The sequence below is a fragment of the Halichoerus grypus genome, chromosome 8, assembly GCF_964656455.1.
Source record: "Halichoerus grypus chromosome 8, mHalGry1.hap1.1, whole genome shotgun sequence".
Classification (NCBI taxonomy): domain Eukaryota; kingdom Metazoa; phylum Chordata; class Mammalia; order Carnivora; family Phocidae; genus Halichoerus; species Halichoerus grypus.
In genome coordinates, this window is record NC_135719.1 from 117809447 (window position 1) to 117880982 (window position 71536).

At 45.3% G+C, this 71536-nt stretch overlaps 1 long non-coding RNA gene across 2 annotated transcripts; it reads left to right on the top strand.

Moving 5' to 3' along the window:
• The first annotated feature begins 1090 nt into the window (after window positions 1-1090).
• Window positions 1091-22696, top strand: LOC118553215 (uncharacterized). Of its 2 annotated transcripts, XR_013450193.1 has the most exons (5): window positions 1091-1485; window positions 8524-8629; window positions 11607-11768; window positions 15413-15599; window positions 22536-22696. It is a non-coding gene; the product is annotated as an uncharacterized LOC118553215 (long non-coding RNA). The 2 variants fall into 2 exon arrangements; XR_004925890.2 differs by lacking the exon at window positions 11607-11768.
• Window positions 22697-71536: the final 48840 nt, after the last annotated feature.

Below are 71536 nucleotides of genomic sequence, written 5' to 3' on the forward strand. Positions count from 1 at the left end.
GTCAGAGATTAACATCTTGTCCAGAGATAGCTGTGAAGACAGTTTTCTCCCAACAACCCGGTGGTGAGCTAGGGATTTTACCATGATTGGGGTTGACACACACAGTTGAATTTCACATTACTGCTGGAAAGACATGGAGGAAATTCAGGGAACAAGACAAGGAGTTGGAAGCAGCACTTTTGTTAAATTATACTTTTCTCAGAGATCAATAGATGCTTCAAAGCAGTCCACTGAGGGGAGTGTTTGTGTGGCTTTGACAAAACAGTTGTGCTTCTCGCCTCTGGGAGAGCCAATCTGAACCACCCAAGAGATGCTTTCCCAACTTTTTGATCATGCGTGATGTGATTTGTGGGAAAAATAGTTTACTTTGCCTTTCATCATGAACTTCTGGGTTATGCAATGAGCTGGGGGACCACGTTTATCAGATCCAGCCTTGCCTACAGAGCCCCAGATTTATTCATTTATTCATGCATGCATTCAACAAATGTTTATTGAGTCCCATGTATGCTGTGGACATTCCGCTGGCTATCAAATTAGTAAGACTTGACCATGGATGGTCACGTGGCATTCACAGGTTCGTGTTGCTGGGGATTCATGTTGTAGGGGGCCCAGGAAAGGCTTTCCAGGGGAGATGCTTAGTCAGGTTTTGAAGGACCAGGGCCAGTTAGCCAGACAGATGGGGACGAAGGAAGGGAACCCAGGCTGGCTGACACCAAAGCCCACACTCCAAGCTGCAGGCTACAGGGCCTCCTGGGAACTATTCTGACAGAGAACATCTCAAGAAGGGACTTCACCAAGAGAAGCTCTGTTCTGAGAGCCGCCACCCCTCGAACAGTACTAAGACTGTCGCTCATACAAATGGCCAAGGGAGGAGAATGTGGAGGCAAAACAGAAACGGACTTGGGTAACCCAAGGGAACCCAAGAGAGTCTGGCATGTCCTGCTGATCCTGGCCAGCAGGGGGCAGTGCATAGCTCTTTGAGGAGGTAGACTACACCCTTTGGCTGGGAAGGGCTTAAAGGTGAAGTGAGCCAAACTCCCTCCCCAGGAAGGAAGGTTACACCCCTTGTTATTGTCTTCACAGTGCTTATTACTTTCCGAAATGTTACTGCTCATTGTTTACATATTCATTATTAGATTTCTCCCCCTTTCCAGGACATCAGCTTCACGAGCAAAGGCCTTGCCTGTCTTGTTCTCTGTTGTATTGCAAGTGCCTATGTTAATGCCTGGTATGTGTTGATTTCTCAATAGATATTTAAAAAATAAGTTAATGAGCATGTGAATCCCTGTGGCATTGAGAAATGGGCACTGTGGGAAAGTGAAGACCTATACGTTGCCTTTTGCTCCTGAGAGAGTATCTTGATGTGTGGTCTGTTCCAGTTTTGCAAGATGTGCAGCTAGGAGCCTAGGGGACCACCGGAGAGCTTCCTTGTTGACAAAATAGACACCCTTTGTGTACTCTGGGCTGAGTGTTGCCGGGAACAAGGTAAGCTGTCAAAGCCTGGCCAGGAGGCCAAGGTTAAGGACCAGTGGGTGGGGAAGAGTGGACTAGGTAGGGAGCCTTCCTCTGCAGCAGCAGAGAGATTGGAAGGCACGGTGGTAGCACGAGATGCCTAGCCCACGAAGGCCATGCTGACCCCACCGGGGCAGTCTGAGGTCCAAGACAGAGCAGAGTGACGAATAAGAAGGTATGGAAGTCAGAGCGGGGGTGTGGGAAGTGCAGGGCCACTTCCTGGGGATGTGGTCTGGGCCTGAGAAACCTTTGAAGGTCAAGCTCTCCCTTGCAGGCTTGTCCGTGTCTGACTCCAGAGGTAGTGTTCTGATTCTGATTCTTACTGTTACTCTGGGACTTGCTTCAAGCTTTAACCTAATGGTCTCTCTCACTTAGGGGCACCCCTTTTGTTAGCTAGATTTTTTAATAAAAATCTAAGAAAAGGATGAAAAAGCTAGTTAGATATGCCATAAGAAAACTACTGGTCTAGCCAGTCAGTGATCTAGATTGGCCACTCAGTATATACTTGGAGTGTGCTAGAAATTTGAGGTGTTGAGAACAAAATGCTGATAGCTTTTTAAGGGGGCTTCAGAGAAGTAGGAAGAGGACACAGACCATAGGTGCTGCCCTTTGAGAGTTGAGCAGTTTGGGTCACATCTGTGGCTTGCTGTAGGAAATGCTTCCAGTGACCAGGGCCACAGAGGCAAAGTGGCAATTTTTATTTTTCTATTATTTTTTTAAATTTCATTTTATTTAAATTCAATTAATTAACATATAGTGTATTATTAGTTTCAGAGATAGAGTTCAGTGATTCATCAGTTGCATATAACACCCAGCGCTCATTACATCACGTGCCCTCCTTAATGTCCATCATCCACTTACCCCATCCCCCTACCCCCTCCCCTCCAGCAACCTGCAGTTTGTTTCCTGTGGTTAAGAATCTCTTACAGTTTGTCTCCCTCTCTGGTTTCTTCTTTTATTTTTCCCTCCCTTCCCCTATGATCCTCTGTTTTGTTTCTTAAAGTCCACATATGAGTGAAATCATATGATAATTGTCTTTCTCTGATTGACTTATTTCACTTAGCATAATCTCCTCTAGTTCCATCCATGTCATTGCAAATGGCAAGATTTCATTTTTTGATGGCTGCATAATATTCCATTGTAGGCATATACCACATCTTCTTTATCCATTTATCTGTCGATGGACATCTGGGCTCTTTCCATAGTTTGGCTGTTGTGGACATTGCTGCTATAAACATTGGGGCGCAGGTAAAGTGGCAATTTTTAAATTTTAAATGTACTCACCTCAAAGTGATATTAGAGTATGTGTCAGGATCTTCCCCACCTGCTCTACATGATTAAAGGCCCTATTCTGTCTACAGAGGGTGACTGACCATCCCGGTTGGCCCAGGAATGATGCTGTTCCCAGAATGTGAGATTTTTAGTTTTAAAACTGGGGAAGTCCCAGGCAAACCAGGCCAAGTTGGTCACCCTGTTACCCATGTGGCCAGGGGCGGTTTATCTTTCCTTCTTTCTCTCTCTCTCTCGGCAATATTACTGATCTTTGTTCCCCAACCCTTCGGTCTCCTTTCTCCTTCGCTCGCATTCAGGTCTTTGTCTCTACTTCCCGGGCCTGCCCGATCTTTCCAGGTGTCTCAGGCCCCACGGTTTGACACCATCCAGGATGGCTGATGGTGAATGAAATGCGCCTGCCGGGGGCTTCCTTGCGGCCGAGGACCTTGCCCCTACAGTAGTTTGGGAACTGTCAAAACCACTGCCAGCTCAGATGAGGCAAGAAAAGGCTGTTATATGAGGTGAGGCAGGAGCAGGGAATGGAGTCTCTAAGTGTGCAGCGCTTAAGTCCAAACCATCGCTCACAATGTCAGGGTTCTGGAAAAGCAGGTTGTTAACTGAGGCATGAGCGGGGCCAGGCAAATGGAATCCCCACAGAGGATGCTCAGGTCCGGCCAGATGTAACTGATGGGCCAGTGCTACCCATCTGCTGACTAAGCACATGAATGAAATGGTAGCATGCATGTCTGTCCAGATAAATCTTCTCATTAAGATAAGCAAGTATTTAGGAAAGACATTCAAGGTGCCAGTTGCCAGAGAACATTACTAACATGGACCACAGATGCCATGCCCTGGAGGGGATGAGATGTGTTTTACCTTCCCCATCCCGGATGACAGGATCTCTTCCAGTAAAGCCTTTGACCTTGCCAAAGGGTTGGAGAATCATGGCCTTCCCCTTCTTACACATCAGAAATAAGAGAGAGGGAGAGGTGTCAAGAAGATGTTGGGCAGATCCAGCTGCCACTGTGGGTTTGTTCTGGCCAGTCTGGGTTGAAAGTGGTACTTCTGTTGATGAATCTGCTATTACCCCTGAACGAGACTCTGGTAAAGCTGCAAAATGGAATCCAGCCGGGTTGGGGGATGGGGTGGGTTTTGAAATCTACTTTACGGCTTCATTTAACAAATTACTCATGTTCAGAATACCTGCATAGTTCTAAAAGTACCTGAATGCCACAGGTCAGCTTGTCCTGCCATCTAAGAGTCCCTTCCTCTAAATTTCTAACTATGTGAATGAAAAGGAGTTGGAGGTTTTCATAAATTATAGTCTTGCTATAAATCCTGGCTGAATACACACACACACACACACACACACACACACACACACACATATGCATTCCTACCTTTAAGGAACTTCTAATTTAATGCCTCCTAGATCAAAGCCATCATGTTTGGTTGATCAAGTTTCTGTAGGTGAGGGACGCCTGGGTGGCTCAGTTGGTTAAGTTTCTGTAGGTGAAAACTGCACTTTAAAATTATATAGGTTCTCTTCTCTAATAACAGAAACATTGCTTTGTTTGTGGAAAATTACATAAAAGGAGAAATAATGAAGGGGACATCTGTTCTTTGCATCTGTCCTGTCTCTCCATAACATTCTAGAAAGACTTTGCATCAGTCACACGGCCCTACCTGCTCTGCCTCAGGAGTGCTCTGAATCTTCCACCACTTCAGATAGTGATTGGTCCAGGGCTGAGCACCTGATCCAAGCAGAGTCGATCAGAGCCCAGTTTTGGGTGCTGGGAGTAGGTGGAGTTCTCCCTTTCTCTGGGATTCCTGAGGTTTCCTCCAGTTATATTGCTGCTACTTGGGAGCCTGCATGAAGAGGAAGAAAACAAGCAAATACGGCCAAGGGATTGTACTGATTGAATGGTGATACCCAAAAATGCATGTCCAACTGGAAGAACCTTATTTGGAAATAGAGTCATTGCAGATGTAGTTCATTAAGATGAGGTCACACTGGATTAGAGTGGGCCTCAGTGACTGGTGTCCTTTCTAGAAGAAAAAAAAAGATACAGAGACAAACACACAGGGAGGGTGCCATGTGCCATTAGAAGCAGGGATTGGAGTGATGCGTCTATGAGGCCAAAGACTCCTGGCAGGAACCAGCAGCTGGAAGAGACAAGGAAGCATCCTCCGCTAGAGCCTTCAGAGAGAGCATGGTTCTGCTGGCACCTTGATTTTAGACTGCTGGCCTCTAGAACTGTGAGAGAAAACATTTCCGGGGTTTTGTGTGTTTTCGTGTGTTTTTGATTGTGGTAAAATATACATAATGCAAAACTTGCCATTCTGTTCTTAAGTGACAGTATGTATATTCACAATGTTGTGCAAAATGTCTGTTGTTTTAAGCCACCACGTTGGTGGAGCTTTATTAGAGCCGCCACAGGAAACAAATACAGATATATATAGAGAAAAAGAGTCCTGATGGTATTGTTTGAATCCCTGGATCCAGCCATGCCTGAATTCCCCTGGACTCACTGATCTGAGGCTGTGAATATCATTTATCTGCTTCAGTTATTTTTTGAGTGGATTCTGTCACTTCAGTTAAAGGAATTCTGACAAATACAAATGGAGTAGGTCAGTGGCAAATGTTTTTATCATTCCATAAATGAAGGTCCTGATACTTCAAGAGAAACTGCCTCATTGAGTTATTCTAGACCTTTTACTCGTCCACTTAGCTCATGATTCCAGTTCCCTTATTACGTTAGTATCCATATCCACTTGGGTATTAGCAAATAATAAAATATTTCAGAATACGAGCCAACTCCAAAGACAAAAATTAAGGAACAGCTTGCAAAATTACAGCCAGATTAGAAGCCTCATTAAAATGCTAGGTAAGGGCAGGTAGAAGTGAGGTGAGAATCAAAGAGTAAGGGAAGAGAGTGTGGTGTGTCTCAGAGAACTACCCAGAAAACTTCTCCATGCATACAGCTGTTCCAAGGCAGCTCTAGGTCTTACTTCTCAGGGATGAAATTGATGATGCATAGCAAACAATTAATTTCTGTTAAATACCAGCTAGTTAATAAAAAATATTTTCAAGTCCAGGACAATCCCAAGAAGAATGTACTTATAAATGGCACTGATATTTAGCCAACCAACCATGTCCACTGCAACATTTGAATTTAATGGGACTGGTTGCTTTATATTAATTAACTGCAGATTGATTGCTACCTGTATTTGTTGAGATTTCACACAGGTGATTATTGAATAATCAGAGAGCAGTTAAAACTCATGCCATGATTTCTCTAAGAGCTAGATGATATGACACAGGAAATGAACAGCTATGTTAAAGAACAGTAAAATGGAGTAAAGAAAATGGGGTTTGGCTATATGGGGAGGCCTGGTAAAATCACTACCTGGAGCTAAGTCACAGCACTGGTGGATGGTGAGTGGCCAAAATGGGTTATATCTTGTCTTCATGGACACCATGGGCTCTCAGGTCTGGGTGGGACAGGTGAGATCAGAAATAGGGTACTGACCAATTATTAGGCCACCGCCCAAAAAGACTATCATTCATCCTGTGAGCCAAGAGTAGTGAATTGTCCAGCTTCCCACCTAGATTTGATGGAACATAGTGTGAATACAGCCAAGGTCATAGACTCAAGATGGGATATGGAGGAAGGAGTAGGTCCAAGACCAGGCTCCACAAATGAAAAGCTGAGTGACACTGGGGCCATCTCTCATCTTCATTACTCCCCAGATATAAAATGGGGACGAATAATGGGTTCTCATAAGGCCAAGATATTACAGTGTATGCGATATGCTTTGTGGATCCTAAAGCCCTAAGCCCCAGAAGGCTGTTCAGCTTGTTCTTAAGGGCCAGGTGGGATGGCTCCAAGCCACAGACACAGACTGCCTGTCTAGGCCTGGCCTGCCCCCTGCACGCTCAGTGCCTTCAAGATGCCTCTAGAGGGAAAGCTTCTGTAGCAGGGTCAACAGCAAATTGAGATTTGTCACAACTGCTCCATTCTGAAGTTTCCTGTGTGATTTGACCCCTTTTCATCACCAACTTGGCTTCACCCACAAGGTTTGGTTCTGTCCTCCCCTGACTCTAAGCTGGGCCCTTCTGGTTTCTGATCCACCTTGCCCCTGATTTCAGGTTTCTGGCTCTCTCCTCAGAATGGCTGACACAGCCCTAATTCAGTTCTGTTCTTTGGATGAGGACCAAGTCCAATGCTCAGTCCCCCACTGATAACCCAGAAGGGCCCTGGGTTCTGTTTCTGCCAAGTCCCATCCCAAAGGTTGGACAGATCAGAGCACATGGAAGGCTCAGCCTGAACTCCTCCCTGTTGCTAGAGAGGGAGCTCCACGTTGGTCCCCTTGCTGAGAGTGATCCCAAAAGGCTCCGGAAGAACAGGTGGTGGTGGGGAAGGGGATTGCAACATGGCGGGAGTTGGAGCGTAAGTGGGAGGCTCCCCGGGTCCTGCAGAGCCGCATGACTGCCCACACTTCCAGATCTGAGTAACCTGCAGGATTGCAAATGTGGGAGGGTAACCCACATTTCCTGACCCAGATTCTGTAACCAAGAGTATCTGTTCACATGGCCAATTAAAGGCTCAGAAAATGACATCCATCCTCACACAGTGGTGGGTGTCTGTCTGAGCCCCTCACCCAAGGTCTCAGCTTTCTGAATCAGGTCACGTTGCCTGCGTCCTCATCTCCTCCCCGATCCCTGGGACTCTGTTCCTCCACCCCTGGGGAAATGTGAATTTTCATCAGACAGGAAGCCTTGAGTCGTCAACTGTGAAATTGCTCCCTAAACACCTCCAATGCCTAGTCATATGCAGTATTTAATTTACTTTTAATATTACGGATTTTTTTTTAAGTGCCACAAAGCTAAAGCTCAGCTAAAGAAGAGTTTATGTCAATGCTCATTTGGAGTGTATTTTTGAAAAATTACCTTGAGAATCTGAGCCGTTCCTTTCCAGACAGCTGCGGGCTCCCTTGTTTGATGCTGAGTGGTTTGCTATAAATTAAAGCAACATTATACTCCGCTTTTAAGTGATTCTCTAGTTATTTGATGTTTGTATTCGCTTGTGGATTTTAAGATCCTTACAAGGAAGGGGAAGAGAACTCATTTTAGGAACACGTATGAGCTGGCTGCCGCCCTTCGTTAATCCTGATCACAACCCGCAGAGGGGCTTTTATTGTCCCCATTTCCAGATAAGTGAGGCTCATAAAGCCGAAGAAATTTCCCCTGGTTACAGGGGGGAACCCAGACTCAACCCAGTGCTGTTTGACTCTTGCCTTTATTTCTTTGGCTTGAGCCTTCGTGCCTAAAACACATTACTCTTACTAAATGTTGGTGAAAGGAGTAACTGCAAGATTTTCCCGTTCTTTGCCAGTTCTGTGCAGCACCCTATAAACAGCCCCATTCACAGAGATCTGAGCAGCAGGATTCTGTAGGTGAGGCAGGTTTGCCACGGCCTCCCCAGAACAGTGAAAACTGGGCTCTTACTGGGGGCTCTGGGGTACACAGGATCCCAAAGCGCTTGGTAATCCTCAAGGAAAGAGTCCATGATTTTCAGTTCAACTTGCCATCTTCGAAATCGCTAGTGATTATGGATCCTGTGTAGTAACTGGGGAACTCTCTTCTAACTGAATTAAAAAGAGGAAAAAGCACCCTGTGATCATGTGTTATGTTTGATAATTGAACTTGACCGTTGCCTGTTTCCTACTTGGAAGGTTCACAGGAGCTGTTACTTGGATAGAGGGGAGCCAGAGGCCTCATCTGAATCTTGAAGAAATTAACAAGCCCCACGCTGGGCAGCGAGATTGAATCGGGGCCAAGGTGAGGCTGAGGACCCGGTCCAGGCTATACTCTGGGCCGTGCTTTCCTGTCACGTATCTGTTAAGGCTAGAATTGCTAATACTGTGTAGTTTTAATTAATGTTTGTGTTTGTACAACATGTCAGCAGTGAACAAAATGTTCACTTGACACAGATCCTCCCCCCTCAAAAGTATATATTATAAGCAAACTATATGGATTAATCAGTCCATCTGAATCCACATCTTCATTGGCTTAGACACAGGGCACTGTGCTCGAGGCTGAGGGGAGAGCAGGACAGAGAAGTGTATCAGGCAGCGTTGGCCTGCGGGTGGCCCAGAGTACCAGTGGGAGATAAGAAGTGGTCTCCACGAACGAACACCAGACCTGCAAATGTCCATATCTGCACACCAACACCGACCCTCAGCATCACTGGACCCTACAGCCCACTGGGCATACTTTTGGAGAATATGGGAGCAGGAAGTGGAAGAAAAGGCAGTTGGGACACATGGAAAAAGCTTAGGGAAGCTGGGACTGGGCAACCTTCACTATTTCTCACCTGGGCTATGTCTCAGCCCTGGGGCTGCTGCCCCATCCTCTACCCATGTCCCTGGCTGCACCTGGACTGGAGTCATCTCAGCCTTTCTCTGCCCAAAGGCCCCCACCATCTATAGAATAAAGTCCGAGGCCCATAGTGTGCCTTGAAGGCTCTCTGTGATTGTCCCTTACCCACGGCAGCTTATCTCAGCTCCCCCAGTCTCTTCGGCACCTACCTTCCCCATCATTCAGACCGTGCAGGCAGCGCAGCAGACCTCACTCTCTCTCACGTGCCCGCCGCTGCTGGAACTCCTCCCCTTCTGATCTTATCCCCTGGGTGAGTGCTATATCACTCTCCCCGTGAAGCCTTCATGCCCACCACCAGAGTGAGAACTCTCCTCTGCACCCGCTACTTGCCATACCGTGCTATCATCATCAAGCTGCCTTCTTGGCAGGGTAAGCTTCTTGAAGAGAGGGCCTGGCCATTGTCTTATTTCCAGTGCTTATTCCAGAGCCCAGCCCATAGCAAGTGCTCAGTAAGTGCTTGCTGAGTTGAATATGATGGTTTAAAAATAGGATTTGTAGGCTAGCTTAGGCAACAACAGCATTAATAACTTTTTCCCTATGAACAAAGAATATTCCAGTGAACTTTCAGAACTCATTTAAAAGTTGTAAGAATGAAAAAAATACATGACTAGGATGGATGGCCGCCCTGAAACTTCAGAGAGAAGATAAATTACCATGACCGAAGATTCTCAGAAAGGGCTTTGTAAGGCAGTGGGAATTCACTTACCATGTACTGAGTGCCTACTGTGTACCAGGGTTTATGCCAGGTGTTTTGTTTAAAACATGAATTAAAAAATGGTTCCTGAAGAAGACTCCACAGTCTGGTGGACCAAAGAGATAGCGTGGAGACAGATCATTAAAATACAATGTGATAAGTACTCAACAGTCGCTATTTAAGTTTGGGGAGTTGACATAAAACGTGGAAAAGCCATTGGAATTGAGGAGTTGTACTTCTGGTTTGGGACAAATTCAACCTACTCTGGTTAAAATTTCTTTCCTTTGGTTCCTTGGGATTAGTGATCATTTCAACCCCTGGATGATATTCATTAATTGGGGCCACCATTATCGCTCATAACTAATATGTAAGATCTGTGTAATTTTGATATTCATCTGATCTGTGCGTGCTGACATGAAGGAGAATCCACCCAGCCTCCGTGCAGGAATATCTAATACAGCTCAGGTTCCTCTAGGCTCTCAGGGGCAGGTGCACAAGCTCAGAAGATGCCAAGAGCTCACCCAGAGAAGACAGAACAAGAAAGGTCTTTGAGTCCATCTGTTTCCATTTGGTATTGTTTCTTCCCCACTCACTCCCTGTCACAAACTCACGCGATGAATCCACTCTCCCACCCCAAACTTCCTTATCTTTTTGCCAAATCTGGGCTAAAGAATTCAAACTTAACCCTGTCAGTGTGGAAAGTCCCAGAAAGTTTTTGAGCAAGGATCTGACATGATAAAAGTGGTCTTCTGGGAAGACTATTGGTGTGTAGGTGGGAAACTCTCCTAAGAGTCTAGTCGGTCACAGTGGTGAGAAACTAGGCTCAAGTAATGGTAGCCGGGATAGAGATGGTATTCATTCTTGGTTTGTATTAAATCCTTGACTAGTAAACCACAGGCTGCCTTTTGGACATTATAAATTAGACTGGGCTCTCTTTAAGTTAATTACCTCTCCTCCTATTATAATTGCTCATTTATTTGTCTCTACCACTAGAATGGAAGTCCCCTCAGGCCAAGCACTGGTCTTTCTTGTTTATTACTGGCTCCCGAGATCCTAACATTCATACCATAGATGTTCAGTACATATTTGTTGGTGGATCCCTGACTATATAGGATTGTGAAGAGAGTCCTAGAATATGTCCGTTTTGGAAATCACAGCTAAACTGAAAGGGAGACCTAAATTTACAGATGCTCAAAGCCCATCATGCCCCCATTTTAATCAGCAAGCTTTAAGCTAGGCTCTCATTAAACCAAAAAGCAAAGGACAAGTCAGGCAAATTTGGCTTTTGCTGTTTTAATTTTCTCTTCAGTAATTTTAGCCTCGCGGCCGTTTGTACATCACAAAGTTTGACAACTCGTCTCCCTGCCTCTTTTGGATGTTAATTATATCTTTGTTTCTAATGACTTCACAGTTCCCATGAGGGCATTTGGCAGGGTTCTGGCAAGGGGTCCAAGGAGCAGGCTGGCGATCAGTGTGATCACCATACTTCATTTCCTGCTTGGACTCTCAAACAGTTCACCAGTTCCCAAATATACAAAGTCTCCTTGCCAGAAAAAAATGAAAGAAAAGAAAAAGAAAAAAGAAAACCCTTGACCCACGTTGGCATTATAACCAAGTCCCTTGAGTGATTTAAGAAAGCAGCCATTTTTTAAATACTAGCTTCATCAATTAATTTTTCTTAAGACTCAACTTCAAGACTTGCCACCCCGAGGCTGTGGAAGCGGACGTCGGAGGAATCACGTGCTGCCTGATAGTAACAGTCAACAGTTATTGGTTCCTTGCTCTGCGCCTGCTGATTTGCAAGCCTTCTACCCACTCAATCATGAAAACAACACTCGGAATTAGGTACTATTATTACCCTTCTTTCACAGTTGAGAAAATGGAGCCTTGAAAAGATTAAGTAATTTGTCTAGAAGTGTCCCAGCTTGTAAGAGGTGGCTCTGGGGTTTGAATTTAAGTAGTTGACTCCAAGAAACCCCTCCCTCTTGCATATTTGGGAGTCGCCCCAGGGCCACATATTTAATTGGTCAAAATGTGCAAACTTCCCTGGCTGAGGTTCATTTTTACCTAATTAACTGCTGGAAACACCCACCGTCAGAAATAGTCTCATTTATTCAAACATAGGCAGATAAGGGCTCTTTCACGCATCTCCTGGCTGGGTGGCTGGGCACCCTCTAAATGAGCCTGGTGGGGGGCAGAAGCATGATCTCCTCCACAGTAGCAATTGCCCCAGAGGGTAAGCAGCTGGGCATGGGCCTCAACCCAAGCACCGATTACCTGGCCCCTGGGTTTCAGAAGCTAAAATTTTAGCTGTGAAGGCCCAGCTTTAATCTGCTAGACACTCTCTGCTTTATCCCATGGATCCGACAGGTCACTGCCCTGCAAAAAGCCTTCAGTGGCTCCCTACTGCTCATTAAAAGGCCCATATCCTTTTTTTTTTTTTTTTTAGAATACCATATAATACATGCTAGAAATTTCATGAGACATGCATGTCCAGGTTATAAAATAATTACAAAGCAACCATCCATGCCAATCTGTGCCATCAAGCAATACAACATTGTGTCTAGGAGACAACTATTAACAGCTGCTGACATCACAGAAAGAGATCATCAGGCTTTATGACCCTCCGGATGGAAGTGCCCAACCACACCGAAAAAGGAGTCTTCCCATAAACACGGAACCCAAATCTGAGCAAGCTCTATATTGAATTGTCAATTTATACAAAATACAGGGGGCAGAGGAACAAGAAATGTTCTAGAGAGGCAGTCAGCAAAATCCCAACTTAGGGAAACTCTGGAGGACAAATGGTGTAGTTTCTTCAACACCAAAGTACAAGGAAAAAAAGAGAGGAAGAGAGTACTTACAGGACCCGTAAACCTTGTTTGTGTCCTGGTTTGAACAAGACAGCCATAAAAAACTTTGAGACAATGGAGGACTGATTGCATACTTGATGACATGAAGTAAATTGTTTTAAGTATAATTGTATTGTGCTTATATTAAACTAGAGTCTTTATTTATTGAAGTGCATTCCTATAAAATGTTATGGCTTTCCGGGGTTTGAGTGGAAATGATCCCATGGGGGTTATAGTGGGAAATGGGTAGGGTTTTCTGTGAGACCGTGTGTGGAGGTTTGAGGCTGGGTGATGTGCACAGGGTAGTCTATTATACTATTCTCTCTACTTTTGTATGTTTGAAAACATCTATAATAAAAAGGAAGTTCTTGAAGGTGCAATTCAAATGCCTCACAACCAAAGGTAATTTTTCTCCCCTCCATTCATTCCCAGGCTCTTTGTTCTGGAAGCACAGCACGGCATTTCCACATTTGTTTCTCGGTGCCCTTCCATTTCCTCCTTCCCCACTGCTTGTCAGTACCTTGGGACAAAATCTTTGTCCTTGTGTTCCCTCCTGGTGCCCAGCAAAGTGCCTGGCCGGCAGGTGTTCAATAAACATTTACTGAATTAAATGGAACAAGACTCCAGAATGCATCAAAAATATCTCTAACAAAACCACCAGCTGCCCACACCTCCAACCAGCCATAGAGGGGGAACCTCTGAGTCTGGGATGATCTCAGTAACGCGCTTGCCCCCCACCCCTCCTTAGGCAGCCACTAGCTTCGGATTCCCTTCCAGGGGGGGCTCCCCACCGCAGACAGCAGCGCCCTCAGTGAGGTTTCCTTCCACCTTTGTCCTCTCTGGCTTTTCTCTCTGCCTGCCAGAAACCAGTGAGAAAGTTCGAAGTGTTTGAGTAAGATTGGGATGTGTTAATGCCTAGCAATAAGCATTAATGCCCCAGGAGATTGGAGATAATTGTGACCAAACAAATTGTCCTAGAACACTGCTGAGTGCTGGCAATTGCCTGGGACCAACTTTAGCTTCCCATGCCTGGAGCCCCCCCCCTTCCCCTCCCCCCAGCAGAGGGGATGCTCTGCAGGCATCAGTGCGTTCCAGGAATCCCATTCCCTGTCACCATCGCTAGCTCACCATCATTTCTTTCTCCTTTCATTAGGATTATCAGTTACCACCATGGGCCACTCTTTTTCAATGTCATTATATGCCATTATATTTACAACAGCCGAGTATCATACAATTAAAATAGGCATTTCTGGGGGGAGAAAACCATCTGAGAATCACAGTGAAACAGCCATGACTTAAGTTTGAAGTTGGTGTTTTTAATTTTTTTAAAAGACTTATTTATTGGGGCGCCTGGATGGCTCAGTCATTAAGCGTCTGCCTTTGGCTTGGGTCATGATCCCAGAGTCCTGGGATCGAGCCCTGCGTCGGGCTCCCTGCTCAGCAGGAAGCCTGCTTCTCCCTCTCCCACTCTCCCAGCTTGTGTTCCCTCTCTCGCTGTGTCTCTCTCTGTCAAATAAATAAATAAAATCTTTAAAAAAAAGATTTATTTATTTATTTGAGAGAGAGGGAGAGAGCAAGCAAACAGGGGGGAGGGGCAGAAGGAGAGGGAGAGAGAGAGAATCCCAAACAGACGCCCCCCCCTCCGGAGCATGGAGCCCAATGCGGGGCTCGATCCCACGACTCCAAGATCACAACCCGAGCCGAAATCAGGAGTCAGAAGGTCAACCAACTGAGCCACCCAGGTGCCCCAGAAGTTGGTGGTTTTTAAAAGCCAACCTGCAATTTGGGGACAGGGTTACAGAAAACACTCCTCTGTCTATTGGAGGGGGTTACTACATTTCATCACTATATTTGAAAAGAGGGTACAACACTTGAAAATCGTACTGAAAAGAGGCACGGAAAATAGGGGACTGGCTTCTCACCCTAGGATTCCAAGGGTAGTTTCTGCTGGAGAAACACGAGACCCAGTTAGGAAGGCTGATTTCTAACCATGGTCTGTGCTTCACCATCAACTCAGAAGATTAAAGAAAAAGAAGAAATAGCCCTCATCAAGAGAGATTTCAATTAGAATAAAACTGTGCCCATGATCACAAGCCAGAACAGGCTTTCAAAAGAGGTAACTGAGTCCATTGGCTCGTATCTTTAGAAACAGAACGATTCAGTTTCTCCTACATGATCTAAGAACAGGTGCACTCAGGGACATTTGGTGAAACCGGGAGCCTTCTGACTCTGACTCCCACCCTCCTGAATGCTGTCTCTTGCCTAGAGGTCCACATCAGGCACTGGGGCGCTTTCGGACTCCCCCTCCCGCCCCCCCGCAGGAAGGCTCGTGGACTTATTCGCACAGGAGCGGGTGTGATTTAGCAGCACTTGCTGGGTTCACAGATACCGGCCCAAACCTGAAGCTTGTGACTGCCAGATCCGGCCGCGAGACAGAGCAATGGGCTCACGGCATCTGGAGCTCACAGCTTTAGTCTTTCACTGTCAAAGGGGTCATGGGCAATTTCACTTTTCACATTCCGGGTGCCATTGGACTCGGGGTTACCCCAGGCAGGTCCACAGCCTCTCTCCCCACCTGGTTTACGTAAAGAATTTGGGGTTGAAAATGGCCTTATAAATGACCCTTTTATTTTGCAGATAAACAAATGGGCTTGGAGAATTGACCTGCGCGAGGCCACGCCCTGGCAGACTCCCGCCACTGCCCAAGATCCTCTATCTCCTCTGTCACTGTAGACGCGGGAGGGAAGATCCACTCTTAGGAAGAGCGGCGCTCAGCTCAGTTCCAGCCATAGGCAAAAGATGGATGAGTTTTACAAGATGCAAGGTTATTCTTTTTTTCCATCCCCTGAGCTTAAAAGAGTGAAAGGGGTAGACTGGCACTACTGGAGTGAGGGACAGAGATCTGTACTTCTGGGAAAGCCCCATGGCAAGTTTCTCCTTGCCCATCAATCCTTCCATTTAACATTCGCCTATAAGGACCCACTATGTGATAAACGCTGTCCTCAGAGCTGCGATAGACAAATGTATTAACCAGATCTCTGGTTTCAGGTAGCTCACAAACAGGAGGGTCATAGGGTCATGTGATACAAACATGTAGACACCTAGGCCCTCGAGCAGACCTGACTCTGTGCCTGGGACTACTGGCAAGTCATAGCCTGAAACCAACTACCTGGGCACAGCTCCCAACCAAGTGCAACCGTTCTGGACCATGAATGATGCATATATTCCTACCTCTTTCATTAGCTCTTTTTCTCCTTCTCAGAATCTTAAGACTGGAATGAACATTGGAGATCATCAAGCCCAATAACTATCTTAGTTACACAGATGAGTAAACCAAGAGAGGGTAGCAGAGGTGCTAAATGAATGCCCCTGTCAGGGTGGGACATGGCCTCCCCACAGGGAGCAGTCCAGCCTCCCTAGGCATGGCCCATGAGCTGAGCAGCTCCTTTCCCACTTCTTCTGGTTCAACATCAGGAGCCAAGCCCCAGTGCAAAGCTGGTTTTCAGGCAGAAACCTGCTAAATGTGGACACACTGAATTATTCATATTTGGGCTCATAAATAATGTACTGGGTGTTAATATCAGATGTATAAATGCATCCATAACCCAAGGGGTGATTAGTCACTGTTCTATCTTGCCCAGAGGTAGCAGATTACCTGGCCTGGTGTCCTTGACTAGCTCCTGTCCTTGGGGATGGCTCCCCTGCAGAGCACTATGCCCTTCCCATCTCTATTAGTCTGATGAGAAATAGCAGATGTCTGGGCCAGGACACAGTACTACAGAGCCCCGGTGTACTTTCAGCCCCTAGCTCTCGACCCTGGCTGCTTTGGTTAGCATCCAGCAGAGGTGTGGGAGGCCTCCCACGCACCAAGGCAGAAAGCAACTACTTGACACTAAGACTCAGTCTTGTAATAACACTCCCTAGATCCTCAGGCCTCCTTCCCGCTTCCTCACAGTGGTAGAGAATCTACCTAGATGGCTTCATTTTAGGTGGACAATTTATAGCAAATGCATTCTCCTCAGCCATCTTTTGGTTCACATTTTACTACTGTGTAAAGACAATCAGGAAAGTATAGGTCCTTATTTGAAGGTTAGGCACTGAATTGCATTAGGGGTGATTTGGGGAGATGGTAGTCTCTAAAAGATTGTCCCAGGACTAACTTCCTTCAAAGGAAGGAACCAGAATGGAAGATACTGGTCCAAGAGATGGCAAAAGTAACCTAGGTTTCAACTTTGGTCCAAACCAGGAGAAGAGAAGGAGGGAAAAAGGGGGAAAGAAGGAGGGAAGAAGTTACTATCTCTGAGGTAAAAAGGGAGGGGGGGAAGAGGAGTCACACCCAGCCTTGAGGTCTTTAAGACTAGACCTTTGTGTCACACTAATGAACACCTCACTGGTCACCAAAGCTCTTGCAGGTCCCTGTAGCCCAGGCCAAACACAGTACAAGGGTCTTGTCTCTCACTTTTGTCTCTAGGCTCAAAGTCATATCTCAATCCTCAAAGTTTTATCCTAGAGGCAAGAAGCAACAGTGCCCTTCTCCACTGGAAATGGAGTGAGGGAGCCCTTGAGCTCCCCCTAGGGGCCAGAACGAGCCTTAAGTCTGTGGAGAAGACTGGGGTGTTCACCAGGGTTCTGCCCACCACCGGCATTTTGTCCCTGGTGCTTGATCCTGGGGACAGGAGCACCCACGCTGATCAGGAGGTCCCCCGCTGGTCCCTGGTCCCTGGAGAGGGCAACTGGGGGGCAGAAGGGCCTCTCCACCAGGCATCCTGCTAAGCGATGGCTCTGGGCCTCAGCGGGGCTCAGCTGGCAAACTGGCGCGTGCGTGGCAGCCTCAGCGGCACCCGCTCTTAACAGCGGTGTGAAAACAATAGCATTGTGGCATTATTACAGGGGGCACTGACATGTTGATGCAAAAGCTCATTTCCGACAAGACTGAGAATGAAAATGGCTCAGAAGGGAATGGGGAAGTGTCCAGGGAGTCATAACTGTTAGGCTATCAAAGAGTTTCGACAGTGGATAACTGCTGTGATTTCATCAGCCCAAGCCCAATTAACCCCTGCGGAGCTGTCTACTGCCGGGGCTCGGCGTGGGATATGCTCATGAACGGGAGAAATGCTCATGAACGTGCATGGCACGGGGCCACACAATCTGATAGGTGAGGTCCCTGTCGTCGTCTCGTACCCACCAGAGACCCCCTCCCAAGGACCAGGGTGGGGGAGGAGTCAGCCAGACTGTCTGTTGTCGCCCAGTCTGGGTAAGAGGCGATGAAGCAAGAGGGCTTTGGATGCACGGAGCCCAGGACACCTTCCTGGGAAACTGCGCCTTCCATGGCCCCTGCTGCTTAGGGGTCTGCCTTCTACCAAGTGGCTCTGTTCCCTTCCTCTCAGGAGGAAATCAGCAGGCCCAGAAGAGGCCACCGACCTAAGCGCAGCCTCCACCCAGCCTGCTCAGACTGAGGCCCGGCAGGAAAAAAGGCCCAGAGCCCATCAGATTCCCTCCTCGTGTTACCTCAAACTAAAAGATGTCAGAGCCTGGGCTGTAGGCGGATGGAGCCAAGGTCATGAGGTTGGAAAAGGCCATGATGGGCCAACGCAGGGCAGAGGGGAGAAGGAGCAGAAACCACGTGCTCACAGAGGGGGCAGCTAGAGAGAGGAAAAAAACAAAACAAAACAACGGAGCAGACAGACGCTGGGGTTGGGCAGCCGTGGGGGAAGAGGAGAGAGCCGCTGCTCCCCGCATCTCACCCGCCTTGGATCCCATCACTTCTCACAGGTACACATCCGGCGTCTCTCCAGGTGAAACTTTGCAGTGACCACGCCCACATCCTCTTTGCTCCAGGTGATATGAACGAACCTCTGTTTCTGGCAACCAAAAATGCTTCCGTGGAAGAAAGTGGCCTAGGGAGGAAAGAGCCACCTTTCAAATAAAGCCATAAAAAACCACATTCAAACAACAAGGTGTAGCCCCTGGTCATGAGCCTGGAGAAGCTCAAGTTGACCAGAGCAGGGTCCAGAAGAGGCAAGGAGGGCCCAAGACAAAACATTCCAAACAATGTGTGCTGATTGCCCACTTTTTCCCCCTTCCAATCCATTACAAACTGATTTTCCAATTCGTAAAATGCAGTGACAATGTGGTGGCAATGTCCGATTGCTGTAAAAACTACCCCTTCACTCAGGAACCTCGCGCCGCGGTCACGCATGCGCAGATCCGGGCACTCCTGGTCTGAGCGATTGTCGCAGTAGAGCCGAGGGGTCTAAGGCTTCTCGTTACCGGCTGCCAGCTACAGCTGGTCGCCGAATAGAGTTGGCGCCAAGAGGCGGCTCTCACTGGGGGTGGTGTTGCCCCCTGCCCCTGCCAGAGGTGCCCAAAAAGGGACTGTCCTGCCCTAATGCCAGAAGCAGCCCCGTTGACAAACACTGGTTTGTGCTTCCAGATCAGGGCGAATGCCATCCTCGTCGGAGGTGCCGCGGCAACCCCCCCGACAGACGGCCTGTTCTCCAGCATCTCTGCCCGAGAGCACCAGGGATCCTGGGCCCAGGACGGGGCTGACGGGAGGGTGTTGGAGGGGGCAGCGGAGCTCTGGGCTCAGAGCCAAGTGGAGACCGAAGCACCCAGGGACAGATAACGTAACCTTTGACAAACTGCAGTGGCTTAAGAATTGTCAGCTCAGACAGAACTGCCTACATCCATTTAATTAGATTTTAATTTCTCTTTACACATTTGGTTTTCAAAGATTCTAAGAAGTAATTATTTCTAGTATCAATTGACGAGGAGGAACAATCCCCAACTTAAAATAAGCAGCTTATGGAGGCCTGCCTGTCTCATCCCTGTTCAAACACCAGTGCCTTCCAAAAGTGGAGCTGCCTCGCAGAGGCCCCGGAGCCCGGGGCGGGGGTGGGGGAGGCGGACACCTGGTGGGAGAGGGCGGGAGGGGGCCGTGTGGGAGGAGGGGGAGAGCTCTTCTGCCTCCGTCGCTTCAGAGTCTGAGGATAATGAAAGAGGGGACAGAAAGTCCAGCGGCCCCAGGCACGATGGCGCTTGGGCCAGTGAGCGTAGAGATAGAAGCAGCAGGACCTTATCGTTTGGTGTTTGGTGAAAAACTGTCTATGCCTGGATAAAAAGTGAGATCCTCTCTGCTCTGAATTACCTTTCGGAAGAGACTCCATCACCTTCTAATGGAACCCTTACCAAGTGCCTCACATTAGAGGATATGTCCTTCGGATACCTTACTTGGAACCCCAAACACAGGAGAAATCACCCCAACCAATATCAGAGAGTCACCTCTGGTGGACTCAGTGGAGAAACAGGAGACAAAGAAATGTAATGGAGGGGCGCCCGGGTGGCTCAGATGGTTAAGCATCTGCCTTCGGTTCAGGTCATGATTCCAGGGTCCTGGGATTGAGCCCCGAATCGGGCTCCCTGCTCAGCGGGGAGCCTGCTTCTCCCCCTTCCTCTGCTTCTCCCCCTGCTCATATTCTCTCTCTCTGTATCTCTGTGTCTCAAATGAATAAATAAAAAAAATCTTTAAAAAAAAAATTAAAAAAAAGAAATGTAATGGAGTTTAAGCTCCATTAAATTGCTGAGTGGGTAATCTCACAATTTCAGCTCCATTATTATTTAGCTGTTATTTATTAGTCCTAGCTCCATTTATTATTGCTGAGTGGGTAACCTTACAATTCCAAGTGTGGTCATCATTGTAAATAAGCTTTTTTTGAGACTCACTTTAAGGGACAATGTGGCAAGGGGTTGGTAGGTTATAAATAGCAAGAATATGCTCACAGGCAGGAATAATATTTGCAATATCTAAAAACTGCTCAGAACAAAGTGCAGATCAATCAGAATGAAGCAAAGGGTAAGCTTCGCCTACCAGCAGACGGCCAGCCCTGCCCACAACACACAAAGACGACCAACTGCCTTGATGTTATGCAAATGTATTTTTTGTGGCATGGGATAAAATTTCCAGCAATCACATGATACCAGTATTGAAAAACCAGTGTATTTAGATCAGTGAAGAGCCATGCAGGTGATATGGGCCAGGGACCTGTGCAAATGGCCCCGAATGAGGCTTCGGGGATGTGAAGACAAGAATGTGCTGGATGCGTGTGAGAAGTCAAACTGAGAAGTCTTGTGGAAGATGAGAATGGAAAAAGCAATGTTTCTAAATTAATTTTCTACTCTGCGTAATGCAGATTTTAAATGTATATATGTAACTAAAGAATTAAATATGAGTAGATGTTTTGATTATATTATTTATATTTCTAAAAGCTCATATATCCAAGTTGGTCAAAACTCAGTGGGATTCCTTTCAGCTGTGTATTTGGGCCTTTTCTTATATGTTGGCATATACGGTGTTTGACGACTGGATGGCCAAGACAAAATGAATGCACTTTACGTGGATGCCCAAACCACCCTAAATCTAAAGCATTAGAATCCACGGGGGGAGCTATTTTATCTATAGACACTTACAGGTTCCACTCTGGAACAAGGAAATCGGAAGTTCTGGAGGTGGTGCTCAGCTTCTGGTACTTTGGAAAGCTTGAACACTGATTCTAACGTGTTCTAAAAGGTTATTTCACATATCCGTGACAGCATTCTTTTGGAGGGGGGCATTCAGTGAAGGTTAGTGGCTAAAAGCAAGGGATATGGATGAATTCAAATCCTGGCTTTTTCACTAACTAGCTGTATGACCTGATAAAATTACCATACTTTTCTGTGCCTCAGGTTTCTCATATGTAAAATGAAAATTAAAAAAAAAGGGGACCATCGGCGAGCAGTTGTTATGAAGATTAATGAGTTAATATATAAAAAGTGCATAGAACCATGCCTGGCACAAAATGTGAGCTCAACCCAGGCTAGCCTGTATGACCCCCAGGGCCGAGTAGAGCAGATGGGCTTCCTACTGCCCACCTGCCCTCCCAGCCATGGCATCTGTACACTCTGCCCTACCATGGTTCATCATTTAGCCTGGCACTTTTTAAGTAGAAGAGACAATGAATGGGAAACTGGAGTGGATGTGGAAAACTGGGGGTATGGCTTCAACACAATATCACATAGCTCTCCTCATGCCCCTAGGCAGTGACTGCAATGGGGAGGGCCAGATGGCATCTGGGGGAAAGAGAGCAGCCAAGACAGCCACTTTAACCTCAACACACAGTGAGGCTAGTTTCTTCAGAGCATCTAAGCCCCGCACCCTTCACTACTTCCTGAGTGGCCATTCCTGCTGTCATCCATTCTCTGGTCAGGGATTATGGCACCATTTCTATGTTTAGAGAGGCTTATGCAGCAGCCCCATGCTTGAGGGGTGACCCTTCAAGGCTTTTGGTGTGAAACATGGCTCCTCTGAGACTCCAGGGATACTGGTTTACGTGTGGGGGTGGCTTATTAGAGAGAATCATGCATGTCAAAAGATGGGTGTGTCCTGGGGGCTCAGCTCACTGTAGCACAGTGAGAAGCAGGCTAGATAACACTGTGGTTGGGAGCAGGCGTTGGGAAGTCAATCTGCTTGGATTCAGTTCCATCACTAACTAGCTGTGATCTTGGGCAAGATGCTTAACCATTTTGTGCTCAGTTTCCCCATCAGAAGAAGGGGTTTTGTGAGGACTAAATGAATTAACAAATATGGAACATTTAGAACAATGTCTGGCACATAGTAAATGATATATGAATATTGATTGCTGTTTTTATAATTTTATGCTGTGAAGATGTCAGTCTCTTATTGGACACACATTTTGTTTTTAATTTCATTTTCCTTTCCTTTCAGATCCCACTAAATCTCAAAGAACAGGTCACTGTGGCATCTCTAATCCATGTCAAGTCCTTTTTCTGTGTTTTAATGAAGAGCTTTTAGAAATATCATTGTGTGCCAGGGTGTTGTCACTCCTAGCACATTACCAAGTCAATAAAGTTGGAATGAAACCCACACCATCCATTTCTGGTGCATTCTTCATATATCCAGGGACTTAATCTACCATGATAGGTAGGACATAGTCCAGCTGTGGGGACAAGACAAAGATGCAAATGGTACAAATATGATCAAGAGAGGTACAAACCATGGGCAATGGGAGACCAAAGAGAGAAAGGATCCCACCTGGTGGAAGGGCCATGTGAAGGGGGTGATGTTCAAGATAGCCCTTGGAGAATGATGGGTAAGATTTTATCAGATGGGCTGGGAGAGTGGGAATGAAAGCAATCCAGACTTATTAGGTAGAGGGAATAACATATGCAGAAGTCTGAAATGGAGAAGTACCAGAAGTCAACTCAATTGATTGATAATAAAGATGCAGTGGGGAAGAGTTGGAAGATAAGGTAGATCAGGGCTTTGTCATAAAAGACCTTTGATGTAAGGGTGAGTAATTTATACTTAATTTGTCAGTCAGTGGGGAGACATTGAGGGTTTGGTTAAAAAATGTTTAATCACAGCTGTGCTTGAGAAAAAGGAATTATTCTCATAAGATGACTCAGAAGGGAGAGAGGCGAGAGGTAGAGAGACTGGAGAGGAGGTTGCCAGACTATTTCAGTTGAGAATTAATGTGGGTTTAAACAAGTGTGGTTGTGAAGGAACAAGATAATGGCAGCATCCAAAGGACATGATAATGGATTGATTGTTAGGGGAAAAGGAACAATCAAAGAGAAGCCAAGGTCACCAGCCTGGGGAAATAGAAGACTGATGGAGTGATTAACCAAAATAGTAAACCAAGTGGAGGAACAGTCTGGGGAGGCTGGTGAATTAGGGTTGAGGTGCCAGATAAAGAGGTAGGTAAATGGAGCTGGAGGACAGGAAATTAAGACTTCATAGTTCACTAGTCCCATAGCTGTGCTGCTTTCTCCCATATCTATAGCGTCTAACTCTATGCTTAACACAGAGTAGGTGCTCAATAAGTGAATGATCTCAACTGGAGAGTGATCTCCATGAGTGTGCGAGCCGAAACCTAAAGAGAGTCTTATCACAGAAAGAGCAAAATTCAAAGGGAAAACTACCAAGAACATGCATGCACATCTAGGGTGAAGCATCTAGGGACACCAAGGAGAGAGGAGAAAAGAGCAGAGCAGTGAAGAAGTAAGGTAATGCTGGGTTGAGGCAATCAGGGTAAGGGAGAGTTTTGAGACAGAGAAGAGGTAAGTGGAACAGGTTGAAAATGCAAGAGGAGGACTGTATCTGTTTCCAAGCAGCCATGATAAAGTAGCACAAAGTAGGTGGCTTAAAACACAGATTTATTCTCTCACAAGTCTGGAAGCTAGAAGTCCAAAATTAAGGTGTTGGCAAGGTCATGCGCCCTCTGAAGCTCTAGGAGTGGATTCTCCTCTGCCTCCTCCTAGCTTCTGCTGGCCCCAGGCATTCCTTGGCTGGTACAGCATAACTCAAATCTCTTCACATGAATGTCTTCTCCCTGTGTGTCTCTGTGTCTTCACATGTTCCCTTATATGGCCACAGTCAAATTGGATTAAAGGCCTACCCTACTCCAGTATGACCTCATCTTAACTAATGATGTCTGCATGTTAGGTCACATTCTGAGGTACTGGAGGTGAGGACTTCAATATGTCTTTTACAAGGACATAATTCAGCCCATAGCAAGGACAGAGAGAGACTAGTGTGTTTGGCAGTAGGAGGTGGCTGGCAGGGTTTGTGAGGATGCTATTTGGCCCAAAAAGTGGGGAAGGAGACCAGATGGCACTGAGTAAAGGGGGGTGGAGGGAAGGAGAACAGCATGGCAATAAGTGGAAAGTGAGATGGAGGCGTGAGGGGGCATCTGTCCCGGTCTCTTCTATGTGTGATCTTTCCTTTTCTGCAGGTAATGGTTGTGCGCTCCGCAAAAGGTTTTGCTTTCACACCACCAGCATTCACTCCCTGATTCAGTGAGCATGCGCTGCCTGGCGGGGCTGTGGGTCTTGACATCAGAGCCTCTTTACTCACAATTCTAATGGCCAAAATTGGTTCCCATTTTGGTTCAAGGAACTTCTCTTCTTGTCTAACCAAATCACTTGGTTGTTTACACAGGTTTGTATCATTAGGGTTCCTTTATCACTGGAACCCAGCCCCTGAAATGGGGACAAGAGCATCTGTCTGACATGGTCCCACTTTTAGGTGACATGAGGACTGGGAGGTAAGGCCTTGTGAGAACATAACAACCAGAATGTACCAGTGCATGAGTTAAACACAAATGATAAGCAAGTACGAGTCTGAAGATCTCTTAATGAATTCAAGATTAGCAATTGAAAATTATGACCCACTCCAGACAACAATGAGGCCAGATTGATCACATGCTCCTCTCCAGAGTTTCAGGAACTTTTCGTATCCACCAGTTCTCTGCAAATCCACAGACACCATCTGAGCCTCATCCACCTTCCCCAGTGTAGGTGGTGGCAGCCAGATTTCTTGGTGATCTACTGGACTAAAGTCCCTAGGGAACTCCATAAACTGCTCATTTTAGTTCATAAATACCCAACTTTGGCTTCTTTTTTTTTTTTTTTTTTTTTTTTTTTTAGATTTTATTTATATATTAGAGAGAGAATGAGAGACAGAGAGCACGAGAGGGAAGAGGGTCAGAGGGAGAAGCAGACCCCCTGCTGAGCAGGGAGCCCAATGTGGGACTTGATCCCGGGACTCCAGGATCATGACCTGAGCCGAAGGCAGTCGCTTAACCAACTGAGCCACCCAGGCGCCCCTTCAACTTTGGCTTCTTGACAATCTTTAATTGCATGCTTGGTATATTAAGAACTAGCTCATATTCATACATAATAATGCACCTGGTACAGTGACTGACACATAAGTTGGTCAGCAAATGATTCTTATTCATATTATCAAAGTGATAGGAGTTCAGGAGGGCTGGTTGGGAAATAAAATTGCACGGTCAGCCCTAAGATGAGCTCAGAGCCTCCTCTGACCACTAAGATTTTCTCATAGGGTTAAGCTCGTTGTTTGTGGCTCCTGTATTCCTCTAGAATGGGTGATACTTCTTAATAGACTTCTGATAAGCCCACCCCATAAATTAGACATAGCTTAACCTCAGGCTTTGGACCCAGCTGGGCCTCCAAAAGATTGAGGATCTTCCACATGATGGAGATAGGGATAGGGCAGAGGGAAGTGGGGAAAGGAGAGCACAGGAGTCTCCTGCTTCCACAAATACTACTCAATGGCCCAGCATTTGAGAATTTCCCCTCTGCTTTATAAAAGTGGCTTCCCCAAGAGAAGCTACACATGGAGTCATCTAGACGAGTTGGGTGTTGCCTATTGAGACATTTATTTTTCTAGATAGCCAATCAGTAAGGCAAAGTGGAGGTTACGCCCTGAAAATGTTCCCTAGTGGATCTTTGGAAAATACAGAGATGGCTGAACTCTCAGCCTAAAGAAAAACTGAATTGCTACCTGGAAACCATTCCATTTTTCTTCCTTTCCTCTCCACATCTCCTGGGCCCCTTAATGCTTTGCAAAGCCAAATTTGTTCAGATTATGAAGGCAGTAACCTGCAAGATTTACTCCAAGGCTTGGAGGAGGACTCCTGCATAATCTATGACCAAGCTGTGGTAGCCCTAAGCTGCAGGTGGGTCTGCTCCAACCTTCTTTTCTTTCTCCTGCAAACTAGACTCATTTTGCAAGGAGGAACCCCAAGAAATTCACCAGGCTTCATAGCGCACTCAGAACCTGTGGAAGAAACCAAGATTCTTCAGCTTAATTGGGAGCATGGAGGAATACAACTTGACTGCTGAGTTTGAGTGAGTTGACCAGGCAGCAAACCAGTAGTAGTTGGGTGCAAATGCCTTCTCTCCCTTCAGCTGTGTTTAGTTTGCAACTAGCATTTGTTTTGCTGCATCAGAAAGAGCGATTTAAGCAACTTATCTTTGTCCTCTTTTGGCCCAGTGTACTAGGTGAAGTAGAATATGAGAATCATGAAATGGTCCATTTTCAGTCCTTATATGGCTTGGTAGCTACACATAGGCTCCTCTTCCCACCCCCTACTATGTCTCAAATAAACTATATGAGCATTTCCTGTTGCACTGTCAGAGTTGATTTTGTCCTGTTGGTGATAAGCTTTTTGGGGCCATTCACATGCTAGTGTATTTGTGAGCTCTGAGCCATTTCTGGAAGATAGCAGCTCCATCTTAGAGGTATTGTCTGTTGCCTTTGGAAAATCTCTATGTCAGAGTAGCTGGGCCATATACGATGGGAGCCTATGACCTTGACCTAGAGTCTTAAACCCACCACAGCAGAGATATGCTCTTCCACATTGCCACACCCTTTTGAGTTGGACAGAGCTAACTAGTCACTTGGTTGTGAGTGGAAGTGTTATATGTCCCATATTTATAAGCAAGCTAGGGCTTGGCCCTCAGTTTTCTCTTATGCTTCCTGCAAAGGCCTTAGAGGCCTTGTCTTTTAGATGGTACAACTAGATTCCATATGCATGTAATTTCCTTGTAATGTATAGCCTGATGTAAACCATGGGGTGGGGTATTTAAGATATCTGGGAAGCTTGGATTCTGAATAGATCTCACTAGCTCTTTGTTCTCACTAGTCAGCATTCCATTCCTGGTGTGTGTGGTGTATGAACATGTGTGTGTGTGTGTGTGTGTGTAGTATATATAGGGGCATTGCTTACCCAGAGTCCTAATGTATGGTTGCAAAAATCAAATTTTGAATGAAATCTGAAGGGGGGAATACCAGCTCAAGTCAGACTATATCCAAAGCAAATAATCAAATCGTGAACATATAAAATAAAAATTGGAGGCAGTGAGAGAACCAGATGAAGACTGAAAACTCAGGGAGAAAGGGTCAGAACAAGTGAGATAAATGGAGGTTTAGAGTTTTCCTAGAACCATGGTCAATGTTCCCAGCTCACATTTTATGTGCTTGTAGCATGTGATTTTATAGGCGGTTCAAATTCATGGAAGTGGCCCAGCTGATAGACGCTGACTAATAAGCTGAGATTAGAAATACTGACTTGACTCCCCACCATCTCCATCTCTATGCCCCATCAGCTGTATCAAATCTAGCCTTGACCTTCTCTTTGTCAACTTGACCCAGCTTTTCTGAAGTTGTTTTGTTGTTGTTGTTTTGCCTGAATATATCATTACCAGGTATTACCATGGATGATGAGAGTATACTCCTAGATCTATTCTTCTCTGTTACCCGCAGACTCAGGTGGACGCCTACTCAAACTTTGGTTCAAATGTAGAGACTGACAATGGCCCCTGCGCACACAAAGAGGGTATGAAAAGGTTTGGATTACGTAACAGGTCTTTGAGGAGGGCAGGGCAGGCCACTCAGGCAGGGGTGGGGTGGGGGGAGGGAGATGTCTGAGAAAGAAGACAAAGCATCCAGCACAGAGATTTTTTTTGTGGTAGGGAGTAGAGCCAGAGTGAGAGTTCTTGTATAGGCACCAGCTTGCTGAGTGTGAATCCCTCACTCCCACCAAAAAAGGGAGCACCCAGGATTTCTTATCAGCTGCTGTGGGCACAAGAGGAAGAGGGAGGGGTGAGGCTTAAAGGCTGTCAGCAGTCAGAATTCAACAGCTGGGGTCAGCCTCCTCATTCCTTTGCCATAACAATGGTCTCTCCATTGGTATGAGATAGCAGCCCAGCTTCTGCCTGGTATAAAGTATGACTCATATGTTTCTTATCTTCCCTTCCCAGCACCCCAGTGCTCCCCAGCAAGTCTTGCCCCCATCTGGTCTTCTCCTCAGGTTCAACTCTGGCCTTATCTTTCTCTGCCCCCCAGTCTGGGTCTTGCCCTACCTTCACTCCTAATGCTTCACCAGCTTGGCTTCCTACATGCTCATCTTACTCTGGGGACAGTAGTTAATTGGAGGAAAGCCCCTCCTGTTAATTGTGGATAGTAGTGATTAGAAGGAAGCAAGATTTTATTTTTTGAGGATTAAAAAAAGAAACCCAGAAAATAGAAAAGTAGAAAAGGAATGAGGGATGCAGAGGGGAAGGTAAGTGGCTCTATGAACAGAGACAGAATTAAACTGCATCCTTTTGATCTAATGGCTCTGGGTGATTAAAGATACCTGCTGTGCCAGGAGAATTCTGTTTCCCTTAGGCCATTCTATCTGGTGCCCTCATGATGAGGCCTGCAGGAAGATGGTGGAGTACAAGCCAGTGGATGTCAAATTTTGACCAACTATTTAGGTCTCTTATCCCTATGACTCAGATTTGGTTGCTTGTCTAAAGGAAGCTGGTTGATGGCCAGGAGTTTTTGCTCCTAGCAGAAATAAGCTTGCAAAGCTCCCCCCTATTGTAGGCTTTAATTGGCCTTCTCTTTTGTGTACATGTGTGAAGACATTCTTCTGCCTTCTTTGTAAATACTTTTCTTTTCTCTAGAGCAGAGAAATGGCCTCAGCCGTATAATGGATTTTACATGCAGAGAAGAGAAAGAAAATGATTTTGCAAGACTCTTTTCTCTGTTGGCTTGCAACACAAAGAAACATCCACCTCAGCCCAAGCCTCTTAAGAGCTAAAATTGGCTGCTTCATCAAATGGAGGAGAGATGAGGGGAAAGAAGTGGGGGGAGATGCTCAAGTCATTTGGTCCCTAGCTGACTTTCTCATTTTAAGACTTTCTCTTTTCTTCATACTTGTCCTTTTCCTGTGGCCATTTCTACTTTTCTACTTCTGTGGGATTTACTTGTTTTTTCATGTACTCTTTAGTTGCTGAGCTGAGTTCACCTGTTTTCAGATCTTATGTTCTTATTTGGATTCCGATAAACTGGAAAGGAAAGTTTAGGAAATAATGCCCCCCATTGTCATAACTATAAAATGTCATCGTGCTCTTAAAAGACAAACACACGCGCACAGTTATTTATAACTTGACTCTGGCTGAAAATATCTGTCTGGGCATCAGGTGATAGCCACAAGGATAGCAGGCATGAGCAAGATAGGTAGTCTTAGAAATCAGAGGGGGGTTTGGCATTAAAATGGTATTAAAGATGGAGTTTTGGCCAGAGGACACAGGAATACATGAAGCCTGACCACATTAATTATTTCTCCTTGCAGGTGAGGTGTGCAAGGGAAATATAGCACAGGACAATGGTTGGTCAAGGCGATACTTCATGACAGCTGGGGCTATTACTCTAGGACCTGGGGCCAAACTTGAGGGAACTAGATTAAGTCCTGGGGTACCTTATTTGTTCTAGGCTAGAGAATTAAGTGACCTTGTTGTTTAACCACAGACCACATCCATCAGCACCAGAGAAAATGGAACCAGAGTAAGAGCAAGGAAAAGTCAAATCAGTGCCCAGGAGTCTGGTCAATCAGATCCATGTGGTTCCTCTCTAGGGAGTAAAGAAGAGATGTTGAAAGTGGTCCCAGATGCCTTCATCAGGAAGATGAGGAAAGAAGCATCTTGAAGGCTTGGTGTCTCTCATAGGCAAAAATTTGTCACTCTTTTTTTTTAAGAGAGGGAGAGAGGTAGGGGAGGGCAGAGAGGGAGAGAGAGAGAATCTCAAGCAGGCTCCATGCCTAGTGTGGAGCCAGATGTGGGGCTCGATCTCACAACCCTGAGATCATGACCCGAGCCAAAATCAAGAGTTGGACGCTTAACCAACGGAGCCAGCCAGGTGCCCCTGTCACTCTTTATAGCAAAGCCCTCACCCGTTTTTGTCCCTCTCTGCCTCCTCCCTCAATCTAACTCTAAAGTTGGGCTTCAAATCTAATACCTAACCCAAGCCCTCTCACCTTTTAGGATAATTCACTATATTAATTTCTTCCAGACACTCCCTTCATTTCAGAGAGTGTTTTCTCTAAGAAACCTCCCCAAATCTACCAGGAAGTATCTGTTTTCTCCTTCTCCCCACATTTACACATCCATTCAGGATCTGCATATGTGAAGCCACATTCACTACTGGCCACTCTCACTTTCTGTTTCATACCATAACCCCCTCACTGCGCATGTGGGGAGGAATGGCATCTTTTCTGTTTTTTGCAATCCTCTCTGCATTGCTCATGTACTAGTCATTTGTCACAATGCTTATTTTTCACCCCTGGACATGTCCGTTGCAAGCCCTGCTTATGTTTTCTTCATTCTAGGATCCAGAATGAAGGAGCACCCCCTAATAGAGTCTTGTGGCGAAGGCAAAGGAACCATGCGGTGGTTCTTGAAACTTCTGCTTGGATGCGGCACATAGCACGTTTCAAGTGCTCACGTTCTTTTGGCCAAAAAAGTCATATGGCCAATCCCTGTGTCAATGGCGTGGGAAACTATAATCCCTTTAGAGGGACAGGAGAATGAATAATTGGGAACAGTGATACTGCCTGACTCAGTTCTTGAGTAGGGCTGAGTGTCAGGTGCCTTTTGAATGACAACCTTCCGGTAAATTCAGTAATTGGCACCAATAAAACATTGGTTATTTTTCATTGGAAGATTTGTATAAAGCTCACCTCTTATAGTTGAAGATAATGTATTTTGTTATGAGATTCTCTAAAATATATAATATATTTCCCAGTCCTCTTAAACCAGTGCTCCTATACATAATGCAACTTTTTCTCAAAGATTTGGGGTTGTAATTATGACCATCAACTTGGACTTCGTTACAATGTAGTGATACTCCTTGGGACTGCTAGCAAGTATAGGGCTACGCGCCTCTGCTTAAATAGTCCCAGGCCACTCTGCTTTTGGAGCTCAAGACTCCATCTTAAAGTTTTTCTGTCTCTTCCCATGACACTGGGCTCTCAGCTGTCACATCTTGATAAAGAGAGAAATCTTCCTCTAGCCCTTGTTACTCAGTAACATCAGCATCACCAGGGAACTTACTAGAAATTCAGGATCGGGGCCTCACCCCAGGCCTTCTCAATCAGACTCTGCATCTTAGTAACCTCCCCAAGTGCTACATATGCACACTCACACTGGGGGAGCAGCCCAGGGGTTCTCAGCCTTGGCTGCATACCGGTATCACCTGGGGAGCATTACAGGCACTGATGTCCGGGCCCCGGCCACAGTGCTTGGATGCAATTGGTCTAGGGTGTGTGAGGGCACTGGAGGGTTAGGAGCTCCCCAGATTCTAATGCGCAGCCAGGGCTGATAACCACTGCTGTCTGGAAGACTTTCTCCTAGTTGCCTGAACCTACTGGTTCAGTGATCAGAGGAGCAAACGTATTCGCCTCTGTGCAACTGCATTACTGACCACTACCAGCCCCAACAAGGGCTGGAGGAGCCTGACCGTACGGATATAGACTGTACTATGTAATAGTAGCCCAATTATTAAGGAGCCTCTACAGGCCAGGAACATTACCTCTAATCCTTACCACAGACTGTCACCCTGATTTAAATTTAAGAAACTGAGCCTCAAAAAGGGTGAGCAACTTCCCAGTCACACAAATGGCAGAAGTTGGTTTTGAATTAATGTGTTTTCAAAGCCAGAAACTTTTTATCCCAAACCCAGGGAACTTTTGCTCCCAACCTGTGTGAGCTATGATGGGTGGACCTTGGAACACCTACGCTGACTGCTCGGAGGCCCTTATCACTGCCTTCCAAAATCTGGCTTGGGGTCTGGTTGCACAGTGTTACAAGGTGAGAGATCACTCAGATAAGTGACCTGTATGTGACTCCTAACAGTTCCTTAGTGTGCCAATTCACAGAGGGGTAAACTGATCACCAGGAGGACAGTTACATGTTTCTAACAAAGAACATAGTAGAAGTTGATCAGTGCAGAGGAAGCCCAGGAGAGGGAGGAATCATGCCTGGACGGAAGCATGCTTCTCCATCGTCAACTTCTTAACAGTAGTGCGGAGCCAAGCGCGCTGGGAACATTATCTCATGGGATTTTCACCACAATCTTATTGAATGTGATATTAATTTTGCCCATTTTATACACGTGGAAATGGAGGCTGGAAGGTAAATTTACCCACTACTAGACAGCTAACGGAGAGCAAAGCTAGCATGCATTTCCAGATTCAAAGCCTGTGCTATTTCATCTACATTTCATGACTTCTTAATTTCTTAAGTGCAGCATTCTGCCAACTGTGTCCCATCTGGGTCACTCCCTGCTGTGAGCCAGGTTTGGGACAAATTGCTCAACATCACTTGACATGGGATAAGGGATAGGTTTTTTTTTTTGTAGGAAAGGGAAGAGCTTCAGGTAAACAGCAGAAGAGAAAGAACAGGCTTCTGTCAGTCATCAATCCGTCAGAGATGCGCTGGTGCCAGGCTGATCTGCCTTTTCACAGATCAAGGGTGAGCAATGACCGTGTTAACTGGGAAGCAGATAGGAGGTGCGGTGCCAGGCAGCTGGGGGCTGGATCGCGGCTGTTTACAGATGGTCTCTTTGCATCCAATTGCTCAGGACTGGAAAACTTGCGGTTTCTGGGCTATCATAGACCCCCCTCCTGAGGCAGAGAAGCCCCTGGTGCTGTGGGAAGCTGAGCTTAGGGTCGGGCCCACACCTGGAGAGAAGCAACACCCACCCCAGCATAGTCAGCTTATTGTCTGGGTTACCCGGACGGAGCTCCCAGCGCCAACTTTGGAGAGGACACCTGTGAAAATCCCCACAATCTGGGTCATAAATAGTGATGTGGGCAGGCAGCACTGGATCCGTCCTGCAATCAGCGGAGCTAACTGGTTGTGAGGAAAGCAGGGGAGGAAGAGGACATGGCTCTGAAGCATAGACAGTGTTCCGCCCCCTTCTCATTTGGAGCCTCCCGCTTCAGCCATCTATCCGGCTGGCTGGTGGTGGCGGCAAGGGGCAAGTCAGGCAAAAAGTAAGCTGATCCCACACTGGAGAAGTTGAGGGGGGATGTCACATTTGCTGGGGGTGGGGGGTTTGAAACTGGTAAAATCTTTAAACATCACTGTCTCATATTTTTGCTCCCTCTAAATTTCATTGCCAGTGACAAACCATGAGAAGCCGGGAAACAAACTGAGGGTTACAGAAGGGAGGTGTGGGGGGGTGGTAACCAGGTGACGGGCATTAAGGAGGGCACGTGATGTGATGAGTACTGAGTGTTATACACAACTAACGAATTATTGAACACTACATCAAAAACGAATGATGTACTATACGTTGGCTAATTGAATTTAAATTTTAAAAATTCTATATTTGAAAAAAACATAAGAAAAAAAAATAGGTATGCTCCTCTGGGGAGCACGAGTGTATCTCAAGTTGTTCCCTGACTGCAACTCTTGTCCTCTGAGCCACATTGCCACAGACTTCTCTTTCTAAAACACATCTATTTGTGTCACTCCTTTGCCGACAAACTATGACTCCATCCCCATTCCCTACAAGATGAAGTCTAAATCCCTTAATATGATGCATGATGCTTTTTATATGCTGAGTCCTAGACCCGGTTCTTATGTCAGTCTCTGGGACATGTCCCTTTCACTGTGCCAGGCTGGTTCTGAGCTCCCAGAGCAGTCACTCAACTTCTGTTCTTTTCTGCATCATAATTTTTATTTAAATGTGTTTCCTCTATTGGTCATAAGCTCTTGAGGGCATGGACTATGCTAGATACATAGTGAGTATTTGATTAAGCTTCAAAGATTTGTTGAGTCTATATCACACCCCAAGTTCCAAAGATATAAGGAATCTTTTTTTCCTTTTTTTTGTTTTGTTTTGTTGTGTTTTTTTGAGATCAACAGTTTGTGCTGAGGCAGTCCCTAATGCTTCACTTCCTACTTTCCCTTTTCATATCTCCCCACCTTTTCCTTTAGCTACTAAACATTCTTCTCACCTCTCACTATGCTTCTCTTGCTTCTTGGCCACCAGACAGCACTTCTCTTCCTAGAGAGAATGTCAGGAAGACAAAGCAGGGCCCATCCCCGGGGAAGAGGTAGTTCTGCATCATCTGTCTGCTCATTTGCAGCCAAACCTAAATATAAACCATGCTGTCAAGAAGGAGGCTGGAAGCCACTTGTGTGGAATCATAGCCAGAGATAACACCCTAGAGAGAGGAGTAAGAGACATGGGGGTAAAGCCCAGAGGTCCTAAGTCCAGGCCTGAGCATGAAGATTGCTCCTGACATTGTGCACATAGGAGAAGAGAAGGCTGCTATGAGGTCACCAAAGGACACACCTGGAAATGGGTGGGGGAGATGGTTGTGGTGAGGGAACACACGGTGAACCTGTTCCAGCCCAAGCACAGAATATGTAGTCCAGGGACAAGTAGGAGGATTTTTCTGGGTTGGGTTGGGTTGATGAATGGTGGGGAGCTGGCTGTAACTCTTAATGATGTAAGGACTCCGCTTTCAGCAGGTGTGATTCTTTGGGGTGCTTGAGACAAATTAAAACAAGACTCAAGCCCCATAATCTTGTGCAATCCTGGGAGTGATGTGAAGGGCACGGTACCTGCCATATCAAGGGAGCTAGGATATGGGAGTTTCCTGTCTAGCTTCAGAAAGGACATTCCATGAACAAGACTCACAGAAGAGTAAATTGATCTGCAGTTCAGCTGCCTTCAGATGCAGCTCCATGTTGTGTGACAGGGAATGGGGAATCTTACCAGGAAAGACGGGTATGTGTCAGCCTGCCGCTGAGACCCTCCTTCTGTTCTCAGAGATGTTTGCCAGGAAGGTCCCCCAGTGAGCTCATGGCCGTCTTCAAAAGAGCATAGTAGAACGTGGGCTTGGGGTGCCTGGGTGGCTCAGTTGGCTAAGCGTCTGACTCTTGATCTCAGCTCAGGTCTTGATCTCAGGGTCATGAGTTCAAGCCCCATGTTGGGCTCTATACTGGGCATGGGGCCTACTTAAAAAACAACAATAACAACAAAAGAAGAATCTGGGCTTTACCAGACACCCTGGCTTGTGGATTCTTCTCGAATATCCAGTGCTGCTGGGTTAGCTCATTAATACCTAGAATTCATAGACTTGGAATACCAACTAGGGAAAGACAAATGTTCTACCACAAGCGGTATGCAGCTTGTCACTAGTAATTAAGAGATAAGGGAATTCAAGAGATAAGGGAATTCAAGGTGTAAAAGGGCAGTAAACTTGCTTAATTCCCAGACCTCAAAAGCTTAAGTGAGGAGTGCAGAATACCCCACTCTCCACTCAGTTCTGAATTTTATAAGTGGATAGATCTAAAAATCCACTCCATTCTGGACCCTAGAATCCCAACTCAACATCCCTCAGTGTCCACGAACCCCAAAGCCTCCAGGGCACAGTCAGGTTTCAGTCCAATTCAGCACCCTGGGCTCAGCACCCTGAGCCCACTAGCTCACAAAGCAGCCAGACACAGAGATCTACATGGGCTTTTCCCAAGTTCTTTCCTCTTGCTGGAAGTTGTTCTTACTGAGACCCAGCTCTGTTCAGGAGCATGGTGCTGCCCTATTTCCAAGGCTGCCCTAGGCTTCCTTACGGAGTTTTCCCCAGAGGTTCTGTTTCAGTTATCATCCCAAAACACAGTGGCTCAAAACAACTATTTCTTATTTGTCATAGTTCTGTGGATCAGGAACTTAGGTTGGGCTCAGTGGGGCAGTTTTTTTGTGGGAATTTTCTGGGCTCACACATGTCACTGTGGTCATTTGGCAACTCTATGAGGACTCATGAGGGTAAATTCCCCTTATTCACACGTCTGGGATTCGGTGCTGGTTATTGGCCTGGCCTTGTTCTCTGTATGGTCACTTGCCGCTTAGTAGCCCAGCCTGGGATTTCTTACGTGGTGGCAGAAGCATTTCAACAAGGTGAAGTTGGAAGCTACAAGACCTCTTGGCGCTGAGCCTTTGGAATTAACACATCATTTCTGCCACATTCTGAGGTCAAAGCAAGTTACAAGGCCAGCCCAGATTTCAGAGATGGGAAAATATACTCCAACTCTTACAGAAAAGAGCTGCAAAATATAGTGGCCTTGTTTTCCAATTTCCCATAGCTCTCTACTGTACTTAGCATGAAGTTCAAATTTCCTACTGTTTATGGTCCTGCATAATCTAGGCCCTGCCTCTCTTTCTAAATTGACCTACTACCAATCTCTCCTTGACTCGCTGCAAACAGTTCTCCCTTTAGGGCTTTCATATGTGTTGTTTCCTCTGCCTGGGATGCTCCTCTCTCAGATCTTTGTGAGGCTGAATTCTATTTTGTCTTTAAGTCTGACTGTCAGTTCCTCAAGGAGGCCTCCTCTGAGTACTTCTCCCAGTTACTTCCTACCACATTACCCTGTCTTATCCTCACGTGGCCCTTAGCACTAGCAGAAACCATTCATTCATTCATTCCCTATCTTCTCACTAGAATTTAAACACCATGAGAGCATAGCCATTGATTCTCCAGTTCACCTCTGCATCCGCAGCGCCTACAACAGTGCCTGATAGCATGTAGGTGCTTAATGTCTGTTGAAGAATTAACCATGCAGTGAAAATCCGCTTTGAAGATCTGTATCAGCTTAGAAGACAGGACAAAAGAGGGGGAAAAATGAATCTCCATTCTCAAAGTTGAGATTAAAAAAAAAAAGTGGGTTCTTTTCCCGTAATTAGCACACACTGCCACCAAGTGGCAGTAGATGTCTTAATCATTTTGGGCAATTTATTGGACAATGTTTTTCTTTAGATTCAAATGATGTTTGCCCATGTCCAAACTAACAGATTTATAGTAACGTATTTTCTACCTTTTAATTATTAATTATTTAGTATACTTTTTAATTTTATCTTAAAGATTTATTTATTATTTGGGAAAGAGAGAGAGCGAGCACATGCAAGCATGGGGGAGGGGCAGAGGGAGAGGGAGAGAGAGAATCCCAAGCAGACTCCCTGCCCAGCATGGAGCCCGACACGGCGCTCGATCCCATAACCCTGAGATCACCACCTGAGCTCAAATCATTCGGATGCTTAACCGACTGGGCCACACAGGAGCCCCTTAGTATAGTTTTTAAAATTGCTGACTTGAAACAATAGACAATAAAGCTGTTTATCCTTAGAGAACAAACACTTTTCTTAGAGAAGCACCTTTTTTCTCTGTTTTATTAGTTATTAATTATCATTAAATATAACTCTTCTCCCATAGTCACGTTCTGATTATTATGTTCTTTTTACTTTATTACAAATTCCACCTTAGAGTCACTATGACTCAGGGCTGACGTGCGGAGCTGGACCTTCAGGCTAGATTTATATTGCAAAGCTTCACGGCTTCTCTCCACTCCTAGCTCTATCCTCATTGAAAGCCCGCCGATGACTTCGTTCCCCATGTGTTTCAACTCCCTTTTTCTCAATCCTAGCTCTTTTATTTCTCTTCCCTATATCAGAATTAGGAAGGGAGAGAAAAACACCTATTCCTTTATCCTGAACACATGATTCTGCCCCAGGTTCTTTCTAATACAAAGAAAGTAATTTCTACTTGTCCTTAAATAAGAGTCAAATATCTCCCTCTATTCAGTTTTCCCATTGGGAGTTCTTTAAACTAGTGATTATGTACAATAGGACTTATCTTAGCGAAGCCAGAGCAATGGTTCCACAAGAGGCAGTTTATACAAAGTGTTTTTGTGATAAGAGTTCCTCAGAAACTCTTTTTCTATAGAAACAGCGCTCTTAAACAGAAAAATGAAGCAACATTTAGACAAAGCTCCTGATTGGGCATTTAAGCTCCTCTGAAGAAGGCCGGTCCCAAAGGGTGGACCTTGTGAATCAGTCGCAGGGTTCCGCTGTGAGTCACCTTAACATCTCTGGGACCACATCCTCCCCTCAGCTTACATTCCTTCACCAGGCCTGCTGGGGATACCATAAATGCTTGCTCAGTGCTCTACAGGAATTATCCAGACCTGGGGCATTCTACAGCACAACTGCCTAATCCTACCTAAAGGGTGACTTTTTTCTTCTTTTGTCTTTTTCTTCTTTTGTCTTTTTTCTTCTCTTGTCTTTTTTTGCTAACAAAATCTGATCACCCTGAGGCTAAATGTCTTTTAGAATATATATGCAGTCAACAGTCATTAAAACAATATTTGTGTGTAACAAATGTTCATTGAATGAATGAAGGAAAATGACCAGAGTTCATAGTGTTAATTTATATCAGCGTCTTCTGATATTTTTGTATTGCACGCCCCATTAGTTAAAAAGTAAAAAACCCTCGGGGTGCCTGGGTGGCTCAGTCGGTTAAGCGACTGCCTTTGGCTCAGGTCATGATCCTGGAGTCCTGGGATCGAGTCCCGCATCGGGCTCCCTGCTCAGCGGGGAGTCTGCTTCTCCCTCTGACCCACCTCCCTCTCGTGCTCTCTGTCTCTCATTCTCTCTCTCGCAAATAAATAAATAAAATCTTTAAAAAAAAAAAGTAAACAACCCTCAAAATGTATATTATGTATTTATAAGTTATTCAAATGTACTACTGTACCAATGTTTTCTGTACATAAAAATATATACAAAAATATAAACTTTAAAAAGGATAAGATAAAAAATGCTTTTAAGTCATTATTTTATTATTGGTAAAATTTTATTCTCACTAAAATCTTTTACATATTATTAATACTCTTTGTGAGAACAATGCAGTTGAATATGCTGCTTTGTGTTTTAAAATCTTGGTTTAGAACTTTGTGATAAAATCATTCAGTGGTCTAGTTCTGAGTTTGGTTGGTTTTCTTACTTGGTTATAATTGCTGTCAGAGTGAAAAAAGGTACTTCGTTGATCCAAATGGAAGGCTTGCATCATCAGCCTCTTATCAAATCATGGTACTCATTACTCAATCATGCTCACCAATTATACAAATGTTTTTGTGGAAACTCAGCTAATACCTTTCTATGTTTTCTGATCTCAACCTGATTTTCTTACAAATGATCAGAAGGGGCACTGAGGGAATATAGCTATGTTTTTATATTTTTATAAAATAGGTTGAAGATCGTGTGATTGATTTTTAAATGCTAGAAAATCCAGTTTTTTAGTGTGAAGAGATGAAAGATTTCATAGGTGGTCCCTATGTCGTGTTCAACAACATCACATAATGATGAAAACAATGCTTCCTCCATAGAACCAGCTACTTATGAAGGGCAGTTACTTTCTTTCTTTTTTTTTTTTTTTAAGATTTTATTTATTTATTTGAGACAGAGAGCAAGCACACGCGAGGGGTGTGGGGGCAGAGGGAGAGGGAGAAGCAGGCTCCCCACTGAGCAGGGAATGGACGCGGGGCTCAGTCCCAGGACCCTGAGATCACAACCTGAGCCGAAGGCAGACGCTTAACCGACTGAGCCACCCAGGTGCCCCTGAAGGGCAGTTACTTTCTCAGTCATTGTTAAATTGCCACTTTTACCTTGAGGAACAGATTAGGTGTATCTGTGTATTATGTAAGTATGTAGTCTACCTGCTAGGTTGAAATCTACTGTTATTTGTCATTATTTAAAAGGTCAGATATTTGACAAAATTGTCGATCCTCCCGAATGACCACTCTTAAGGACTTTGCCACAAGATAACCAGCAAACCTCTCCACGGTACAAATGGTTTGCATCACTCCACGTGTCATTACAAAATAAAGATTTTACTATATTGCACATGATCTTATTTTTGTAAAATTAATCCCAACCCTAACATTCTCTATTTCTTTATGGTCTCACTTCTCAAAGTGTGGTTCATTGACCAACAGCATCAGCATCACCTGAGAGCATGTTAGAAATGGGGAATCTCAGGTGCCTGCATGGGATAAAATCTTAAAAAAAAAAAAAAAAGAAAGAAAGAAAGAAATGGGGAGTCTCAGGACAGGTCAGAATGACTGAATCAAAATCTGCATTTTAACAAGACCTCAGGTGAATCACACACACATCCAGGTTTAAGAGTCCTGCCCTATAAAACTGTGGCTTCCACTCCTTTGCTGCAATACCTTGTTTAGGAAAAATGTATTAAAGAATTTCATACATGGCACAAATCTGTAGCCTGACAGGTGAATCTTTTTTTCTCCAAATCAAAATTCTTTTTCCCACCTGTTCCTTTGGTGGTAACACTAAGTTTTCAAGAAGTCATTTTCTGTGGAGAATACATCTTCTTCAGCGTCTCTTTCCGTTAGTGACTCTCTCTCTCTCTCTCATACACACACACAATAGTTCTTACACAGTTATTATTGAAAAAGAACCTAGTAATACCATTAACTCAGACATCTGTACTTTCACCCCAAAGCATAACAAACCTCCCACTCTGAATGATTTGTTCTGTACACATTTATTCTAACCTTCAACTATGTTTTCTATGCATCTGTTAATATTATTTGCTGGGGAAGGAATCCATTCTAGTTTGTGGCTCTATTCTCTTCCACATCTGTTTCAGTCATTTTTACCACAGATGGAAGGAGACAGAAAGAAGATGTGTGATTTTTTTGCTTCTAAGAAATACTTAAACATGTTTCTTTACTGGGGCAAATTAATGATAATTCATGAGAGTGGATGTAAATATGTATTTTGAAGACTCATCGTTTCCATGTTTCTCATTTGGCTCCCTTCTCATCAGAAGTGATCAGATCACCACTGTTGCACCTTGCAGGGTGGCCGACCCGGAGCCCGTTCACGTGCGGGGCTAATGGTCAGCTGGGTCATTTCCGCATTGTCTGTCCGTGCAAATCTTTCACCTGTTATTTCTTTGCAGGGAACTTTTAAAGCCAGGTGTTCATTTTCTGAGAGTTAGTTTAGTTAAAATCAGATACTATATTCCATCAATGCCCCAACAGGGTATACTTCACACTAGGCTGAATCAAAGGAGAGGGGATGCCACGGGTAGACCCCTGATCTATGTCAGTGCAAGATCCACAGGGGACAACCATGTACGCCTTGACTAATTGTTTGTAAAACCCACAGCAGCACGCTTCAGTCCTGCTTCTAAAGCAGAGGGAGGTATTTGTAGAATGGATCTGCCTGGAAATAGAAAGGAGGAAGACGGGCAGGTGATGGTCACTTGGGTTGGCTGAAGCAGATGGGGAGAGCTGCCTCATCACAGACTTGCCTTCCTGCCCCCTGGGCTACCCCTTCAGTTTGGCCCTGGGGGATCTGACTTTGTGGATCCAGAAGATCATTTCTTGCCCATCCACGGATAACATGGACAGAACCCACAGCTGTCTTGTTCTCCCTTTGGCAAACACTCCTGTCTCCCCACATATACTCTTACCCTCTCTCACAGTTCAATAGTCTTTTCTTATAAGATTTGGAGAGAATATTTTTTCTTTTACCCAAAAGCCGATTCTACCCACTCCGTTGAGGTGGTAGAGGGCTTTTCCCCTCTCTACAAAAGCAATAAAGCCGACTTTGTTGTCGTTAAGTTTTATAAGGTAGTGCTGACCCTATCACGAAGGATTCTTCTCCAGACGGCTTTACTCATTAACCACAGCTGAGTGTTAACCTTTCCAGACATAAATAATACAGCAGCACCTTGGCCTGAACGGAAGAGGGAATGGCTAAGCCTTTAATTTGTCTTTTCCCTTGGATACTTGCAAACTTCTTTTTCTTCTTGTGTTTGACAAAATGTCAAAACTGTATTTCTCTTTATTTCTGTTAAGAAATTCTTCATCCGGCCCTGAACCCATGCTCTCTGCCATTTAACTTTGCAGTGTGTGGCAGGGTGTGTGTGTGTGTGTGTGTGTGTGTGTGTGTGTGTGTGTGTGTGTGTGTGTGTGAGACTTGAGACGGGGCTCAGCCATGTGACGTGCTTTGGCCACAGGGTTATTAGTAGACATGACAAGCGGGCTGCCCATGGGCGGGGGGCCGGGGGGATATTGGCGCTTGCCCCCTCGTGCCTCTGCTATCACTGGGGCAAAGATAAGCTGTGCTAGCCCAGGGTCCCAGGACGGAGCTGAGGGTCAGGTAGAGCAGAGCCTAGGCACTCCAGTCGCCCCAGTTACCACGGACTCATCCCCATGAGCTGACAATGCCGAGAATCAGACAGGGGAGTCCCGCCAAGATCAGTGAGTGGAGCTGCTTAGCTGGCCCCAAGTTGATTCCACAAGTGGAAACATAGACACTTACTGGTGAATACCCCTGGGTTTCTACAGTTGCTGGTTCACTGGCACTGGGTCTGTCCTCTTGTCTAAAGCCTGCCCCACACCCCTTGCCTCTGCACTCTGGACCCAGGCAAGCCCCCTCATCAGGGGCCCCTCTCTAATCATCACCCCCGACTCCTACTTCATGAACCTCTTCTTCCTTATTGGCTCTTTCTCATCAGTATCAGAATCATCTCAAGTCTCTCCTATCATTTGCTCCTTGTGTCTTATCACCCTCTTCCACTCACCACCTCACTTGTCTTCCCCTCCACAGGTACAGTCTTGAAGGAGAAGGTTAGCCCTGCTCCCAGATCACACTTCCCACTGCCCATTCACTCTGCAATTGCTCTCCTGTCATATCACCGAAACTGCTTGCACCCAGGCCACCAGTGATCTGCTAGTTGTTCAATCATGGACACCTGCCCTCCTCCTCCTCTTTGCCCTTCTCTCCCTCTCCCTCCTCCTCTTCCCCCTGCTGTCCCTCCTTCTCCTCCTACGCCTTCCTGTTCATCCTCTTTCCTCCCCCTCCTCCCCCTACTTTCCCTCCTCCTCCCCGCTCCCCATACTCCCTCTGGCACCATGCTTTCCTAGGTCTTCTACTTCTCTGCTGCCCCTCCAGCTGCCTCCTGGGCTTCTCATCCTTATTCCAGCCTTATTCTGGCCTGCTTGGTTCCCTCAGGCTCTTTCCTCAGACCTCTCCTTTTTACCCTCTACTTAGAATAAGCTCATCCCATTCTCATTGTCTCTGATACCAACAATAGGCTGGTGACTCCCAAATTTATAAGTCCTGCCAGTTCCCTGTACTGAGCTCCAGATACATATGTCTAAGGGTTTGTTGGATATCCCAGAGATAAATGGGAGATCTCTAAAATGTAATGCACTGTTGTCCCCCTTAGACTCTTTCCCCCGTGTTCACCATGTCAGCAACCAGTACCATCCCTCCCACCCTGTAACATAAGCATTAGCCTTAGCTTCTCTCGTCCTTCCTTTTCCCACATTCAACTCATTCTCAAGTCCTGTTAATTCTACTTTTCTAACACATCTTCAGTCTGTTCGCTGCTCTCTATTCCATGTCAGCTACCTTAGTTCAGACCATTTTTATCCTTTGACTTGATTACTTTTCCAGGCTCCTAACTTGCCTCTTGTCCTCATCTTTCCCGGCCCTAAGCTATTCCCATACTGCTACTGACACCATCCTTCCAAAATGAAAATTTGATCCCCTCATTCCCCTGCTTTGAAGCTTTTAATGATTTCCCATTGCCAGGAACCACAGAAGGCTCTTTGTGATCTGGATCCCTACTTACCTCTCCGGCGTAACCTCTTGATGTTCCCTTCCTCAAACTAGTGGAAGCCACCGAGAGCTACTAGCAGTTGCTCAAGGACAACCTGTTTTCTCCCTCTTGCAGCTTTTGTACCTCCAGTTCTGCCTGCTTGGGACAGCCTAGGTCAGGTAGAAGCATCCCTGCATTCCCCACATGCATTGGCACATCACCCCCTGCCTTTTCTACCACCTACCCCCTCCCCTTGCACTCAGTGGCCTCATTCCTGGTCTATCATCCATATGCAAGTCCTTGAAGCAGGGAATGTGTCTCATTCATCCCCATATCCTCAGAACCCACCTCATCTGGGAACATAGTAAGTGCTCAATCCATGTTGGTTGACTGATTTGACTGAGGAAATAAATGATTAAATTAACACACACATGAACCACAGGTCTCTCACCTGAAAGTGTCTCCACCTTATATACCAGAGCTGGAAGACCTTTTGACTCCTCAAAGATTTCCTCTTCTCACCTATCATCTACAAATGGGTTTCATCCTTATTCTGTTGGTGCTATCTTCAGGTCCTATAAAAATGTCTTCAATTCTTTTACTAGCTATCTCAGAGCGATATGCCTCTCAAGCTTCCCCTGTCTCTAATGGCTGCCATATGGGGGCATGAGACACTAATGCTCACTTCAGTAAGCCGAAGTTATTGTTAAAACAAACTGAACTACCTTCAGCTCACTTCCCATTCTAAAGGGCCCACTAAAATTGATTCTGTGAAATAGGCTTTTAACAATATCCTCCTTAAGGAGAAAATATAAACAGGGGAGGGCTATCAGCTCAGAAAACACAGGCCTATTTGCAGACCCAGCTTGTTTCACTTGACCACACAGGAGTGCAGCGCCATGTGCACCTGTTTTCATCCACACTAACGGACCCAGGCTTCTCAAAGATTCTGAGAACAAGAAGATGCCAGATTCAGCTGTGACTGACTTGGGGGATGACCCAACTATGACATGCCCACAATCCATGTGTCCGTGATGATGGAGACAGTGCACAGAAGCCTTGAAGCACAAAATTTCTTGTTCATTTGTGCCATGGGTTCTCCATACTAATAAACCAGACTATCACAATTCTGCATCTAAAAACTTTTCTTAGGACTTCATGAAATCTGTGGATTATACCAATTCAGACACGTACACACATGCATACATTTTATAATATCTGTCGTCTTGTCGTCTGAGCCTTCTGTTTACTATCTTCTAAGACTGTGAGCAGTAAATAGCTCCAGACTGAGCATTTTCCTGCTCTATGACCAATTGGGGTCATATTGTGAATGGAGGGTCCTGGAATCACCATCAGGAAAGTACTTCAAGACTGGAAGCTGAGTTTCAAAATGGGGAAGTAAGTTTTGACTCTCTAACTCCTGTTGGTAGATATCCTTGGCAGTGGTCATTTGGCTAGGTGGTTTCCTTGAACTCTGATTGCTTGTGTCCCCTGGCAGGGTGAAATTGTCTTCAGAAGCCTGAAAACACACCCCAGACAGAGAATAAAGGCAGACAGGCCGAGGAAATGCATCAAGGAGAGCTGGAAGAGCAGTGAAGGCTCAGAGCAAAGAGCCCCGGGCAAGGTACCAGGAGGAGAACCAGTGTGAGCTCTGAGTGGGGCCATGAGCTGTCAATTGCTTTTGAAGGTACTGATATATATATATGTCATGTCAATTCTATTTTTTTTCTTTAAACAGAGAAATTAAATCTTTGTGGTGTCTATAGAGTGAGGCAAAAGCTGTGGAAAAACATATATAGTAGAGAGAAATGTTAAGAAGAGAAATCATAAGATATAGCAGAGGAGCAGAAATGAGTCTCAGAGAATGGGGCTATCCAAGGGTCAACCACAATGTCTCAGCCTTGGGCCTACCAGGCACATTCCCTCCCCAAACTGACACATGGTTTGTTGTCATAACCCATGCCAGACCTTCTGTTTTTGGACTGAAGAAGTAGAGTTCAGTGCGTGCAAAGTTCTGAATGAATGTTTTCTCTCCAGCCATGAAAATCCTAAGAACATAGAGAATGGCTCTCAATGGCTTCAAAAGGTAGTGGAGTATCCAAACTCTCATGATTATACACCCCCATCAGTTAAAAGTTGTATATTTATTTATTAATAGATTGCAAGCATGAACTACTATACTAATATAATGTGCACATGATAAAATATATACAAAAAATAGAAACTAAGCAATGCATGATAAACATACAGAGCTTATAGCACCATACTTTTCTTCCCACATGATAGATTGCCGTTCATGCCTCCTGTGGTGGTGAGGGTGGGTCCCCGCCAACAGTGAAGAGCGTCAGCTACACCCACCCCAGCTTACAAAGAAGAAAAGGAAGATCAAGAGAGTGAGAAGCTGGCAAATTCTTCACAGAGGGGATTATACGTGGCGATGTGGACTTCCATTTCTGGAAATATAATGGACTAGAAATCCTGATAACCTTTCCATTCCAAAATAAGCAAGCAAACAACGACCATTTAAAATACTGAATAATGTGTTTAAAAAATTCAGAACCCTTCGGGCAGTGGAGAAAGACTCAGGATGTGAAAATAAAGTGGCCATAGAAGATAGCAACTGCCCTCAGGGTTTCTTGGCCCCCATCATCTATTCCAGTGTCTTTGGTTTTGTCACCATGCTGGAAGAGGCAGGGAGTTGGAATGGCAGGGATCCCCCACACGCTACACCCTCAGCAGAAGGATAAAAGGGGAGGTGCGGGGTGGGGGGGAATTCCTGCTCACAAGGACAAAAACAAGGAAACTTGTATGAAGTTGCCTTGGCTCTTGGAAGAAGAACAATCTCTCCCAAATAAATATCCCAATTTCCCCATTTCCACGCAGGTTTGGAGCTTGAATTCACACCATCTTTATATACCAAAAAGGACTGAAATTAATTACCGGGAAATTAGTTCAGAGCAGCCCAATGTTGAAAGCATCCCTGGCAGATGGCAGAAGCAAATGTAAATTTTTTCTGGAGGAACATACTTCAGCCCCTGTCTCCTGCAATTCCCACAGATAAAGTCCTGAGAGACGGGGGCGTGGAGGAGAGAGAAGGTCAACCACAGATCCAAGCAGAGATCCCAAGACAGATAGTATAGGAAATGGGAAGAGCCAATATTGGAAGAGTAAAGGCTGAGGACTTTCCAGAGTTGGAATCACAGTAAATCCCAAGCAGGCTAATAAAGAAAAAAACCCACACTCTGACACACTGTAGTAAAATTGCTTTCATTCCAAAGGCAAAGAACAGGTCTTAAAAACAGGCAGAGAGGAAACTTAGATCATAGGAACAGCAACTGACAGCCATGAGCCTCCTCAACAGCAACACGGAAGCCCAGAAGTAGAGGGATCCCAGCTCCAAAAGGCTGAGAATCAAAAGCGGTATACCCCGTATACGTGTCTTTGGAGAATACAGGAAAAGAAAACCTTTTTCAGACCAATGTCAAGAGAGTTCGCCACCAGGAGAACCTCCCTCTATAACCTCTTACTTTTGAGAGAGCCCTCCTCAGTTCTCACCGTGCTGGTCCTGAGACAGGCAGGACGGGTTTCCATGGAAGATGGTCCCCTCCCTTCCGCTCCCCTCACCCTTCCTGTCTAGGCCCAGGCCCCATGTGCCCAGAGCTACCTGGAAGGGCTGGACGCATTTCTTCTCTCCCTTCTCTTATCACCTTGCTGACATGACGTGAAGGAGCCCCTGACAAGTTGTCCTTTTCCTTTCCTGATTGGGCTGTCTGCAGCAGATGTTAGAAATCAGATCCTGCGCAAATGTCAGCGAGTCTCGGAGACAAGGCACTGCCTGGGCTCCCCAAAAGGCAAGGCCAGAAAGGCCTACTCAGCTGATGCAAGAAAGAGAAGGCTCATGACCTTTGTTCTCCAGTCGGCCTGATGCTCATCCCCACCTACAGCAGTTCAGTGTGCTTGTGTCACCGGCAGTAGCTGGGTGACACTAACAGGTCAAGTGAGAGGACGCAGTGGAGAAAACACCAGGAGGCATAATTACAACGGAGCACTAATAACTCTGCCCGTCAAAAAGCCCCTTTCCTTGTGGCTCTGAGCGCAGTTCATTAAGCAGAGCTGCCATCTGGAAGGGGGCAGGCAGAGCATGTGCGAGGGTGGCTCTGTCCTTGTCCTTGAGGCCAAGCACACAGACGCTGCTCCCTGCCCTCCTCACGGCCCAACTGCCTAGATAGCTCGCGGACTCCGCGTGCCACTTGAAGCCGCTCACGATGCCAGAGCTCCGGACTGGCCCTCCGCACGCCATCACGGGGGAGCGGTGCTGGTTCTGCAGTGAATTCACTCCGGGATGGAGTCCTTCAGGGCGCCAGTGGCCTGCGGAGCTAGGATTGGCTGTTCTCGGGGAACTTGACCATCCTCGACGGCAACACTAATCACAGGGTAGGGGAAGGGTCCTGGCAGAGGTTCATGCATGAGCCAGGAAGGCAGGCAACCTTCAAGTGTCTGAGTAATTTTATGATTTCCAGATAATACAAACATTCCACTGTCCTGCACAGACAAGAAAAGTTCAGGCATAATTCCTGGCTCATTTGCTTCTTAGAACCAACTTGGTTAGACAGAGGTTACTGGTATTCTGACTTTACAGTTGGAAGATGCTGAGGGGAAGGTGGAGAGGCCAGCACCCTGTGGCCAGGGAGCTCAGAGCCCCCATCCTCTCTACGCAAAGACAGAGCTTTCTCCAACAAAGATGGTGCTCCGAGCCTGAGATGTTATGTGAGTACAGAAGAAATCGTATTAGTATTTACTGAGCTCTGTCCTGTGTGCTAGGAACACTCGAAAGGTTTTACATGTGTTAACCCATTTAGTCCTCACAGGGAGTAGGGGGTAGGTACTATTTTTATTATTCTACAAAATTGGAAAACTAAGGCCCCTGAGAGGTTAAGTTTCTTGCGCAAGGTCCTAGAGCTGGTAACGTGGCTGGGATCAAACCCTCCAGAGCCTTTGTTCTTAATCCCTCTTGTGAGTGTCACATTCTTTCATCCTTCCTTCCTCCTTCCTCTGGCTCTTTCTTCCCCTTCTGTCCCTAAATAAGGCTCTGGTAAGTACTGAAATGATAAATCAGTATAAAGAAAATGTTCATTGCTTTTTTTTTTCCCCCATCACCAGTGCTGCTGCCTGGTAGGTTCTCAACCTGGAGTGTGTCTCTGGCCGGTTTTTCTGAGGAGGGAAGGGTCAGCATTATTAAGGCATCTGCATCTTAAACCCAGTCACTCTTGAAGCCAACAGCATGAGGGATCACAGGTGCTTTGTGGCCTGACTGGCCAGGACTGAACCCCGGGCTTGGCAGTGTCAACCAAAACTCCATCTCTGTGACCTCACCCAGGGCACAGCGTCCCCGGGCTGGCATCCACACACACACCCGGGGCAGAGTCCCTGCTGGCTTCCCTGCAGCCTGGACCAGGTTCTGTCCTGGAACGGCTAGCAGAGCAAGCCTGCTTGTGCTCTCCTCACTTCAACTCCCCAGAAAGCAGGTGTGCGAGTGGGCGAGCCAGCCGATGAGGTGGCTGCCCCCCTGGTGTTAAGCACACAGTTTATTAAACTGCAGAGCATCAGAGCTTCATTTGTGACTGGCTGGTCCTCAGCAGCCTGCTTTTGTCATTTGTGTCACCGACTGTGTTTCGCTGCCACGGCTTTATTAGAATGTGGTGACACCTTGCAATTGCTCCTTTGTTTGGGCCCATTGACTGGACCATATGTCTGAGGAGTCTCTGCCAATAGATCTAGCATATATTAATTAGCTCTGCTTTGGCTTCTGCAAACACTGCCAGCCTCGTCATGGGTAGAAAAGGTATCTTCGGGGACAAAGATACAGAGGAATGGACAGGCCTGGGTTTTTTGGCCCTGAAGTTTGTATAATCGTGAGGGCCCTCTTTAAGAAAAAGAATACAACATTATGAATATGACATTTCTGGGGCCTTGCAAGGGCCTATGTGCATGGTACGGGGGTGCCGATAATTAAACTTCATTAGCTTCATGGTAAGAGTATCTCCTATATCAGGTGATTGACAGACAGATGGAAGCAAGCCTGCCGCATCTGTTGTTGCCATTTGGGTAGACCTCTGCCGTGGCTTGTTTGGGGGTCTGTCCATGAAAATTGGTCTTCCTCTTTAGCACTCAGCAAAGGAGAAGAATGCAGGAGGAAGAAAAAGACACAACTCCCAACATGACTTCAATGGCTCCACCTAACAGAGCACAAGGCAAAGGGACAGAGAGAGTGGAGAAAACAGAAATGTACAGAGAGTGACACAATCACTCACTGGACTCTCCAAACTCATCAAGAAGTGCTTTGACACTATTTTGGAAGGGGGCAGAGGGGCTGAAGTAATGAACTAAAATATTTTTCACTCATCCCACTAACAAGTCTTGCTGTTGTCGGTAGGTAGACTCTCCAAACTCACTGGACTCTCCAAACTCATCAAGAAATGCTTTGACACTATTTTGGAAGGGGGCACAGGGGCTGAAGTAATGAACTAAAATATTTTTCACTCATCCCACTAACAAGTCTTGCTGTTGTCGGTAGGTAGAGTCATCTCTGTGTTGGCTATCTTCTATCTGTTCCCCACCTGCTGCCCCCTTCTGTTGCTTCCAGCCACTGTCTGCCTGTCTCTATTTTGCTGTTTGCCCAAAAGCTACCTCTATAGGTGGCATTGCCCAGGCTCCCTTCCAGCTGGCCCACAGTTGGTCCTGGCCATTGGGAAGCACCAGTGGGAGACCGGAAGGTGAGAAGAGAAAGAAAGACTGGGGTCTTTCTTCCCTGTTCCTCCCTGCTTCAGTGCCACAGCTCTGGCGGGGGCTGAGCAACCATGCCTACATGATTACAGTTCTAATGGGCTCGGGTCATAGGCCTGGGGGTGGCAATGACTTCCCACTGTTAGTGTCTGGGTGCCTCAGCATAACAAAGGACTGTCAGCCTGTCCCATGAGGCCTCTGATGAAAGAAAGTCATGAAGAGAGGAGGAAAGAGAGAGGGACACACAGAAACAGGGAAATAGGGAGAGAGTAAGACAGAGAAAGAGAGAAACATACTTGAAATGATTAAATGAGAGCTTCTTTTCCTTTGCTAAACCCAGCTCGGCCATTCTCAGTCAGGATCTCTGAAAGATCTTTGAAACAGAGCCTAATGTAAAAGGTTGATGATTTATAAAAGCGGCAGGGACTCTTATGTGGAAATAAAGGGGAAGAAGATCACACATGGTCTTGAAAAGAGATCTGTTGTTTTGAAGTGGGAAGTTGTGCTAAGGGTGGCCCTTCAGCAGAAATATTTCTCTCAAGTCTTTAGAAACTGATGAAGGGTAAATAATAAAGCAAAGCCTCCATTTTCCTTTGGCTGCTGGTGGGTCAGAACCATCTGGGCTAGAAGAGCCTGCTGGAGAGCTGAGATCTTGACCACTGTAACCCCAATTAGTCATGGAGCTTGAACAAATTCCTAAACACCAATGAGTCCATTTCTTTTCCTGTAAGATGGGATTGATGATGCCTATACTACTTCCCCAGGCATGCTTCATGAGTGGAAACTTGAACAAATATCACACTGAACAAGCACCAAGCACCACACCAGGGCTAGTTCCTTTTATAAACTGATGATACTTGGTCTAAGAACAGAGATTATTTTAAGTAAGTGTTATAACCATATAGGTTTTCCAACATATTGGAGAGCCCCCAGCAAGAAACAGAATTCAATGAGGACACTCTAACAAAAAGCCTTCTTACTAAGGTGTGGGCAGGGTTAAGAGAAACAGCAAGGCATGCTGAAGCACCCAGAAACTATGAAGAATGGGAAGACATTACTACCTCTAGGTTTGTGAGAGCTAAAGCCATGGAGGAAGGGTCACTCAGGGTCACTTTGAACAAGGAACTCAACCCTAACTCAAAAAAAGAGGGTAGGAGGTGAAAATGCCACCATAAATCTCTTGGTCGTTTTCCCTTAAGCCTATTTTGGAAGTAGGTGAAGGTTTCTATTATAAATCAATTAACCTAATGGGCAAACATTTTTACTTACATAACAGAATTTGTTAACTGTTATTCCAGGATAAATTGTCCAGGCCTCTTTAAAGAACAAACATTTTGGCTTATTAAAGAATATACACTCACTTGGGGCGCCTGGGTGGCTCAGTCGTTAAGCGGCTGCCTTCGGCTCAGGTCATGATCCCAGGGTCCTGGGATCGAGCCCCGCATCGGGCTCCCTGCTCAGCGGGAAGCCTGCTTCTCCCTCTCCCACTCCCTCTGCTTGTGTTCCCTCTCTCGCTGTGTCTCTCTGTCAAATAAATAAAATCTTTAAAAAAAAAAAAAAAAAAAAGAATATACACTCACTTAAAGGGTTTTCTGACTTGCCTTTGTTTTGGAAACTTAAACATGTCATTGACTAGATAAATATACGTGACAAGAAGCCCTGGCCCACAGCTTTCCCACTGACTAATAGCTCTTCTCTTTGGTGGTAGGTCCGTCTGCCCACTAACCCATTATCGAATCCCCACTTTAGCTCTTAAGGAAGGAGGCCCAGTGGTCCAACTGGCATTTTAGGGTTGCTGATTCAGCTAAGAGTTGGATAGAATCTTGTGGTTCTCCTATACAGAAGCTTTCTCTTAACCACTTCATAGTCCCTCTCTCACTACACATGCCCCTGCTGCTGCCGAGGGAAAGGCTCAACCACTGTACTTTGTCCAGGAAAGTTTATGCAGGACAAAGCCCTTCACATTGGCCAGAGGGTCCCTGAGGCCCATCTGTGCACTGAGCTTTTTCCACAAGGAGAAATTGATTCCCAAGAACTGCACCTAAAAAATAACTTGCTATTGATTATCTTCCTGCATCAGGGAAGAGCCAAAAGACATCAAAATCTTATGACCAAGAGAAGCCAAATGAGCAGATATCCTTTGCTCTGGGTCATTAGTTTCTTCCACCCTACTTAGGGATTCTGTAAATCACCCCAAACAAGCAGAGTAAAAACAAAGCAATGGTGAGGGAGTGAAACTAACTGTAGAAGGACCACTCAACCCAGCATACTCCTGATCTGTCAGTAGCTTTACAGCTCCATGCCTTGAGTGGGATGCCTGACCGAAAATCTTTCCCCAGACTAAAATTCTCTATCTGCTGGGAAGTCAGATGATGAAAATAAATGGGAAAATAATTGAGCAGGGGCTCTATCTGAGTTGCAAAATTTCAGGGACGAGTTCCCTCAGCCTAACTCGATATGAAGAATACAACCTTATTACACAGCATCTTTTACTCTATATCTAAAAATGCCTTTCAGAGCAAATTTATTTGTGATTTGGACAATTTAAGACTTTCAGGCCGAGGAGACTCTAATGTCTTTAGTTGAGATTTGAAATGAACTAGAAATCCAATGAGGCACAGATATAGTCCTTGTGAAGGGAGCCTGAATGAATCCTGCAGCCTCAGCTTCAGGACTTCCTGCACTGGAACCTACCTTGACTATCCATTTGGTTTTCCATTCTTTGCTATGGCTTTGGCCTATCTTCCCTCTGGCTCCACCTGTCTTCCCTCTGGCTCGGGCTACACTTGTCTGAACTGCCCTCTGGCCTCCCAGTTCAGGTCATTCAGATTCCATTGAACTTTAGGTTAGTTTAAGAACTGCCCTTCTGTAGTCCTTCTCAGGGAACAGAAAGTCAAGCCGTCTGTTGCAAATGAGGGGATGGAAACTAGGAATAGGGACAAGGTAGAGCAATTGAGGGGAATGGAAAAGGATTAAATTAGTCATTATGGAACCAGACCAAAAAGTTTCAGGTGCCAAGAGGTTGGCATCCATAATGCATAAGGATGGCCCCATGATAGGTTTTCACAGGCACCATTAAGCAGAAGAACTTGAGGAAGTGGGTGGCTGGATTTCCAGAGTTGGTATCTTCAGGGTGCTGATTACCAGTGGAAGGATGACACTCAGTAGGCAGAGGAGGGTATTGGGAAGTGAAGTGACTACCAATGAAAAACAATGGTAGAAAAGGAGGGATAGCCAGAAAGCCCTGAGGAACTGGGAGGCCCAGCAGAGTCAGAGAACTGGAATTCTTGAAGAATGGAAGAGTGTGTTTGGTTGAGACTGGTGACATGTGTGAGAGAAATAGGGAAATGGCCGAGAGTGAAAATCCCAAATTTCAGACAGCATGAAGGGAGAGGGAGGGGGTGGCTTGGTTCAGGGTGTGGCCATGGTAGTTGGTGGACAAAGGGAGTGAGGGGTCTGGACTGGGCTGATAGATAATTGGTCCTTATGGACCTTGAGGTCAATTAGCTTAATGGCAGGAAACAGATCTTGCCAGAGAACTGGTGAATAGCAGTTCTGTGACTGGAGCCCAGGCCTCTGGGCTACCATCTTTGTGTGTTCCATGTTAATAAGCACTCTCCACCTTTCCTGCTAACTATCGTGCTAGCAGGAGCTCACACCAAAGAAAGCTTCGGGAAGCCTCACTTAGATCTCGAATTCTAGGTATCAGGATGGCAGCCCCTTTCCTGTCCAGGAAAACCCTGGGATGCATCTCTCTATGAGGCTGAGAATCCTGACTCCTATTCCACATCCTCATTCTGGCTTAAAAGTACACACCTAGTGGTTAGCCTGGAAAAAATGATGAAATGGGCTTTTTTTTTTTTTTTTTTTTTTTAAATGAGGTTCTTGGTTCTTTTCTCCTGGTGAGATCTTGGCTCCTCCATGACCCTGTATCTGAGCTAGAGAGGCCACAAGTGCCAGCCCACAAGTGCCAGCCCACAAGCAACAGGGAATCAGCATCTCAGCCTTCACTTGAGTTCCAAGGTAATGTTTCTGGCATCCAATCATGGTGCTCGCTTTTGGTGCATATTCATAAGTCAGCACCACCATCAAAAACAAAATCGAAAGAACTGGAACATTGTTTTTTTAAAATGAAAATTTCCTCTTAAAAATGAAAATTTAGCTACCAAGAAATGCCTACAAGCCAGGAGATAGGGACACTGTGATCCTCTGTAAGTCACACTGCCTCCCTGGGCTTTCTCATCTCTTGCAATATCTGAGGTCTCTCTCAGCTTTAAACATCTATATGAATTGACCTAAATAATTAAAAAGCTTTTATGGACCCCAAAAGAGAAAGAAAAAGTCTAGTTTAGTTGCTGTTGTAATTTTTTTTTTAGAGCCGCCGATAGAAATCCTGCACCAGCATTGTTCCTGTTCACCTCATCATTTCCTTTTCTTTTGTTGCATCTCACATCTCGGCAGAGAGTTTATCTTTACTCTATTTCCCAAATCTCCCATATTATCCTCATGGTGTCTGTGTGGCTCTATTCACTGTATTGAAGTTTGGAATACCGTTTTCTTGAAAGATTAACACCCAAAGCCAAATTCTTATAAAAGACTGTCGCTTCGGCTTGAAGAGCAGAAATGAGTTGGCAGTAAAGATAAGGCCCTCCCTTCATGTTAAGACCAAAGGATTCTGAAATCTTTAAGAAGCCCAATTATTAATTGCATACTTCACTGACAATGCCAAAATAGATACATAATGCTTTACAGTAAAGAAATATCACCTTTAGCAAAAGGCAGGGACACAAATTCCATTTAATCATCATTTATACAAGAACTTGGAGTCCCAGCATGACTTATACCATATCACTTCAAACATTACGTCATTTATTCCCAGCTCAGTTCAATTCTCTTGTGTTGGATGTCTTCCTTTACTGAAATTGATCTTTGTTAATACCAGGCATAATGTGTTCTTCATTTCTTAAAGGAAACCGATGGACTCCTGCCATGACAGGGGATAACTGGAAATCTATATACTCCGGACACCAATTCCCCATCAATACACTGGAATGTCTTTTCTTTAAAAATAACTGCCCTGCATGAATGTGATCACTTTCCCAAATTAGTATAATTGATGCACCCTGAGACCTTAATGATTCAGAAAGTGCATACTCAAGGGATATTTAAATAGCTATTTTGTAGGGAGATAAAATATGGGCCAGTTCACCGAAGATGCATTCCTTGAGTTTAGGTAACACTCAGAGCCCAGTGGGGGGCTGGCCAGTGTGTCAGGAAGGCTACTGTTAAATGACAAAGAGGGCAAATGGCTTTGTACTCGCATTATCTCATCCTTTTCCAGGCCTTCAGTGAAAGATGCAGAAGACTGCATTTGAGGTCACGTCAATTATTACAGCCGGGATTATTAAACCAAGTATTACCAAAAGTGAGATGAACTTCAGTTTTCTAGCCTGAAAAATTGGGATGATAATAATTTTTATTTCCTGGGGATTATTTGCTGATTTGAATCTAAATGAAGTGCCAAAGCATGATTGGGTCTGTAAAATAGCTCTGAGAGTCCCTGGAACTTCTTCCTACAGCACACCCTGTCTCTCTCCAGTGCGGTACGCTGCCCATGGAGGCCATTCTGGGAATGCTGAATAAATGAATACATGAATGAATAAATTCCTCCACCAATACCCTACAGGCATGCTCCAGCTGCATATCAGCTAGGAGGAACTGACTGCATTACTTCCAGCTAAAAGGTAGCAAGCATACCTCACTCATCATTTCTAAGCCCTTGGCAGACATAACTAATCAAGCACAGCATTCTTCCCAAATGTGGCCTTCAGAACATTTCTCAAGACAATGTTCTGGGCAGCCATAACCAATTGTTCAGAGGTGACACCAGAGATAAAATCCATCTGAAATCTCCGAGGCTCTCCAGATCATCGTCGGGGCACTGAGGCTGCCCCTGAGCTGCTGTTTGATCACTGATTCATCACAGCGTCCGTCCTGGATTTTCAGGGCTGCCCTCAGCACCGGCTGGTTGCCCTGTGTGTGGGGGAGGTGGGAAACCAAAGTCTATTCAAGAGAAGACCATGCTTTCTGCCAAAGGACCCTGCAGGGGGACTTACCTGTTTTGTTTTCACCCGGCAGTCCTTGCCCCTGCCGGCCCCACTTTCCTTCCCAAGGGAAGCAGCCCGTTTGTCAACTACCTGAAGTCTCTGGGCTTTCTGCTCTTGGCCCAGAAATCCCCCAGAAGTTATCCGGTTTAATAATAAGCCCCATTCTTGTTCTTTACCTGTGTGTCTATCACCCTCTCGGTATGTGTTGCTTCTGACCTCATCTGGCCCTGACTCTTGCCTGAGACCTTGCTCCTTGCTGCTCAAGCCCTCACTGAATCTCTAAACTCCTGATGTCTGCTTGTCTACTCCCAGTCATCTGGATACTTGTCTGCAGTTCTGATGACCCTGGGCAAACATCAGGCACATTACGCTGGATGCTTCTCAAGGTTGTCAGCCTCAACTAAAGAAAGATCCAACACATTGCCTGCTTTTCTTGCCAGCCTCCTTAAACCCACTACCTAATTTAATTTTTTTTTAAAAGAGTTTATTTATTTGACAGAGAGAGACACAGCGAGAGAGGGAACACAAGCAGGGGGAGTGGGAGAGGGAGAAACAGGCCTCCCGCTGATGCGGGGCTCGATCCCAGGACCCCGGGATCATGACCTGAGCCAAAGGCAGATGCTTAACAACTGAGCCACCCAGGCGCCCCTAATTTAATTTTCAAAACAAAGGCAGGAGGCTGATACAGCATCATTGTAACCTATACGGGACTAGAGATTTAGAGACATTAAATAATGTGCCTGAGGTCACAGAGCTGGTGGGTGGCAGAGCTGGGATTCAAGATCTGACCATTCACTGCACTGCCCCCTGAATTACTGCATGCATGGTGGGCTTTTGGAGGGGGCGGTCCACAGTACAGGGAAGTTACCTCTTTCCACTCTTCTCTCCCCACCACCTCTAGTCTCAGCGCTGCTCATCAGTACTACTTATGCTCATGTGACTCATGTGAGGAGAGGGAGAAATAACAGCCTTCTCTGGGTACAAGAATCCCCATACAGGGATTTGTGGCGTGGGGCCTGATAATTAACCAAATAGGATCTTTTACAATGAGACAATCTCACCAGTTTTTATTGCCACATTAAAATGTGAATCTTAAGCAAAACAAGAATATAAATCTTATTGGAGGATGCTGAAGTTTAAAACAATATATACTCAATTCAGTTCTCAATAGAGAGCAGTCTTTATTGAAGGCCATAAACATTTCTGCATGCCAGAGGGGAAATATGACCATAAAACTAGTTTCTATTTAGTGATTTGGTAAATGAATAGAATGTTTGTCTGGGTCCCAGCAGGATTCTTGGGGGCAGTCATTAAGGTCCCCATATGCAAGAGCAACATTCTGTAGATCAATGTCACCCAAGCGCAACGTTGTTCCCTCAGGGTGCTCATGGTATTTGGGGGAGGATATCTTCTTTTTGGGGGACTATTCTGTGCATTGCAGGACATTTATATCTCTGGGAATAGACTCCTTCCCATTCCCAAAACTACTTCAATGGATTTCCTAAAGAACCCATAGGGGTGGCACTCCTCTCCCTTCTATGTGAGCAAACTAGAACAGAAGTGAGCAAATCAAGGGTAAGTATTCACTTCTCCAAGCCCCGGTTGTTTCCTCTGTACACAGAAGAGAGTGTCATCTGCTTCTGACTTACTCCAAGACATGTGATTGTTCAGAACAAGAGAAGAAGAGAAAGCGGTCAGAGGAGGAAGAATAGAAAGGAGGTTAAGGTTTCCAAAAGGTACTTCTTTATCAAAGGGGAAATCTCGACTCTTACACAAATATGAAATGAATGTGTCACTATTAATGAGGGAACTAATAAGACATTACAACTAGTTCAAAGGAGGATTCAAAACCACACACGTACGTAGACCATCAAGAATGCTGAAAATAAATACAGATACCAAACTAGTCAGTATCTACAGGGCAACAATCACCTGCCTCTCTGTTGGACACAATTTGCATTTCTATGGGCAAGAATCACTTGCATGGCTCTCAGGATTCCACAACCTGATAGAACTGCAACATAGTTTATGGACAGTGAAAGATGAACCACAAGGGTGCTAGAGCTAGGACACCCAGAAATCAATTTTGCTTATTTCCAAAGTTTTTCACAGCTGATGTGATCGTGGCCACATCTCTCCTGCAATTTTCTCCAATCTCTCTTCCTTCTCTGCATTCGAGCTACACTATCCTCTTTTACTCCATCAAACAGGACAAGCGCATCCCTATTTTGGAGACTTTGCACTTTTGTTTCTTCCTCCTAAAAATCCCTTCCTCCAGATTTTTGCATGGTTGCTTCCTTCACATCATTCTGTTTCAGCTCAAATGTCATGTGTTCGACAGACCTTCCCACCTCTGGCTCCCCTCACAGTACCCCACATCACCCCTTCTTGTTTATTTTGTTTTTGGTGCCTATGACCTGGCTCTTTCCTCTACAATATAATCCCTGAGGGCAGGGACTCTCAGACCTATGCACTGCTGTCCCCAGGACCTGGGTTATGGGTGTGCTCCAGAAATATCTGTAGATTACCTGGTTGCTTGGACAGCCAAGCTGAGGCAGCCCACTCTTCTCTCTTGTGGCTGAGTGGCACAGATGTGACTCTTAGATCTGGCCTCTTAACTGGGACAAGAAGATGACCTTGGTGGGTCTAGTATGAATTGTAATTGCTGAGGCCCTCGAAGTATGGGCATTTTGGGAAATGACAGCTTGTGTAGGTACCTCCATGGCCAACTCCCAATGCTTCAAAATTCTGTTAATCCCCTAGGCATAGAGCCCATGCCAGGGAAAGTGGGTTAAGGAAGTAACCCTGAAGTGACCAAATTTATCCCTGGTTGGTGAGACTGTGTTTTCTGCTACTATGTGGAATGGGACTCAAGGCAAAGAAATTTTAAAATGATGTTTTGGACACCTTAGATTTGTGGCCTGAAATTATTTTCCTTGCTATATAAACAAGTCTCTAGGCTAACCATCAAAATTTTGTTAGGTCATGAGTATTGCATATCAATGTGTGTAAAAGGCTCCCAGGAAGAGGAGGAGGTTGAAACTTTTGCCTTCACTAACTTACCCAGCTCTTCTCCAGCATCTTGAACTGAATATTCTGTGTCTTATTGTGTTTATTGGCTTTGCCAATATAGTGAGGGCCAAGGTGGGAGGGAGGTAGGAGATGGGGAGAAAGAAGGGCATCTCTAATTCATGTCATTGCCACAGGAACTCTGAGGACATCTATTCATGCTTTCCACACATATTAATTGAATGCCTGCACGTGTCAGGCCCTATTCTAGGAGCTTGGGATACAGTGGAGAATAGAACAGGTAATCAGCTCTGCCCTTGAGAATCTTGTATCCTGGCAAGGGAAGAGAATAATAAATAAATAATAAATAAGCAAATTCCACGGCAGGTAAAAAGGAGATGAGTGTTTCGAAATAGAAAAAAACAGATCAGGATGACGAGGATCAGCAGTGGGTGGTGAAGGGCAGAACAGGTTGAGGTATTAAACAGCATAGTCTGGAGAGACTTCATTTGAGCAAATTTGAAAGAAGTGGGGAAGGTCCCCGAGCATCAGCTCGAAGGAGCAACCAGAGCAAAGACCTTGGGGAGTGGGATCATGGTTTGTTGAAGGACAAGGACAGATGTGCCCAGAGCCAGGAAGGATGGGGAGAGGGGTAGGAGGGCGGTCAGTGAGTTGACAAGAGCTAGATCCCGTAGAATAGTATAGGCTTTTAGTCTGAGAAGTAGTGGATGTATTCGTTTCCTGTGGCCACTATCATAAATCACCACATACCTGGTGGCTTAAAACAACAGAAATGCATTTTCTCACAGTTGTAGGAGCCAGAAATCCACCATCAGTTTCACTGGTGGAAATCAGGACAGGATGTCGGCATGGCAGTGCTCCATAGAGGCTCTGGGGAGAATCTGTTTCTTGCCTCTTCCAGCTTCTGGTACCTCCACGGTCACATTGAATTCTCCTGTTTGTTGATCACATCTCTCTCCGCCTCCCTCTTGCAAGCATCCACGTGGGCTGCTCCAGTCTCAGAAGTTGTGGGGAGGGGGCCGTAAAGGGGCAGCCCTAAAAGGAATGAGAGCATATGCCGGGCCTTTTTGGGCCGGTGACTTAGAGCAGGCTGGGATGGCTGCTCAGCCCCAAATGCCCTCTACCCCAGCACTGGGGGCTTCCTTTCAAATTACCTGAAAAAAAATTACCTGACAGAAAGGACCATAAACTGAGAGGGTCAAGTAAACATCTGGAAATTCAAAAGGGCTATGGCAGTTTAGGGGCTAGGACACATACTCAGAGCTGTAGTCTCCCCGCTGGAGGGAGGGCGGAGGGCAGCCAGAGCAGAGAAGCAGAACAGAGATAATGGCGGGGAGTTAGGGTTCTCACCTAGGGTGAGGCTGCCCCTAGCTGCGGTCACTAGCCTTCCAACCAGGAGGGAATTCACCCAGCCCCAGACTCCATCTTGCAAACTGTTCTATAGAGAAGAGATACTCTGCCAAGAAGTCTAGCCTCATGCAATCTGGCCAGACCTAGTTTGGAGGTCGTCAAACCTTTGCCAGCGTGGAGAGGAAACGGGAGAGACTGAAGAATGTGGATTAAGCACCCCCAGCTGCTGACATGTGCTGACAGAGGCAGATGAGAGGAGTTGAGTAGCATATGCTGAATGCAAGCTCCAGTAGTCCTCCACTCGACTGCTCTCACATGGCTGGCGTTCAGTGTACTTGAAATTATTTATTCAGACCCATCAGCTCTGTTTGGGAAGCCTGATGAATGTTTGCAGACACGTGTGAAGAGTCAAGGAAGCTGCAAATCAAATGTTGTCATGGCCCACACTTGCCTAGCCCACACATTGCCACCCCTGACCCCAGGCTCATGGTCCCTTGAATGGACTCCCTCCTCCTTTTTTGTATTCGTAAAAAAGTGAAAGGGGCCTATGGCTCAGGGATCCAGGCAACTCTCTGACTATCCAAAGGCAGGTTTGTATGCTATTAATGCCTGTACTTCCCAAGTAAGGAAAATATGTAATGTTTACAAGCACCCAAAATGGAGGTTAGAGCAAAAAACTGTAGCACTTTGACGTAGTCCCTACTGAGTACGGAGAGTACTCTACTCATGATGCGGGCAGTTGGGTCACTACCCATATTACACTGGGCAGGATGTGTTACCTCCAAGCTTCCAAATTCTCATTAGTAAAATAAGAGAATTAGATCAGACGGAAACAGTTCTTTTCTCTTCTTTTGCCTTTCATCCTTCTTTTCTTCCTTTCTCTCTCTCTCTCCCTCTCTCTCTCATTTTCTTTTAAAGTACAGAACAATTTTCTCAAATGAAGAAAATAATTTCACTGGCATTGCTTTTGCTTTGTTCTTATTCTTAGCTTTTTAGGGTGAAATGATCATTAACAGAATAATTTATGGACAATCTGTGGTATATCCAGAGGTCAGCAAACTTCTTTAAAGAGCCAGATAGTAAATATTTTAGGCTTTGTAGGCCATTTGGTCAAGTGAAAAACAGCAATTGATGATAGGTTAAACCGATGGGCATGACTGTGTTCCAATAAAACTTTATTTCAAAAAATAGGTGACAGGCTGGATTTTCCCCTTGGGCTACTGTTTGCCACCCCCCCACCCCCACCAGGATAGCTCTTCCAGCAATCTCCTTCACTCTTGAATCCTGTTGTAAAACTGCAGAGTTAAACTGAGTGAGGGAGGAACGGAGACAAAGGAACTAGATCACTTCATTTTCCTGCCCTTAACCCAGTAGCATTCCTCTTACACCCCAGCATAAGGAATAGTTTGCATTGGGAAATAAACTGCTCCACATTCATAAAGAGAAAAGAGGCGAGAGACCAAAACCCCAAACCGTTGTTAACAGATGAGCAGACTGGCAACCACTCCCCTCTGCCCCACTGGGCCAATGACAAGTCCAGAGCTGGGTCCCGGAATCTAGAGGGTCCTGCCATCTTCTTCTACCACAGCAGAGACCCCAACAGTAGCCCCTAGAATGTCCCTCTCTGCTTGCACAGTATTGCTTATATCAATAGCTTCCAAAAAGTCCCAGGGTAAGGTTGTTAATTATATAATTAATCTGCCTATGTGAGGATAGAGATTCTAATAAAACTCTCAGGTCTCCACTGTTTTATAGTAATAGGGAACACCTCCTAAGTTAATGGCCAGTCCATTTTTTCTGAGTACCATTTCTCCCCACCTCCAGGAATCACATCCTGTATGATATGTGCCCAAAGAAGGCCCAAAGCCCCCATACCCCGCCTCAGAACCTTTGCACACGCTGTTACCTGGGCCTAGATGTCTCTTTCTCCCACTCTTTCCATGATTAATTCTTAGTTATCTTTCAGGTCTCAATTTATATATCATTTCCTAAGAATTACCTTCCCTTGCCCTCTAATATAAGCCATTCCCCTTTAGTATTCTCTCTTAGTATCCTATTCTCCTCCTTTATCACATTTATCATAAGTGTTATTATATATTTATTTATTGTCTTTTGGTTTAATATCCATCAACTCTAAAAGAATTTAGGGGGAGAGTATGGGGACCATTAACTATTTTGTACAACATTGCATCCCCAACATCTCACACCATGCGGTAAATTGGCACTTAGTTAACAGTTGTTGAGTGAATGACCCATCATTTACTACTGTTGTAAAAGAAAGACTGACATCTTTCCAGTGAGCTGGGGTCTAAGCCCTCTCTCTAGCTTGCAACTTGGACTGAGGTTCTGTTTTGGACTGAATGTTTGTGTTCTTTCAAAATTCGTATGTTGAAATCCTACCCACCAATGTGATGGTATTCATAGATGGACCTTTGGGAGGTGATTAGGTCATGAGGGTGGAACCTCATGAATGGGATCAGTGCCCTTCAGGAGGCAGCAGAGAGCTCCCCTGACCCTTTCCACTTTGGGAGGACACAATGAGAAGTCAGCGGTCTGCAACCAGGAAGAGGGTCCTCACCAGAACCTGACTGAGCTGGTACTCTGATCTTGGACTCCCAGCCTCTGCAACTGTAGTAAATAAATTTCTGTTGTTTATAAGCCAGCTAGCTTATGGTCTTTGTTATAGTGGCCAAGTTGGACAAGACAGGTTCTTACTAATCACATGCGGAACTGCTCACAGAATGGATGTAAGTGATGTACCCTGGACACTCGCGCTGGCATTAAGCCAGAAAAAAAGAGGTGGGAGCAGGATGAAAAGTCAGCAGAGTACAATGTCTTTGTTTCCAAAGTGTGAAAGGAAACTTTAGAACTCTAAACCAGGTGGACATGTGTCATATCTTCCACCTCTTGTGAGTTTTCTTCTCCCTTGAGGAGAACTACCTACCTACCTACTCCTTGACATTTCCCAAAGTTATGGTAACCCTACTTCTGTCCCTACTCTATCCCACACCCCCAACACACCCAGTTACTTGGTCCACACTTAACCATGGCCACATAAAGTCTCTTCCCTGAGAATGCCCAGTGGAAACAGAGAGAGATTCAGTCTCTCCCACATGTCAGTTGGGTGACCATGGTCTATGGATCAGGAAAGCAGAATCAAACAGATGTGAAGGGAGAGCCTGAGAGGAGACGTGGAGAGAGAGCCCGGGTGGATTCCAGTCCTTTCCTGAAGTCCTATAAAGCTGCCCTTGGGTGATTTGAGAAACTTACCTTTTTTTTTTTAAGATTTATTTTTCATTTTTTATTTTAGAGAGGTCGGGGGAGAGGTGTAGAGGGAGAGGAAGACTGGGACCCCTCCTCAAGCAGACCCCTAGCTGAGCGTGGAGCCCAACGTGAGGCTCAATCTCACAACCCTGAGATCATGACCTGAGCCGAAATCAAGAGTTGGATGCTTAACTGACTGAGCCACCCAGGCGCGCCAGAGAAACTCACCTTTTTGATTAGACAAATTACATGTGAAAAAGGAATTCTAGGTAAATATAATGATTTCACACAGTTCATCCTGTTTAATCCTCATAACAATGCAGCAGAGGAAGAATTGTTATCCTTGTTTTAGAAATACGTTTTGGTTACATGAAAATTAGTCCTGGTCTTGAGTTCTAGTCTAAATTCTATCATGACCACATCATCTGAAGCAAATTAACTTCTTTCAGCCTCAGTCTTTCTCAGAAAGCAATTTTAAACGGGTGGGAAGGGCCTAGCAAGCCATTAAGCAAGAATCCTGTGTGTAATTTATGAAATCAATGTCCCTGACCTAGAAGATTTTGAATGGGTGGCAGCTATCAATAAGCCTGGCCTCAGCCTCCTCATTCCTGAGTGCCTGAATTGGATTATATAGTATCTAAACTACTTCTAGGTCTAACAGTCAACAGATTATTTTCCGGCTTCAGTCACCAAGAGGTTCACTCTCAATCATGAAAGAGCTGAAAATGGCTCATAAATTTGGTGGGACATTTGGACAAAACAGTTATAGACCCACTTGCATCTGTAATAATTCTTTTTGGCTCCGAAAACCTTTGAAAACTTTCCCTTTTATTATGACTACATGGATCATTACTTGGCAAAGAAATTTCCCCCTAATATTGATCCATGAACGTAAAGAATTATGTGCCAGGATAAAAGGATATAAAAATAAAATCTATTAACTTATTGAGAATAAAAGTGAGAACAAAAGTCATGAAAATTAACCAACAAACGCGACCAGCGAAACTAGATGAGCTGAGAGAATACAAGCTTGATTGACTTACCCTGTATCAGTGGTTTTCCAGTTCTGGGCCTCTAAACTTTTCTTGAAATTGTTCAATGGGGAAAATTGATCCTTAATTTTCCTAGTCTATTGTTGGCTCACCGAGAGCTACAACCTTGATGAAGTCTTCCTCATTCTAGGCAGGCTCCTCATGGGCACTCTCACTAGCATTCCTTGAATGAATGAAAATACCAGAAAACCAAGAATCTGAAACCTCACTACATTAGGGGAGAAACACAAAAGCAGAGCCTACTAGCATTGAATCTGAGTTCCTAAATTGAAAACCCATTAAAATAGATTCTGAGGATGATGGTCTACCAGTTATACTGAAAGCACTTTCCCAAACTGTCACAGAACTTGGAATTAAGTGATATTCAGAAACTACCTATGATTTTCACACATACAGTTTTGAGAAAATCCAAATCTATTCATAGAATAGTTCCTGGCACATATCAGGCATTCAATACATGATTTTTAAATGAATAAATTAGCTTTACATAGTGTGCAACTATTAAAGTTTTTAAGTGTATATCCACATAAGATGTTTATATTTCATTACACATAAAAGGACAAAAAATTTTTTTATTTTGTATTATCTGTCTGTTTAATTCTTTACCTTAGTTTGAATATCCAGTCTTTGCTCAGTCATTCCAAAGTATATTCTTCCATTATTCCTTTGGTGGATCATCTTCTGACCTTTAAGACCTCATCATCTGATGCTTGGATGAGAATGGGGAAAACATGATTAACTGGGCCACATAAGAAGAGTCCTCTGCCTATCCCAGACATATAAATATTATATGCCTCCCCTTGCCACACACACATGTATGGATATAGATACAGATAGATGATGTATAGACATAATGCATAGATAGATGATATATAGATATAGATGGACATAGATACATGGGTATCTATGTAAATAGAGATGAGCAAGGTATAAATGGAAATAGAGATATATATTTCAATTTTACCTGCCTCGTAGAGCACAATAACAATCCTGAATTCACCTCCTTCCCTGCTCCAAGCAGCATGCGATTCAGTGACACCCCTTCCCTCTACCAGAGTTTTTCCTCTCCATTAGATCGCCAGGTCACTGGCCTTCATTAGCTTGCTGCAGCCTCTCATTTGATTTGCTTTGCAGGCTCCCCATGCAGGTAATGATTCTAATTTAGAAAATCTCCAGAGGTCACAGCAAAGAAGTTGGGCCAGAAAGAAAGATGGACGGAAATGACAGGAACGTGCCAGGTGTCCTCCAGAGAGAGGACAGCCGCAGGCTGCTTGGGACTGTGGAGCTTGAGAGCTATACTGCTGTTTCTTCAGTCCCTGGACCCTCATAGTTCATGCCACAGAAAGCTTGATGAAGGGAAGACAGAACATTAGCCTGAAACCACCCAAGGCTTTTAAAAGGTGCCAAGTCCTCTTGTGCCCTGTTCTCCTTTCTATACTATACAACTGCCACAGCAACTCCCCCCTTCCTTTCTTGTTTCAGGGCCTTTGCACATGATGTTCCTTGGGCCTGGATCTCTCTTCCCTCAGCTGGTCCCTGATAAATTTCCACTTATCTTTCAGGTCTAAGTTTACATATGGTTTCCTAAAAAATACCTCCCTTGGCCCTCCAATCTAAATTTAGTTCCCTCTTCTCTTCTTTTTTTAGTATCTGAGTCTCCTCCTTCATCACACTTGTCATAAGTGTTATAGATGTATTCATTGTCTTTTGCTTTAATGTCTGTCTTCCCCAGAGGAATTTAGAGGGATACTATGAACTGAATGTTTGTGTCTCTCCACCCCAAATTCTTATGTTGAAGCCCTAATCCCCAGTATGATGGCATTTGGAGGCAGGATTTGGGGGAGATAGCTCGTTTTGGATGAGGTCACAGGGATGGAGCCTCCAGGATAACACTGGTGCCCTAGGAGGAGATGAGGAGAGCAGTGTTCTCACTCTGCCATGTGAGGAAACAGCAAAAAGGTGGCTGTCGTAATCCGACCACATTGGCACTTTGATCTTGGACTTCCAGTCTCCAGAACTGTGAAAAGTAAATGTTTATTGTTTAAGCCATCCAGCCTATGGTATTTTTGTTAAAACAGTCCAAGCCTACTAAGATGGGGGAGAATATGGAGAACATAACTGTTGTGTACGACACTGTATCCCTGGCATCTCACATGGTGCCATGAATTGGCACTTACTTCATATTTGTGGGCCAAGTGACCATTATTTGTGGCTGTTGATAAAAGAAAAGGCCAGCATCTTTCCCGTGGGTCAGAGTCTGAGCACTTTCTCCCCCGGTAACCTGGGTTGAGGGTCTTACTGACCACACACAGGACTGCTCACAGGACGTAAGTGATGTGCTTTGGGCAGTCGAACAAAGTCCTTGTTTCCCAAGTATTAAAGGCCACTTTAGAACTCCAAGCCTATGTGGGTCTGTGCATCTTTCATCTCATGGGGGGTTTTCTTTTCCCTTGAGAACTACATACTCCCTGACACTTCCCAAACTCATTTACTCCACTGCTGAGCCCAGGCACCACTCTGGCTTTGGCTTGAGTTTCTGTTTCATCATCTTCTCCCTCAGTCAGATAGCACCCAGCCACTTGCCTGAACCAGAGGTGTTCAGTTTTACAGTCAATAAAGCCAATTCGTCGTATTAGTTTCCTATGGCTACTGTAACAAATTACCACAAATTAAACACAAATTTATTATCTTAGAGTTCTGAAGGTCAGACATCTGAAACAAGTCTCACTGGGCTAAAATCACTGTGTTGGAAGAGCTATGTTCTCTTCTGAAAGCTCTAGAGGAGAATCCCATTCCTTGCCTCTTCCCCTTTCTAGAGGCTGCCTGCATTCCTGGGCTCACGCCCCCTTCCTTCATTTCTGCTCATTCTTCCATAGTCATACATCCCCCTCATGCTCTTCTTGTGTTTCCCCCTTCCACTCTTAAGGATTCTTATGATTATATGGAGGTCCACTCAGATAACCCAGGATAATCTCCCCATCTCAGGACCTTACATCTGTAATCACATCTGTAAAGTCAATTTTGCCACATAAAGTAAAATGCACAGAGGTTCCGAGGACTAGACCCACGAACTACTTTGTGGGGACTGCGTTATTCCATCTTCCGCTCTGGTAAATTATTCCCAGGACAAGTCTCAAAACACAGGTGAAGAGGCTGTAGCTCCGCACCTGCCAGTTCCTCTGAGGAGTCGGAGAATACGATAAGAAAGCCGAGAGGGTTGGAACACGGATCAATAAACAAAAGGAGTGGCAGAATCCTCATGCCAGTGAGTCCCATTCTCTAGCATATCAGCCACCGCAGTCGATAAAAGCCAGCTGTGACAACATTGCAGGCCTGAAGAAAACTATGTTAAATAACAGACTGGAGTGAAGGGAAGTCTCTGATATTTGCTAATAACAAATTTGGGGGGATTCTGGCATAAATTTCAAAGCTATTTGTGTCAGGAATATTTTCAGCTGCAAAGAACAGAATAACCACAGATGAGTGGCTTAAGCAATAAAGACATTTAATTATTTCATGTAACAGAAAAGTCAGAGGTAGGTGGCTCCAACATGGGGGCAGCAGCTGAGGGTCAGCAGAGTTGCAGACTCCCTCATCTTTCTGCTCTGCCTTTCTCAGGAGGTCAGTCATGTCTCCCCTCGTGATGGTAAGATGGCTGTCACAGTTCCAAGAATCATGTCCTTATGAAACATCATTCCAAGCACAGAGGTGAGTGTGCAGAAGAGGACCCTTTCTCCTCCTCCTGCTCTCTCTTTCATCAGATGTGAAACCTTTCCCATGAGTAGCCAGTAGACTTCACCTCAGATCTCATTGGCCAGTTAGGTCACATGCCCACTCATAAGCTATTCCCTGACAAAGAGGAATGGGATTCCATAATTGGCCTAGACTAATCAGGAGCCATCCCTCTGGGGGTGAGCACATTGCCCCTCTGCTAAAACAGAAGAAGGGGACTAGCTATTGGATTGGCAACCAGTGGTGTGTGTCTCAAAAATATCAGATGCTATTTATTTTTCAGCGTGCTAACACATAAATAGATAGATCTCCATTCAGTACAAAGCAAGTTTTTTGTTTAGGTCTGAGATGCTTATCAGGCTAATCTTCTCATCAATTGGACCAGAACAATTATGGGTCTAACATACAGAGTTACTCTAAGTTTATTTAATTTTATGTTAAAAATAAAGACATTAAAATTTGTATTCAGAGACAGTTTCTGATGTGGTAATCATCCATTGCAAGTTTGTTTTTTGTTTTTGGGGGGTTCTTTTTGAGAGAGAGAGAGCATGAGTGGAGTGGAGGGGCAGAGGGAGAGGGAGAAGCAAGCTCCCCTCTGAGCAGGGAGCCTGATGCGGAGCTTGATCCCAGGACCCAAGGATCATGACCTGAGCCAAAGGCAGATGCTTAACCAACTGAGCTACCCAGGCACCCCCATTACAAGTTATTTATTGTACACCTACGATATCCCTGGCACAGTAGCTAAGATGTGGGGAATACAGGAGAAGATGATGTGTTTAGTTATGTTGAAGTTGAGGCACCTGTGAGATGTCTAAGGGGAGAGATCCAGTAGATATGGGTTTAGAGCTTGGGAAAGGTCTCAGCTGGGCCATAAATGAACATACAGGTGGTCACTAAAGCCATGGGTCTGGTTAGAGACCCTTAAGGAGAAAGTAAAGAGCAAAAGTGTGGAAGATAGAATTCTGAGGAAGCTGCATTCAAGGACAAAAGAGTAATTACAATAGGGATAGTTAAGTATTATTACAGGTATAAGTACATGGAACAAAGAATGTGCCTAAGGATAGCCCTGTCTTGGGGTCACGAGAATGTTTAGAGGAGGTGACACTTAAAGAGATGTCTGAAGGACAAGTGGGGTTAGCCAAATGATGCATGGGAGGGGGATTAGGTTAAGGGGGAGGATTAAGAAAGGATAAGAGGATAAGAAAGTATTTCAGGCAAAGGAACTAACTGTGAAAAGACTTAGAAGTAAAAGTTCAGGCAAATTTTGAAAATAAATGTAATTCAGTGTGGCAGGACCAGAGTGATTGGTGGTGTGGGAAGAGAGATAGAATGGAGTCATATCATGAATTTACACTCTCTCTCAAGGACCATGAGGAGTTACATAATCAGATGTGCATGTTGGAAATCTAGCTGCAGGGTGGAAAATGTATTAGAGTGGTCCAGTGGTAGATTACATTATTGGCCCCATTGCTTACTGCTCCCTGCATCCACACCCTTGCCATGACCTCACAGTGAGCAGAGTGTGCTTCTCCACCTTTTGACTTCGGGCCAGGCCATGTGACTTGTTTTGGCCAATGGCATTTGGGCAGAAGTGACCATGTGCCATTTCTAAGCCCAGGCCTGAAGGGGCCTTGGGTGTTTCCACTGCCTTTTTGTACCTCTGCCTTTGCCTACCTGACCAATTCACTGGGCCCAGGAGGATGAGGGGAGACAAGTGGAGCAGAACCACTCCAGCTGCTGCAGCCTAAAGCATAGCTGGCTCAGCTGCCCCACAAACTCCTAAGAGAGAAATTAATGTTTTTGTTTTTGTGTTTTTATGGGATGTTGAGATTCTTCAATATGCAGCATTATTGTGATGACTGCTAACTAAGAGAGGGCCACACTAAAAACAGAGTGTGTATTAGGAGATTCTTGTAGCTGTAAACAGAAAGCTTATGGTCACTGGAACCAAGATGATGGGGATGGGGATGGAGAAAAACAGAGAGAGTCAAAAGATATGAGAGAACAGAATTGCTGCTATGACATGGTAGTTATAGAGAGGAGTTACTTATGAAAGTCCCCGGGGGTTCTTCCTTGGGTAATTATTGACTGAGATGGGGAACATGGGGGGATGATATGTTTAGTTATGTTGAATTCGAAGCACCTGTGAGATGTCCAAGGGGAGAGATCCAGTAAACATGGTCTAGAGCTTGGGAAAGGTCTCAGCTGGGCCATAGTGAACATATAGGTGGTTACCGAAGCCATGGGTCTGGACAGAGACCCTTCGGGAAAAAGCATAGAGCAAAAATGTGGAAGATAGAATTCTGAGGAAGCTGCATTCAAGGACAAAAGAAC